The sequence below is a fragment of the Anomaloglossus baeobatrachus genome, unplaced genomic scaffold, assembly GCF_048569485.1.
Source record: "Anomaloglossus baeobatrachus isolate aAnoBae1 unplaced genomic scaffold, aAnoBae1.hap1 Scaffold_173, whole genome shotgun sequence".
In the NCBI taxonomy this organism is placed as follows: domain Eukaryota; kingdom Metazoa; phylum Chordata; class Amphibia; order Anura; family Aromobatidae; genus Anomaloglossus; species Anomaloglossus baeobatrachus.
In genome coordinates, this window is record NW_027441943.1 from 332,141 (window position 1) to 403,430 (window position 71,290).

The 71,290-nt window shown below is 52.1% G+C and overlaps 1 pseudogene; it reads left to right on the forward strand.

The window, feature by feature from the left end:
• The first annotated feature begins 7,064 nt into the window (after positions 1–7,064).
• LOC142260733 (fatty acyl-CoA hydrolase precursor, medium chain-like) lies at positions 7,065–52,013 on the forward strand (annotated as a pseudogene).
• Positions 52,014–71,290: the final 19,277 nt, after the last annotated feature.

Below are 71,290 nucleotides of genomic sequence, written 5' to 3' on the forward strand. Positions count from 1 at the left end.
AGTACAATCTGAGCTACAGCCTAAAGTAAAGTACAACCTGAGCTACAGCCTAACATAACATACAACCTGTGCTACACCCTAACATAAAGTACAACCTGTGCTACACCCTAACATAAAGTATAACCTAAGCTACAGCCTAAAGTAAAGTACAACCTAAGCTACAGCTTAACATAACATACAACCTGAGCTACAGCCTAACATAAAGTACAACCTGAGCTACAGCCTAAAGTGAAGTACAACCTGAACTACACCCTAACATAAAGTACAACCTGTGCTACACCCTAACATAAAGTATAACCTAAGCTACAGCCTAACAGAACATACAACCTGAGCTACAGCCTAACATAACATACAACCTGAGCTACAGCCTAACATAAAGTACAACCTGAGCTACAGCCTAAAGTAAAGTACAACCTGAGCTAAAGCCTAAAATAAAGTACAACCGGTGCTACAGTCTAACATAAGTACAACCTGAGCTAAAGACTAAAGTACAACCTGAGCTACAGCCTAACATCAAGTACAACCTGTGCTACACCCTAACAAAGTATAACCTAAGCTACAGTCTAACATAAAGTATAACCTGAGCTACAGCCTAACATCAAGTACAACCTGTGCTACACCCTAACAAAGTATAACCTAAGCTACAGTCTAACATAAAGTATAACCTAAGCTACAGCCTAACAAAGTATAACCTAAGCTACAGCCTAAGGCCTCTGCCACACTCACGTGTAAAAAACGTACGTTTGCTGTAGTCCGTTTTTTGTATCCGTGTTCCGTATTTGCAGTCCGTTTTTCCCCTCCGTGTAGTGTCCGTATGCATATCGTGTGTCATACGTGTGTACGTGTGTGCGTTTTCCTGTGCGTGAAATACGTCAGTGTGTGTTCCGTGTGCAGTCCGTTTTTTGTGCGTGTTTAACATGTTTCACACATTGAGATAATGGTGATTACTTGGAATTAAATGACACATAGGTGTATGTGATTAGGACATAAATATAAGTTAACTATAAACTGTTTCCTGCTTGTATTTTGCCTTGGAGCACCTATTTGTTGAGACAAAAATTGTGGCAATGCCATTATCCACGGAGGCCTTAGTGTTTTTATGTTGGATTATATCTCGTCGTTTTGGCGTTAGACGGCACATGTTGCATTATGATAATGTAAGAAGAACCAGATTGTGGGTGCATCCACTAATGATGATGCGACCTATGCATGGTCATTTCCATACTTTATTTGTTGAGTTACGGAATTTCCCAGATAAGTTTTTTTCATACTGCCGTTTGTCAGTTGAGAGTTTTGATTACTTACTAAATATTTTACGACCTCATTTGCAACATCAGGACACTTGGATGCGGCTTTCCATTTCCCCAGAGGAGAGATTCATGGTGACTCTGAGGTATATATTTTTTTTTTTTAAATTGTTTTTAAATGTGTTATTTTTCACATTGAAATGTGTAATTTATCTTTATTGATCTAATATCTGTGTTGAATCAATGTTTGTGTTTTATTTTGATTTGTTTAATTTCAAATAACATATTGTTGTTAATTGTCAATCATTGTTTGTCTTGTTTTCATAGATTCTTGGCGACTGGTCAATCTTTTAGTGCTTTACATTTTGATTTTTTGTTGGGGAGATCAACCATTGCCGGTATAGTACGTCACACATGCGACATGATATGGCAACATTTAAAAGAACAAATGATGCCTCAGCCAAACAGAGAAGATTGGTTGAAAATCTCTAAGGGCTTCAAGGACTCTGTTGACTTTCCTAACTGCATAGGAGCTTTGGATGGCAAGCATTTCAGAGTTAAAAAGCCACCAAACTCTGGGTCACGTTATTTCAATTTTCATAGGTTTTTTTCCGTTGTTATTTTGGCATTGGTTGACACAGAATACCGATTTATTTATGCAGACATTGGGGACTATGGTAGTGCCTCAGATGCCCGTATTTTCCGTTCATCAAGATTAGCCCAACGCCTGCAAGAAAATGCATTATTGATCCCCCCACCAGTTGCCCTACCTGGTACATCTGGACCGTTGGCACCATATGTCATGGTAGCAGATGCAGGATTTGCATTATCCAAACATGTTATGCGACCATATCCAAGGAGATCCATTGATGACAGGAAACAGTACTTTAATAATCGGCTAACTAAAGCAAGACGTTATGTGGAGTGTGCATTTGGTATTTTAGCTAACAAATGGCGCATTTATCAGACAACTATTCAGTTGCACCCAAACTTTGTCACATCTGTCCTCAAGGCTACCATAGTGCTTCACAATTTCTGTCGGATACATGAAGGAGGAACTTATGTGGATGATGAATTTCAGATAAACCATGTTGTTAATCCAACAGGTGAACCTATGTCTCATAATTCCGTGACATCTGGTTTACAAATTAGAAATTTATTTACTGATTACTTTAATTGTTTTGATGATAATAATAATAGTGATGTATGTTAAGATTGTCTTGGATTTATTTAGATAACAATTTAATATTTTTTCTTATACGAAAATGTTTAATTATTTCTAAACATCTAAGAGCTTAAATCTTACTTGTATTAAATTGAAAATGCGTTAATCATCAACTGACATTTATGTTAACAACATGGATTTCTGAATGTTGTATGTATGTTTTTGTAAATTTCTGTGTTACTATCATGTTTTTTTTGTTATTTGAAACTTACAACATTAATAATGTTAAACGTCTATAGAAAAAATGCAATATTATTTATAAATTTAAATAATAAACATGATAGTTTTTTTCACAAACATATTTTTTTATTAATAATAAGCATATTAATCCATAAAGTAATGTTGTTCTTTTGTCACATAAAAATAATAAATGAACATATTGTTCATCTTATGTTACATTTTACAATAAGTAAATTTTTATGGTATTCTTTCGAAAAATAAAAATATAATTTACTTACAAGAGTACATTTTCAAAATTGTGTCCATTGGTTACAATGTTGTAAAATTGACGACCAATTAAGTTGCTCTCATGTTGGACATTGACATAGACATAATAAATGTAAACTGTGTTTTGAGATTATAAGAAGTAATCTAAACATCAAATTGGTTGGGTACAAATGTGTTCCTAACACTAAAAAAAAACCATGCCATCAAACATATATGTGATCCGTCACTAAATATAATCACACATGTTTTTTTTTTTTTAAACTCAGAGTTGACACATTTTTGGAAATCCCTATTTTTAGAAATTTTGACTCATTCATCATATTTTTTATTTGAATGTCAAGATTACCAAAAATGTGTATCATAAGTCAACAAGATCTTCTAGTGAAGTAACCTGAGTGTTGCTGAGTATGTTGTTTTGTGTGGCCTCAGAAATGGTATTTTCAGGAATGGAAGCAGTTGTTTGCTGAACAACATTCCTATTACTAACTACAGTATTGTGTGGAACAGTCTGTTGCATGCTTGTTTGTCCCAACACATTGCCTGATGTTGAGTACACCTGTGGATCTACATGGGTAATTGGGTATTGTGTGTGTGTATGTTGTTGACCTTGAGGATAGTTGACTGATGTTTGTAAGTGTGGTGTAGGTAACATAGTTGTGATTGGATAATGAGGCATCATGAATGATTGTGGGTATGTTGAACCAGGAAACAAGTTAGGTAAACCACCAATATTTGTGGGTTGAGTAAAGTAACTAGTACTTGGAGTGGGTTGTAAATTCATATAGTTGATGGGTTGCTGTGAGGTTGCACTTTGTACAGTGCTTAAGGCAGCAGTATTGGTTGCAACATACCCTTGTCTAATTGGTGTTGGGAATAACGTACTTGAAGCAATTGAAGGTTGACCAGATTGTTGTAATACTGGATTATTGACTATTACAGTTGCCATTGTTGTTTGTGTTGAAATTGTATTTTGATTGTCTGTTGTGTTTGGGACTGTATGTTGTTGCATAATGGTACGCCAATTTTCTATGGCCTCATATACTCTCACTGGTTCCTGTTCTGCCTGACTAGCTGAAAGTAGGGTCAGCATAGCAGCACGTACACGTTCCTGCCTATCGGATGGAATCTTGGTTAGGCTAGAAGATAAAGACCGACAAAAGCGCTCGGCATCTGTTTCAGGAATCAGAGTGTTCATTATGTGAATAATGCGTGTGTCAATTATTTCCGGTAAGGATCTCATTTCCTCAGGTCTGCGGATTCTTCTTGCACGTAGAGGTTGTGGTGCAAAACGTGGAAGTACATTTGTTTGTGTTGATTGTGTAGCTGGTGTGGTTGTTTGTTGCGTTGATGAGCCTTGGGTGTTGGTTTGTGCACTCTCTGTCCCACCCTCATGTGATTCAATTGCTGCATCTTGTTGAATCTCCGGATTTTCACTGTCTTCTCTGCCAGGTTCTTGTTCTGATGCTGAGGTGGCTGTAGCAGAGGGACCTGCTGTTGGTTGATCATCTGAATCGTCTAGATTATCCTCCGTTCTATAAGAAATGAGACAACATATTACAATCTTAACATTTATATTTGTACAATTATCTTCATGAAGTAAAGGTTTTTTTTTTTTTTTTTTAAAAAAAAAAAAAACTTACTGTGTTACTTCTAAGATGGGTGCTAGGAAGCTTATTTGTTGATAATAAACATATCTGCATTTGCGGCCTTGGCTGGATGAGGATGGTATAGGGTTGTACTCCCTTCGGTACTGATCACGTGCAGAACGCCAACGCCTTTTCACCAAGTCAACTGTGTAATTTTTAAAAATATGTCACTTGCAACATTCACCATAAATCTGCTCACATTAATTAAAATAATGTTTGCTAAATGTAATATACTATTTAACCAAATCATGTTGGCCAAATACTTTTGAGGACTAAAATTTTTGTCATATATTCTTCATTCAAAACCATTTTTAGACATTCACACATAACAAAATAATATTTCTGTTAAATTATCTTTGAAGTAATTGTCATATATATTAAAATTTTCCTTTTTTTTATTTTGTCCAATAACATTTGGCAAAAAAGTCCTAGAAATATTATTTTATTCATGTAGGTCATGATATTGAAATGTCATTTAACTAAATAAAAAAATATTAAAAATAAATAAACATGATTTGAAATTGTGATACGAAACTTAGACTCATAAAACAGGGAAATTAAAAACACATGACAGTTTAATCAGTTAGTTAATTAACTTCATGAAGAATTCAAAGGCAGATTACAAAAATAAGTATACTTTGATTTTTGTAAGTTATGAAATGTTTGGTTACCTTTTTAAAAATTTAACATGAACTCAATATATAGAGTAGGACATATACCAATTCTTCCAAAATATTTTTTAACTAAAAGACAACATAACTATAACAACACATTCACAGTTTGTAATTATTTTAAAAATCCTAATATATATATTAAATAAAAAAAAAATAAATAATTAACAACTTACCATATTTAGCACGCTTTGCAGGCGAACATCTAGCCCATGCATTATTGGGGTACACTTCCTCAGCTACTTGATTCCAATGGCGGTCAACTGTCAGTCGGTCATGGTAACCATCAACACGTGTATCCCATAATGGTGGGTGAGTCTCGACAGCTGTTATCAGTTTCTCCGTGTCCACCCGTGGTGCCATTATTATATTTCGTAGGCGAAATTTTGCTCAAAATATATCTTTCAATACACAGAACTACAACTGCTTGCTTGCTCACTCCTTCTGCAAATGCATAGTTAGTTTTGTGCAAAAAAAATATGTTAGCTACGCCACCTGAAAGTATTTGAGATTGTAACAACATTTCTAATGAAAACACGGACACGGACCACACGGATAGCATACGGAGGCCATCCGTATCACGTACGTGTAAACACGGACCCATAGGATTTAATGGATCCGTGAGGACGTTATGCCGGTGGAAAACGGACATGTCAGCGCTTTTTCGGCACGCTCATACGTACGCACGGAACGGACACACGCTCCGTGCGCAAACACTGACGTGAGGCTTTTTATATTACAAATAATGTGTCAACATCAGCACGTGTCTCCGGTACGTGTAAAAAATGCCAAAAACGTACCGGAGACACGGATGTGTGGCGCAGGCCTAACAAAGTATAACCTGAGCTACAGCCTAACATAAAGTACAACCTGAGCTACAGCCTGAGGCCTCTGCCACACTCACGTGTCTCTGGAACGTGTGTGCCTTTTTTTCCACGTACCGGAGACACGTGCACACGGGGACCTAGGTAATCATAATAATTAGGACACACGTAAGTATTTCGTAACGGAACGTGTGTCCGTTCCGTACTTACGTGTGTCCATTTTTTCAAAACGGCAGCATGTCAGTTTTTTTCCGGGACCACGGGTGTCACACGGCCCGCACCCGTACCACTCGGATGTAGTGTGGATGCGGGTCAGTGTGACACGCGCCGGAGAAAGTCACGTGACATGTTAAAAATTAAATAAACACATACTCACCTCCACGAGTCCTGCTGTCTCTGCCGCGGCTGTCCCCTGCATCCGTCCCCCAGTGAATTTGAACAGCGCTTCTCCTTCACTGGGGGCCGGAAGTAGCGTCAGCGGGGCATGGCCTGGGGCGGAGACTGACATTCAGCACCGCAGACAGCACCGGAAGAAGTAGGTAAGTCGGGGCTTTCCGTTCTCCGTGTGTTATTACGTATAACACACGGAGAACACGTGCGTGCCACAAACACGGCACACACGGATCAAACCACCCCTTTAACACGTACGTGACAAAAATGGTACGTTTTGTCACGTAAGTGTGGCAGAGGCCTAACATGAAGTCCAGCTGCAGGTACAGGCAAACATGAGCCATAAGCTGAGCTATGGCACTAGATACGTTGTAGTCTATGGGGTGCGGTGCAGATCTTTCAGGTGATTGTTGATGGCCCCTCAGTGGTTGGTGCAGGTACAGCCGAGGCTGGGGGTCTGGGCCTCATCTGCGTGCTTCAGCCTTGCTGCTGGGCAGTGGACTTTGACCTCTGGTCTGGAATGAGCCTGTGATGGCAGTTAGATTGTGAGCTCTTGGGAACATGGACTGATAATGAGGCCATGATCTGTGTTCGCGCTCTGTGTCCAGCAGGGCATTGTCCTTTGGCTTTGCCCTGCGGCCCCCGGACACGGACATTCCTCGCTCTTGGTCCAGTTCTGTGATTGCAGCAGAGAGCAAAGTGTGGTGAGTGCAGAGATCCGGTCCAGAACACGAAGCCCCACACTGCAAACAGCATCCTCCATGGCCCTCCTGCTCCTCACGCTTCTCCTGCCGCCTCTGGTCCTGGGATCAGGTGCGTAAAGTTCCCTGCTCCATCAGTGTCTACACCGAGCCTGCTCTGGAGACTTACATTATGGGCCACTTACAGCAATGCTCTGGTGTAGGGACAGTCACCCGGTATTACAGGAGCGCAGCTGAGGGGGCAGTCTGTCCACCAGATCGCCAAATGTCTCCATACAAACCAGCAGAAGTGCAGCTCTGGAGGATAATGCAGGAGGTAACTCAGGATCAGTAATGTATGTACACAGTGACTGCACCAGCAGAATAGTGAGTGCAGCTCTGGAGTATAATACAGGAGGTAACTCAGGATCAGTAATGTAATGTATGTACACAGTGACTGCACCAGCAGAATAGTGAGTGCAGCTCTGGAGTATAATACAGGAGGTAACTCAGGATCAGTAATGTATGTACACAGTGACTGCACCAGCAGAATAGTGAGTGCAGCTCTGGAGTATAATGCAGGAGGTAACTCAGGATCAGTAATGTATGTACACAGTGACTGCACCAGCAGAATAGTGAGTGCAGCTCTGGAGTATAATGCAGGAGGTAACTCAGGATCAGTAATGTATGTACACAGTGACTGCACCAGCAGAATAGTGAGTGCAGCTCTGGAGTAAAAGATCACAGTATTTTATATGGTAACTCCGGGGTTCACAGGGCAGGAGGACGATCACCCTCAGGTGATGACACAGTATGGGGAGCTGCGGGGGAAGACGCTGTCAGTGAAGGAGACGAGCCAAACTGTCCATGCCTTCTATGGAGTCCCCTTCGCCAAACCCCCGGTGGGTTCATTGAGATTTGCGGCCCCAGAAGCCCCCGAGTCCTGGAGCTCCGTGCGGGAGGCGCAGGAACATGGCGCTCTGTGAGTTATTAACAAGTCCCAGAATTTCCTCCATTTTATAAATGTAGTTAATATTATTCTGTGACCGAAGAGACTGGGGACAATGTGAGGGGTCGGGGGTCCCGGGGAGACTCCCACAGTCACCTGGTATCACGGCTAAACTGAGCGAAACCATTACTGACCTATCATTTCTCATAGATGTCTCCAAAGCCTCAGAGACATAGAGCAAATTAAAAGCCTCTTTAAAATCTCCATGCCGTTACCGCCATTGTCAGAAGACTGTCTGTTCCTAAACATCTTCACCCCAGCGGAGCGGAGGAAGGAGTCCAAACTGCCCGTAAGTAATGGTGTGAGGAATGGTACTAACACGCTCAAGATGATGGTGCATACATATGGCATGGAGCCACCCCCGTCACCCCGTCTCTCCGGCTGTTGTGGGACTATAGACAGATGTGACCCCCGTCGTTCCGGCTGTTGTTGGACTATATAGAGAGGTGACCCCCATCTCTCCAGGTGTTGTGTGACTATAGACAGAGGTGACCGCCGTCTCTCCGGCTGTTGTTGGACTATAGACAGAGGTGACCCCCATCTCTCCAGGTGTTGTGGGACTATAGACAGAGGTGACCGCCGTCTCTCCGGCTGTTGTTGGACTATAGACAGATGTGACCCCCGTCTCTCCGGCTGTTGTTGGACTATAGACAGATGTGACGCCCATCTCTCCGGCTGTTGGACTATAGACAGAGGTGACCCCCATCTCTCCGGCTGTTGTGTGACTATAGACAGAGGTGACCCCCATCTCTCCGGCTGTTGTGTGACTATAGACAGAGGTGACCCCCATCTCTCCGGCTGTTGTTGGACTATAGACAGAGGTGACCCCCATCTCTCCAGGTGTTGTGTGACTATAGACAGAGGTGACCGCCGTCTCTCCGGCTGTTGTTGGACTATAGACAGAGGTGACCCCCATCTCTCCAGGTGTTGTGGGACTATAGACAGAGGTGACCGCCGTCTCTCCGGCTGTTGTTGGACTATAGACAGATGTGACCCCCGTCTCTCCGGCTGTTGTTGGACTATAGACAGATGTGACGCCCATCTCTCCGGCTGTTGGACTATAGACAGAGGTGACCCCCATCTCTCCGGCTGTTGTGTGACTATAGACAGAGGTGACCCCCATCTCTCCGGCTGTTGTGTGACTATAGACAGAGGTGACCCCCATCTCTCCGGCTGTTGTTGGACTATAGACAGAGGTGACCCCTGTTGATCCGGCTGTTGTTGGACTATAGACAGAGGTGACCCCTGTCTCTCCGGCTGTTGTGTGACTATAGACAGAGGTGACCCCCATCTCTCCGGCTGTTGTGTGACTATAGACAGAGGTGACCCCCATCTCTCCGGCTGTTGTTGGACTATAGACAGAGGTGACCCCCATCTCTCCGGCTGTTGTTGGACTATAGACAGCGGTGACCCCTGTTGATCCGGCTGTTGTTGGACTATAGACAGAGGTGACCCCTGTCTCTCCGGCTGTTGTGTGACTATAGACAGAGGTGACCCCCATCTCTCCGGCTGTTGTGGGACTATAGACAGATGTGACCCCCGTCTCTCCGGCTGTTGTTGGACTATAGACAGATGTGACGCCCATCTCTCCGGCTGTTGGACTATAGACAGAGGTGACCCCCATCTCTCCGGCTGTTGTGTGACTATAGACAGAGGTGACCCCCATCTCTCCGGCTGTTGTGTGACTATAGACAGAGGTGACCCCCATCTCTCCGGCTGTTGTTGGACTATAGACAGAGGTGACCCCTGTTGATCCGGCTGTTGTTGGACTATAGACAGAGGTGACCCCTGTCTCTCCGGCTGTTGTGTGACTATAGACAGAGGTGACCCCCATCTCTCCGGCTGTTGTGTGACTATAGACAGAGGTGACCCCCATCTCTCCGGCTGTTGTTGGACTATAGACAGAGGTGACCCCCATCTCTCCGGCTGTTGTTGGACTATAGACAGCGGTGACCCCTGTTGATCCGGCTGTTGTTGGACTATAGACAGAGGTGACCCCTGTCTCTCCGGCTGTTGTGTGACTATAGACAGAGGTGACCCCCATCTCTCCGGCTGTTGTGGGACTATAGACAGATGTGACCCCCGTCGTTCCGGCTGTTGTTGGACTATATAGAGAGGTGACCCCCATCTCTCCAGGTGTTGTGTGACTATAGACAGAGGTGACCGCCGTCTCTCCGGCTGTTGTTGGACTATAGACAGAGGTGACCCCCATCTCTCCAGGTGTTGTGGGACTATAGACAGAGGTGACCGCCGTCTCTCCGGCTGTTGTTGGACTATAGACAGATGTGACCCCCGTCTCTCCGGCTGTTGTTGGACTATAGACAGATGTGACGCCCATCTCTCCGGCTGTTGGACTATAGACAGAGGTGACCCCCATCTCTCCGGCTGTTGTGTGACTATAGACAGAGGTGACCCCCATCTCTCCGGCTGTTGTGTGACTATAGACAGAGGTAACCCCCATCTCTCCGGCTGTTGTTGGACTATAGACAGAGGTGACCCCTGTTGATCCGGCTGTTGTTGGACTATAGACAGAGGTGACCCCTGTCTCTCCGGCTGTTGTGTGACTATAGACAGAGGTGACCCCCATCTCTCCGGCTGTTGTGTGACTATAGACAGAGGTGACCCCCGTCTCTCCGGCTGTTGTGTGACTATAGACAGAGGTGACCCCCATCTCTCCGGCTGTTGTGTGACTATAGACAGAGGTGACCCCCGTCTCTCCGGCTGTTGTGTGACTATAGACAGAGGTGACCCCCGTCTCTCCGGCTGTTGTGTGACTATAGACAGAGGTGACCCCCATCTCTCCGGCTGTTGTGGGACTATAGACAGATGTGACCCCCGTCGCTCCGGCTGTTGTTGGACTATAGACAGAGGTGACCCCCATCTCTCCAGGTGTTGTGGGATTATAGACGGAGGTGACCGCCGTCTCTCCGGCTGTTGTTGGACTATAGACAGATGTGACGCTCATCTCTCCGGCTGTTGGACTATAGACAGAGGTGACCCCCGCCTCTCCGGCTGTTGTTGGACTATAGACAGAGGTGACCCCCGTCTCCCCGGCTGTTGTGTGACTATAGACAGAGGTGACCCCCCGTCTCTCCGGCTGTTGTTGGACTATAGACAGATGTGACGCCCATCTCTCCGGCTGTTGGACTATAGACAGAGGTGACCCCCGTCTCTCGGCTGTTGGACTATAGACAGAGGTGACCCCCGTCTCTCCGGCTGTTGTTGGACTATAGACAGAGGTGACCCCCGTCTCTCCGGCTGTGGTTGGACTATAGACAGAGGTGACCCCCATCTCCCCGGCTGTTGTTGGACTATAGACAGAGGTGACCCCCATCTCTCCGGCTGTTGTTGGACTATAGACAGAGGTGAACCCCGTCTCTCCGGCTGTTGTTGGACTATAGACAGAGGTGACCCCCATCTCCCCGGCTGTTGTGCGACTATAGACAGAGGTGACCGCCGTCTCTCCGGCTGTTGTTGGACTATAGACAGAGGTGACCCCCGCCTCTCCGGCTGTTGTTGGACTATAGACAGAGGTGACCCCCGTCTCCCCGGCTGTTGTGTGACTATAGACAGAGGTGACCCCCGTCTCTCCGGCTGTTGTGTGACTATAGACAGAGGTGACCCCCGTCTCTCCGGCTGTTGGACTATAGACAGAGGTGACCCCCGTCTCTCCGGCTGTTGTTGGACTATAGACAGAGGTGACCCCCGTCTCTCCGGCTGTTGTTGGACTATAGACAGAGGTGACCCCCATCTCCCCGGCTGTTGTGCGACTATAGACAGAGGTGACCGCCGTCTCCGGCTGTTGTTGGACTATAGACAGATGTGACCCCCGTCTCTCCGGCTGTTGTTGGACTATAGACAGAGGTGACCCCCATCTCTCCGGCTGTTGTTGGACTATAGACAGAGGTGACCCCCGTCTCTCCGGCTGTTGTTGGACTATAGACAGAGGAGTACCCCGTCTACGGTTGTTGTGGGACTATAGACAGAGGAGACACTCGTCTCTCCGGCTGTTGTGGGACTATAGACAGAGGTGTACCCCGTCGCTCCTGCTCTTGTGGGACTATAGACAGAGGAGTACCCCATTGCACCGGCTGTTGTTGGACTATAGAAAGAGGTGTACCCCGTCTACGGCTGTTGTGGGACTATAGACAGAGGTGTACCCCATCGCTCCGGCTGTTGTTGGACTATAGACAGAGGTGTACCCCATCTCCGGCTGTTGTGGGACTATAGACAGAGGTGTACCCTGTCTCTCCGGCTGTTGGACTACAGACAGAGGTGTACCCCGTCGCTCCGGCTGTTGTTAGCCACCAAACAAGCATGTGATGTGCTCATTCTGTGCCGTTTCTTTCCAGGTCATGGTATTTATTCATGGAGGAGGCTTTCGGTCGGGGGGAGCCGGTATGTTTGAGGGATCCGCGCTGAGTGCGTTTGAGAACGTTGTTGTTGCGTCCATCCAGTACAGACTGGGATTCCTGGGATTTTTCAGGTAAGTGGTAAAAGTGCTGCTTTTGGAGTAACAGGCGGTGATATGAGATGAGGGAACAGAGTCATCACCTGCAGCTCGTGGGCTCAGGAGCAGAACATGGCCCCCAAGTAACCAGGTCTTTGATATTATCATCTCATCTTGACCACATGGACTTTTTGGGCCCTTGTGCTCCGGGATCCGGATGAGACTGCAGTGACCTCTCGGGGCCATAGGTGGCGATCACTGTAGACGTTCTATGGCTGATGGCGCCATCTAGAGGCTGAGTGAGGAGCAGAGCTGTAATATCACCGCTGATCACTGAATAGTGAGGAACCTCTGAACACCCTGACGCCGCTTATCACCTCTGTCCAGCACCGGAGATGGCCGAGCCCCCGGGAACTACGGCTTCTTGGATCAGATCGCTGCTCTCAAATGGATTCAGGAGACTATTGCCGATTTCGGTGGAGATCCGAATTTAGTGACTATATTTGGAGAATCGGCCGGCGGAGCCAGCGTGTCTATTCTGGTGAGCGTCCCCCTGTGTTCTGGGGTCACGTGCGGGTAGACACTCCCAGCATGCACTGATCACTAGATATATCTTTATAATGTTCGTCACTGACATCATCATCCTCTGTGACTGCAGCTGCTGTCCCCAATGTCATAAGGCTTATTCCACCGGGCGATCGCTGAGAGCGGAGTCGCCCTAATCCCTAACCTGTTAGCAGAGGACAACCAAGGTCTCAACCACACCCTGAAGGTAAGATCTTCACCAAAGGCAGTGGGCAGCCCCCCAAACATCGCCCGACTGGGGGCCAGGGGATCGGATCACACTTAGCAGACAGGCGACTTTCCCAGTGATGTCACCGCTGATCTGGTGATGGATAGGAGGTGTTCTCACTGATGTCACCGCTGATCTCTGGTGATGGATAGGCGGTGTTCTCAGTGATGTCACTGCTGATCTCTGGTGATGGATAGGCGATGTTCTCAGTGATGTCACCGCTGATCTCTGGTGATGGATAGGCGGTGTTCTCAGTGATGTCACTGCTGATCTCTGGTGATGGATAGGAGGTGTTCTCAGTGATGTCACTGCTGATCTCTGGTATTGGATAGGAGGTGTTCTCAGTGATGTCACCACTGATCTCTGGTGATGGGTAGGAGGTGTTCTCAGTGATGTCACCGCTGATCTCTGGTGATGGATAGGCGGTGTTCTCAGTGATGTCACTGCTGATCTCTGGTGATGGATAGGAGGTGTTCTCAGTGATGTCACCGCTGATCTCTGGTGATGGATAGGAGGTGTTCTCAGTGATGTCACCGCTGATCTCTGGTGATGGATAGGAGGTGTTCTCAGTGATGTGACCGCTGATCTCTGGTGATGGATAGGAGGTGTTCTCAGTGATGTCACCCCTGATCTCTGGTGATGGATAGGAGGTGTTCTCAGTGATGTCACCGCTGATCTCTGGTGATGGATAGGAGGTGTTCTCAGTGATGTCACCGCTGATCTCTGGTGATGGATAGGCGATGTTCTCAGTGATGTCACCGCTGATCTCTGGTGATGGATAGGAGGTGTTCTCAGTGATGTCACCGCTGATCTCTGGTGATGGATAGGAGGTGTTCTCAGTGATGTCACCGCTGATCTCTGGTGATGGATAGGCGGTGTTCTCAGTGATGTCACCGCTGATCTCTGGTGATGGATAGGAGGTGTTCTCAGTGATGTCACCGCTGATCTCTGGTGATGGATAGGAGGTGTTCTCAGTGATGTCACCTCTGATCTCTGGTGATGGATAGGAGGTGTTCTCAGTGATGTCACCGCTGATCTCTGGTGATGGATAGGAGGTGTTCTCAGTGATGTTACCGCTGATCTCTGGTGATGGATAGGAGGTGTTCTCAGTGATGTCACTGCTGATCTCTGGTGATGGATAGGAGGTGTTCTCAGGATGTCACCGCTGATCTCTGGTGATGGATAGGAGGTGTTCTCAGTGATGTCACCGCTGATCTCTGGTGATGGATAGGCGGTGTTCTCAGTGATGTCACCGCTGATCTCTGGTGATGGATAGGAGGTGTTCTCAGTGATGTCACTGCTGATCTCTGGTGATGGATAGGAGGTGTTCTCAGTGATGTCACCGCTGATCTCTGGTGATGGATAGGAGGTGTTCTCAGTGATGTCACCGCTGATCTCTGGTGATGGATAGGAGGTGTTCTCAGTGATGTCACTGCTGATCTCTGGTGATGGATAGGCGGTGTTCTCAGTGATGTCACTGCTGATCTCTGGTGATGGATAGGAGGTGTTCTCAGTGATGTCACTGCTGATCTCTGGTGATGGATAGGCGGTGTTCTCAGTGATGTCACCGCTGATCTCTGGTGATGGATTGGCGGTGTTCTCAGTGATGTCACTGCTGATCTCTGGTGATGGATAGGAGGTGTTCTCAGTGATGTCACTGCTGATCTCTGGTGATGGATAGGAGGTGTTCTCAGGATGTCACCGCTGATCTCTGGTGATGGATAGGTGGTGTTCTCAGTGATGTCACCGCTGATCTCTGGTGATGGATAGGAGGTGTTCTCAGTGATGTCACCGCTGATCTCTGGTGATGGATAGGAGGTGTTGTCAGTGATGTCACCGCTGATCTCTGGTGATGGATAGGCGGTGTTCTCAGTGATGTCACTGCTGATCTCTGGTGATGGATAGGAGGTGTTCTCAGTGATGTCACTGCTGATCTCTGGTGATGGATAGGAGGTGTTCTCAGTGATGTCACCGCTGATCTCTGGTGATGGATAGGCGGTGTTCTCAGTGATGTCACCGCTGATCTCTGGTGATGGATAGGAGGTGTTCTCAGTGATGTCACCGCTGATCTCTGGTGATGGATAAGAGGTGTTCTCAGTGATGTCACCGCTGATCTCTGGTGATGGATAGGCAGTGTTCTCAGTGATGTCACCGCTGATCTCTGGTGATGGATAGGTGGTGTTCTCAGTGATGTCACTGCTGATCTCTGGTGATGGATAGGAGGTGTTCTCAGTGATGTCACTGCTGATCTCTGGTGATGGATAGGAGGTGTTCTCAGTGATGTCACTGCTGATCTCTGGTGATGGATAGGAGGTGTTCTCACTGATGTCACTGCTGATCTCTGGTGATGGATAGGCGGTGTTCTCAGTGATGTCACCGCTGATCTCTGGTGATGGATAGGAGGTGTTCTCAGTGATGTCACCGCTGATCTCTGGTGATGGATAGGCGGTGTTCTCAGTGATATCACCGCTGATATCTGGTGATGGATAGGCGGTGTTCTCAGTGATGTCACTGCTGATCTCTGGTGATGGATAGGCGGTGTTCTCAGTGATGTCACCGCTGATCTCTGGTGATGGATAGGAGGTGTTCTCAGTGATGTCACTGCTGATCTCTGGTGATGGATAGGAGGTGTTCTCAGTGATGTCACCGCTGATCTCTGGTGATGGATAGGCGGTGTTCTCAGTGATGTCACTGCTGATCTCTGGTGATGGATAGGAGGTGTTCTCAGTGATGTCACTGCTGATCTCTGGTGATGGATAGGCGGTGTTCTCAGTGATGTCACTGCTGATCTCTGGTGATGGATAGGAGATGTTCTTAGTGATGTCACCGCTGATCTCTGGTGATGGATAAGAGATGTTCTCAGTGATGTCACTGCTGATCTCTGGTGATGGATAGGCGGTGTTCTCAGTGATGTCACTGCTGATCTCTGGTGATGGATAGGAGGTGTTCTCAGTGATGTCACTGCTGATCTCTGGTGATGGATAGGCGATGTTCTCAGTGATGTCACTGCTGATCTCTGGTGATGGATAGGCGGTGTTCTCAGTGATGTCACTGCTGATCTCTGGTGATGGATAGGTGGTGTTCTCAGTGATGTCACTGCTGATCTCTGGTGATGGATAGGCGGTGTTCTCAGTGATGTCACCGCTGATCTCTGGTGATGGATAGGAGGTGTTCTCAGTGATGTCACTGCTGATCTCTGGTGATGGATAGGAGGTGTTCTCAGTGATGTCACCGCTGATCTCTGGTGATGGATAGGCGGTGTTCTCAGTGATGTCACCGCTGATCTCTGGTGATGGATAGGAGGTGTTCTCAGTGATGTCACCGCTGATCTCTGGTGATGGATAGGAGGTGTTCAGTGATGTCACTGCTGATCTCTGGTGATGGATAGGCGGTGTTCTCAGTGATGTCACCGCTGATCTCTGGTGATGGATAGGAGGTGTTCTCAGTGATGTCACCGCTGATCTCTGGTGATGGATAGGAGGTGTTCTCAGTGATGTCACCGCTGATCTCTGGTGATGGATAGGCGGTGTTGTCAGTGATGTCACCGCTGATCTCTGGTGATGGATAGGCGGTGTTCTCAGTGATGTCACTGCTGATCTCTGGTGATGGATAGGAGGTGTTCTCAGTGATGTCACTGCTGATCTCTGGTGATGGATAGGCGGTGTTCTCAGTGATGTCACTGCTGATCTCTGGTGATGGATAGGAGGTGTTCTCAGTGATGTCACCGCTGATCTCTGGTGATGGATAGGAGGTGTTCTCAGTGATGTCACCGCTGATCTCTGGTGATGGATAGGAGGTGTTCTCAGTAATGTCACCGCTGATCTCTGGTGATGGATAGGAGGTGTTCTCAGTGATGTCACTGCTGATCTCTGGTGATGGATAGGCGGTGTTCTCAGTGATGTCACCGCTGATCTCTGGTGATGGATAGGAGGTGTTCTCAGTGATGTCACCACTGATCTCTGGTGATGGATAGGAGGTGTTCTCAGTGATGTCACCACTGATCTCTGGTGATGGATAGGAGGTGTTCTCAGTGATGTCACTGCTGATCTCTGGTGATGGATAGGAGGTGTTCTCAGTGATGTCACCGCTGATCTCTGGTGATGGATAGGAGGTGTTCTCAGTGATGTCACTGCTGATCTCTGGTGATGGATAGGAGGTGTTCTCAGTGATGTCACCGCTGATCTCTGGTGATGGATAGGAGATGTTCTCAGTGATGTCACCGCTGATCTCTAGTGATGGATAGGAGGTGTTCTCAGTGATGTCACTGCTGATCTCTGGTGATGGATAGGAGGTGTTCAGTTATGTCACTGCTGATCTCTGGTGATGGATAGGCGGTGTTCTCAGTGATGTCACTGCTGATCTCTGGTGATGGATAGGAGGTGTTCAGTGATGTCACCGCTGATCTCTGGTGATGGATAGGCGGTGATCTCAGTGATGTCACCGCTGATCTCTGGTGATGGATAGGCGGTGTTCTCAGTGATGTCACCGCTGATCTCTGGTGATGGATAGGAGGTGTTCTCAGTGATGTCACTGCTGATCTCTGGTGATGGATAGGAGGTGTTCTCAGTGATGTCACCGCTGATCTCTGGTGATGGATAGGCGGTGTTCTCAGTGATGTCACCGCTGATCTCTGGTGATGGATAGGAGGTGTTCTCAGTGATGTCACCGCTGATCTCTGGTGATGGATAGGAGGTGTTCAGTGATGTCACTGCTGATCTCTGGTGATGGATAGGCGGTGTTCTCAGTGATGTCACCGCTGATCTCTGGTGATGGATAGGAGGTGTTCTCAGTGATGTCACCGCTGATCTCTGGTGATGGATAGGAGGTGTTCTCAGTGATGTCACCGCTGATCTCTGGTGATGGATAGGCGGTGTTGTCAGTGATGTCACCGCTGATCTCTGGTGATGGATAGGCGGTGTTCTCAGTGATGTCACTGCTGATCTCTGGTGATGGATAGGAGTTGTTCTCAGTGATGTCACTGCTGATCTCTGGTGATGGATAGGCGGTGTTCTCAGTGATGTCACTGCTGATCTCTGGTGATGGATAGGAGGTGTTCTCAGTGATGTCACCGCTGATCTCTGGTGATGGATAGGAGGTGTTCTCAGTGATGTCACCGCTGATCTCTGGTGATGGATAGGAGGTGTTCTCAGTGATGTCACCGCTGATCTCTGGTGATGGATAGGAGGTGTTCTCAGTGATGTCACTGCTGATCTCTGGTGATGGATAGGCGGTGTTCTCAGTGATGTCACCGCTGATCTCTGGTGATGGATAGGAGGTATTCTCAGTGATGTCACCACTGATCTCTGGTGATGGATAGGAGGTGTTCTCAGTGATGTCACTGCTGATCTCTGGTGATGGATAGGAGATGTTCTCAGTGATGTCACTGCTGATCTCTGGTGATGGATAGGAGGTGTTCTCAGTGATGTCACCGCTGATCTCTGGTGATGGATAGGTGTTCTCAGTGATGTCACCGCTGATCTCTAGTGATGGATAGGAGGTGTTCTCAGTGATGTCACTGCTGATCTCTGGTGATGGATAGGAGGTGTTCAGTTATGTCACTGCTGATCTCTGGTGATGGATAGGCGGTGTTCTCAGTGATGTCACCGCTGATCTCTGGTGATGGATAGGAGGTGTTCTCAGTGATGTCACCGCTGATCTCTGGTGATGGATAGGAGGTGTTCTCAGTGATGTCACCGCTGATCTCTGGTGATGGATAGGCGGTGTTGTCAGTGATGTCACCGCTGATCTCTGGTGATGGATAGGCGGTGTTCTCAGTGATGTCACTGCTGATCTCTGGTGATGGATAGGAGGTGTTCTCAGTGATGTCACTGCTGATCTCTGGTGATGGATAGGCGGTGTTCTCAGTGATGTCACTGCTGATCTCTGGTGATGGATAGGCGGTGTTCTCAGTGATGTCACCGCTGATCTCTGGTGATGGATAGGAGGTGTTCTCAGTGATGTCACCGCTGATCTCTGGTGATGGATAGGAGGTGTTCTCAGTGATGTCACCGCTGATCTCTGGTGATGGATAGGCGGTGTTGTCAGTGATGTCACCGCTGATCTCTGGTGATGGATAGGAGGTGTTCTCAGTGATGTCACCGCTGATCTCTGGTGATGGATAGGAGGTGTTCTCAGTGATGTCACCGCTGATCTCTGGTGATGGATAGGCGGTGTTGTCAGTGATGTCACCGCTGATCTCTGGTGATGGATAGGCGGTGTTCTCAGTGATGTCACTGCTGATCTCTGGTGATGGATAGGAGGTGTTCTCAGTGATGTCACTGCTGATCTCTGGTGATGGATAGGCGGTGTTCTCAGTGATGTCACTGCTGATCTCTGGTGATGGATAGGAGGTGTTCTCAGTGATGTCACCGCTGATCTCTGGTGATGGATAGGAGGTGTTCTCAGTGATGTCACCGCTGATCTCTGGTGATGGATAGGAGGTGTTCTCAGTGATGTCACCGCTGATCTCTGGTGATGGATAGGAGGTGTTCTCAGTGATGTCACTGCTGATCTCTGGTGATGGATAGGCGGTGTTCTCAGTGATGTCACCGCTGATCTCTGGTGATGGATAGGAGGTATTCTCAGTGATGTCACCACTGATCTCTGGTGATGGATAGGAGGTGTTCTCAGTGATGTCACTGCTGATCTCTGGTGATGGATAGGAGATGTTCTCAGTGATGTCACTGCTGATCTCTGGTGATGGATAGGAGGTGTTCTCAGTGATGTCACCGCTGATCTCTGGTGATGGATAGGTGTTCTCAGTGATGTCACCGCTGATCTCTAGTGATGGATAGGAGGTGTTCTCAGTGATGTCACTGCTGATCTCTGGTGATGGATAGGAGGTGTTCAGTTATGCCACTGCTGATCTCTGGTGATGGATAGGCGGTGTTCTCAGTGATGTCACTGCTGATCTCTGGTGATGGATAGGAGGTGTTCAGTGATGTCACCGCTGATCTCTGGTGATGGATAGGCGGTGATCTCAGTGATGTCACCGCTGATCTCTGGTGATGGATAGGCTGTGTTCTCAGTGATGTCACCGCTGATCTCTGGTGATGGATAGGAGGTGTTCTCAGTGATGTCACCGCTGATCTCTGGTGATGGATAGGCGGTGTCCTCAGTGATGTCACCGCTGATCTCTGGTGATGGATAGGAGGTGTTCTCAGTGATGTCACCGCTGATCTCTGGTGATGGATAGGCGGTGTCCTCAGTGATGTCACCGCTGATCTCTGGTGGTGGATAGGAGGTGTTCTCAGTGATGTCACCGCTGATCTCTGGTGATGGATAGGTGGTGTTCACAGTGATGTCACTGCTGATCTCTGGTGATGGATAGGCGGTGTTCTCAGTGATGTCACTACTAATCTCTGGTGATGGATAGGCGGTGTTCTCAGTGATGTCACCGCTGATCTCTGGTGATGGATAGGAGGTGTTCTCAGTGATGTCACTGCTGATCTCTGGTGATGGATAGGCGGTGTTCTCAGTGATGTCACTGCTAATCTCTGGTGATGGATAGGAGGTGTTCTCAGTGATGTCACCGCTGATCTCTGGTGATGGATAGGAGGTGTTCTCAGTGATGTCACCGCTGATCTCTGGTGATGGATAGGCGGTGTTCTCAGTGATGTCACCGCTGATCTCTGGTGATGGATAGGAGGTGTTCTCAGTGATGTCACCGCTGATCTCTGGTGATGGATAGGAGGTGTTCTCAGTGATGTCTCTGCTGATCTCTGGTGATGGATAGGAGGTGTTCTCAGTGATGTCACTGCTGATCTCTAGTGATGGATAGGCGGTGTTCTCAGTGATGTCACTGCTAATCTCTGGTGATGGATAGGCGGTGTTCTCAGTGATGTCACTGCTGATCTCTGGTGATGGATAGGAGGTGTTCTCAGTGATGTCACTGCTGATCTCTGGTGATGGATAGGAGATGTTCTCAGTGATGTCACTGCTGATCTCTGGTGATGGATAGGTGGTGTTCTCAGTGATGTCACTGCTGATCTCTAGTGATGGATAGGAGGTGTTCTCAGTGATGTCACTGCTGATCTCTGGTGATGGATAGGCGGTGTTCTCAGTGATGTCACCGCTGATCTCTAGTGATGGATAGGAGGTGTTCTCAGTGATGTCACCGCTGATCTCTGGTGATGGAGAGGCGGTGTTCTCAGTGATGTCTCTGCTGATCTCTGGTGATGGATAGGCGGTGTTCTCAGTGATGTCACTGCTGATCTCTGGTGATGGATAGGCGGTGTTCTCAGTGATGTCACCGCTGATCTCTGGTGATGGATAGGCGGTGTTCTCAGTGATGTCACCGCTGATCTCTGGTGATGGATAGGAGGTGTTCTCAGTGATGTCACCGCTGATCTCTGGTGATGGATAGGAGGTGTTCTCAGTGATGTCACCGCTGATCTCTGGTGATGGATAGGTGGTGTTATCAGTGATGTCACTGCTGATCTCTGGTTATGGATAGGCGGTGTTCTCAGTGATGTCACCGCTGATCTCTGGTGATGGATAGGCGGTGTTCTCAGTGATGTCACTGCTGATCTCTGGTGATGGATAGGCGGTGTTCTCAGTGATGTCACTGCTGATCTCTGGTGATGGATAGGCGGTGTTCTCAGTGATGTCACCGCTGATCTCTGGTGATGGATAGGCGGTGTTCTCAGTGATGTCACTGCTGATCTCTGGTGATGGATAGGCGGTGTTCTCAGTGATGTCACCGCTGATCTCTGGTGATGGATAGGCGGTGTTCTCAGTGATGTCACCGCTGATCTCTGGTGATGAATAGGAGGTGTTCTCAGTGATGTTACTGCTGATCTCTGGTGATGGATAGGCGGTGTTCTCAGTGATGTCACTGCTGATCTCTGGTGATGGATAGGAGGTGTTCTCAGTGATGTCACTGCTGATCTCTAGTGATGGATAGGAGGTGTTCTCAGTGATGTCACCGCTGATCTCTGGTGATGGATAGGAGGTGTTCTCAGTGATGTCACCGCTGATCTCTGGTGATGGATAGGAGGTGTTCTCAGTGATGTCACCGCTGGTCTCTGGTGATGGATAGGAGGTGTTCTCAGTGATATCACTGCTGATCTCTGGTTATGGATAGGCGGTGTTCTCAGTGATGTCACCGCTGATCTCTGGTGATGGATAGGAGGTGTTCAGTGATGTCACTGCTGATCTCTGGTGATGGATAGGCGGTGTTCTCAGTGATGTCACCGCTGATCTCTGGTGATGGATAGGAGGTGTTCTCAGTGATGTCACCGCTGATCTCTGGTGATGGATAGGAGGTGTTCTCAGTGATGTCACCGCTGATCTCTGGTGATGGATAGGCGGTGTTGTCAGTGATGTCACCGCTGATCTCTGGTGATGGATAGGCGGTGTTCTCAGTGATGTCACTGCTGATCTCTGGTGATGGATAGGAGGTGTTCTCAGTGATGTCACTGATGATCTCTGGTGATGGATAGGCGGTGTTCTCAGTGATGTCACTGCTGATCTCTGGTGATGGATAGGAGGTGTTCTCAGTGATGTCACCGCTGATCTCTGGTGATGGATAGGAGGTGTTCTCAGTGATGTCACCGCTGATCTCTGGTGATGGATAGGAGGTGTTCTCAGTGATGTCACCGCTGATCTCTGGTGATGGATAGGAGGTGTTCTCAGTGATGTCACTGCTGATCTCTGGTGATGGATAGGCGGTGTTCTCAGTGATGTCACCGCTGATCTCTGGTGATGGATAGGAGGTGTTCTCAGTGATGTCACCACTGATCTCTGGTGATGGATAGGAGGTGTTCTCAGTGATGTCACTGCTGATCTCTGGTGATGGATAGGAGATGTTCTCAGTGATGTCACTGCTGATCTCTGGTGATGGATAGGAGGTGTTCTCAGTGATGTCACCGCTGATCTCTGGTGATGGATAGGAGGTGTTCTCAGTGATGTCACCGCTGATCTCTAGTGATGGATAGGAGGTGTTCTCAGTGATGTCACTGCTGATCTCTGGTGATGGATAGGTGGTGTTCTCAGTGATGTCACTGCTGATCTCTGGTGATGGATAGGTGGTGTTCTCAGTGATGTCACTGCTGATCTCTGGTGATGGATAGGAGGTGTTCAGTTATGTCACTGCTGATCTCTGGTGATGGATAGGCGGTGTTCTCAGTGATGTCACTGCTGATCTCTGGTGATGGATAGGAGGTGTTCAGTGATGTCACCGCTGATCTCTGGTGATGGATAGGCGGTGATCTCAGTGATGTCACCGCTGATCTCTGGTGATGGATAGGCGGTGTTCTCAGTGATGTCACCGCTGATCTCTGGTGATGGATAGGAGGTGTTCTCAGTGATGTCACCGCTGATCTCTGGTGATGGATAGGCGGTGTCCTCAGTGATGTCACCGCTGATCTCTGGTGATGGATAGGAGGTGTTCTCAGTGATGTCACCGCTGATCTCTGGTGATGGATAGGCGGTGTCCTCAGTGATGTCACCGCTGATCTCTGGTGGTGGATAGGAGGTGTTCTCAGTGATGTCACCGCTGATCTCTGGTGATGGATAGGTGGTGTTCACAGTGATGTCACTGCTGATCTCTGGTGATGGATAGGCGGTGTTCTCAGTGATGTCACTACTAATCTCTGGTGATGGATAGGCGGTGTTCTCAGTGATGTCACCGCTGATCTCTGGTGATGGATAGGAGGTGTTCTCAGTGATGTCACCGCTGATCTCTGGTGATGGATATGCGGTGTTCTCAGTGATGTCACTGCTAATCTCTGGTGATGGATAGGAGGTGTTCTCAGTGATGTCACCGCTGATCTCTGGTGATGGATAGGAGGTGTTCTCAGTGATGTCACCGCTGATCTCTGGTGATGGATAGGCGGTGTTCTCAGTGATGTCACCGCTGATCTCTGGTGATGGATAGGAGGTGTTCTCAGTGATGTCACCGCTGATCTCTGGTGATGGATAGGAGGTGTTCTCAGTGATGTCTCTGCTGATCTCTGGTGATGGATAGGAGGTGTTCTCAGTGATGTCACTGCTGATCTCTAGTGATGGATAGGCGGTGTTCTCAGTGATGTCACTACTAATCTCTGGTGATGGATAGGCGGTGTTCTCAGTGATGTCACTGCTGATCTCTGGTGATGGATAGGAGGTGTTCTCAGTGATGTCACTGCTGATCTCTGGTGATGGATAGGAGATGTTCTCAGTGATGTCACTGCTGATCTCTGGTGATGGATAGGAGATGTTCTCAGTGATGTCACTGCTAATCTCTGGTGATGGATAGGAGGTGTTCTCAGTGATGTCACTGCTGATCTCTAGTGATGGATAGGAGGTGTTCTCAGTGATGTCACTGCTGATCTCTGGTGATGGATAGGAGGTGTTCTCAGTGATGTCACCGCTGATCTCTATTGATGGATAGGAGGTGTTCTCAGTGATGTCACCGCTGATCTCTGGTGATGGAGAGGCGGTGTTCTCAGTGATGTCTCTGCTGATCTCTGGTGATGGATAGGCGGTGTTCTCAGTGATGTCACTGCTGATCTCTGGTGATGGATAGGCGGTGTTCTCAGTGATGTCACCGCTGATCTCTGGTGATGGATAGGCGGTGTTCTCAGTGATGTCACCGCTGATCTCTGGTGATGGATAGGAGGTGTTCTCAGTGATGTCACCGCTGATCTCTGGTGATGGATAGGAGGTGTTCTCAGTGATGTCACCGCTGATCTCTGGTGATGGATAGGTGGTGTTATCAGTGATGTCACTGCTGATCTCTGGTTATGGATAGGCGGTGTTCTCAGTGATGTCAACGCTGATCTCTGGTGATGGATAGGCGGTGTTCTCAGTGATGTCACTGCTGATCTCTGGTGATGGATAGGCGGTGTTCTGAGTGATGTCACTGCTGATCTCTGGTGATGGATAGGCGGTGTTCTCAGTGATGTCACCGCTGATCTCTGGTGATGGATAGGCGGTGTTCTCAGTGATGTCACTGCTGATCTCTGGTGATGGATAGGCGGTGTTCTCAGTGATGTCACCGCTGATCTCTGGTGATGGATAGGCGGTGTTCTCAGTGATGTCACCGCTGATCTCTGGTGATGGATAGGAGGTGTTCTCAGTGATGTTACTGCTGATCTCTGGTGATGGATAGGCGGTGTTCTCAGTGATGTCACCGCTGATCTCTGGTGATGGATAGGAGGTGTTCTCAGTGATGTCACCGCTGATCTCTGGTGATGGATAGGAGGTGTTCTCAGTGATGTCACCGCTGGTCTCTGGTGATGGATAGGAGGTGTTCTCAGTGATATCACTGCTGATCTCTGGTGATGGATAGGCGGTGTTCTCAGTGATGTCACCGCTGATCTCTGGTGATGGATAGGAGGTGTTCTCAGTGATGTCACTGCTGATCTCTGGTTATGGATAGGCGGTGTTCTCAGTGATGTAACCGCTGATCTCTGGTGATGGATAGGCGGTGTTCTCAGTGATGTCACTGCTGATCTCTGGTGATGGATAGGAGGTGTTCTCAGTGATGTCACCGCTGATCTCTGGTGATGGATAGGCGGTGTTCTCAGTGATGTCACTGCTGATCTCTGGTGATGGATAGGAGGTGTTCTCAGTGATGTCACCGCTGATCTCTGGTGATGGATAGGAGGTGTTCTCAGTGATGTCACCGCTGATCTCTGGTGATGGATAGGAGGTGTTCTCAGTGATGTCACCGCTGATCTCTGGTGATGGATAGGCGGTGTTGTCAGTGATGTCACCGCTGATCTCTGGTGATGGATAGGCGGTGTTCTCAGTGATGTCACTGCTGATCTCTGGTGATGGATAGGAGGTGTTCTCAGTGATGTCACTGCTGATCTCTGGTGATGGATAGGAGGTGTTCTCAGTGATGTCACTGCTGATCTCTGGTGATGGATAGGATGTGTTCTCAGTGATGTCACCGCTGATCTCTGGTGATGGATAGGAGGTGTTCTCAGTGATGTCACCGCTGATCTCTGGTGATGGATAGGAGGTGTTCTCAGTGATGTCACCACTGATCTCTGGTGATGGATAGGAGGTGTTCTCAGTGATGTCACCGCTGATCTCTAGTGATGGATAGGAGGTGTTCTCAGTGATGTCACCGCTGATCTCTGGTGATGGATAGGAGGTGTTCTCAGTGATGTCACTGCTGATCTCTGGTGATGGATAGGAGGTGTTCTCAGTGATGTCACCGCTGATCTCTAGTGATGGATAGGAGGTGTTCTCAGTGATGTCACCGCTGATCTCTGGTGATGGATAGGAGGTGTTCTCAGTGATGTCACTGCTGATCTCTGGTGATGGATAGGAGGTGTTCTCAGTGATGTCACCGCTGATCTCTGGTGATGGATAGGAGGTGTTCAGTTATGTCACTGCTGATCTCTGGTGATGGATAGGCGGTGTTGTCAGTGATGTCACTGCTGATCTCTGGTGATGGATAGGAGGTGTTCTCAGTGATGTCACCGCTGATCTCTGGTGATGGATAGGTGGTGTTCTCAGTGATGTCACTGCTGATCTCCGGTGATGGATAGGAGGTGTTCTCAGTGATGTCACTGCTGATCTCTGATGATGGATAGGAGGTGTTCTCAGTGATGTCACTGCTGATCTCTGGTGATGGATAGGAGGTGTTCTCAGTGATGTCACTGCTGATCTCTGGTGATGGATAGGAGGTGTTCTCAGTGATGTCACCGCTGATCTCTAGTGATGGATAGGAGGTGTTCTCAGTGATGTCACCGCTGATCTCTGGTGATGGATAGGAGGTGTTCAGTTATGTCACTGCTGATCTCTGGTGATGGATAGGCGGTGTTCTCAGTGATGTCACTGCTGATCTCTGGTGATGGATAGGAGGTGTTCAGTGATGTGACCGCTGATCTCTGGTGATGGATAGGCGGTGTTCTCAGTGATGTCACCGCTGATCTCTGGTGATGGATAGGCGGTGTTCTCAGTGATGTCACCGCTGATCTCTGGTGATGGATAGGAGGTGTTCTCAGTGATGTCACCGCTGATCTCTGGTGATGGATAGGCGGTGTCCTCAGTGATGTCACCGCTGATCTCTGGTGATGGATAGGAGGTGTTCTCAGTGATGTCACCGCTGATCTCTGGTGATGGATAGGCGGTGTCCTCAGTGATGTCACCGCTGATCTCTGGTGGTGGATAGGAGGTGTTCTCAGTGATGTCACCGCTGATCTCTGGTGATGGATAGGAGGTGTTCTCAGTGATGTCACCGCTGATCTCTGGTGATGGATAGGCGGTGTTCTCAGTGATGTCACCGCTAATCTCTGGTGATGGATAGGAGGTGTTCTCAGTGATGTCACTGCTGATCTCTGGTGATGAATAGGAGGTGTTCTCAGTGATGTCACCGCTGATCTCTGGTGGTGGATAGGAGGTGTTCTCAGTGATGTCACCGCTGATCTCTGGTGATGGATAGGAGGTGTTCTCAGTGATGTCACCGCTGATCTCTGGTGATGGATAGGCGGTGTTCTCAGTGATGTCACTGCTGATCTCTGGTGATGGATAGGCGGTGTTCTCAGTGATGTCACCGCTGATCTCTGGTGATGGATAGGAGGTGTTGTCAGTGATGTCACCGCTGATCTCTGGTGATGGATAGGCGGTGTTCTCAGTGATGTCACCGCTGATCTCTGGTGATGGATAGGAGGTGTTCTCAGTGATGTCACCGCTGATCTCTGGTGATGGATAGGAGGTGTTCTCAGTGATGTCACCGCTGATCTCTGGTGATGGATAGGCGGTGTCCTCAGTGATGTCACCGCTGATCTCTGGTGATGGATAGGAGGTGTTCTCAGTGATGTCACCGCTGATCTCTGGTGATGGATAGGAGGTGTTCTCAGTGATGTCACCGCTGATCTCTGGTGATGGATAGGAGGTGTTCTCAGTGATGTCACCGCTGGTCTCTGGTGATGGATAGGAGGTGTTCTCAGTGATGTCACCGCTGATCTCTGGTGATGGATAGGCGGTGTTCTCAGTGATGTCACCGCTGATCTCTGGTGATGGATAGGCGGTGTTCTCAGTGATGTCACCTCTGATCTCTGGTGATGGATAGGCGGTGTTCTCAGTGATGTCACCGCTGATCTCTGGTGATGGATAGGAGGTGTTCTCAGTGATGTCACTGCTGATCTCTGGTTATGGATAGGCGGTGTTCTCAGTGATGTCACCGCTGATCTCTGGTGATGGATAGGCGGTGTTCTCAGTGATGTCACCGCTGATCTCTGGTGATGGATAGGCGGTGTTCTCAGTGATGTCACCGCTGATCTCTGGTGATGGATAGGCGGTGTTCTCAGTGATGTCACTGCTGATCTCTGGTGATGGATAGGAGGTGTTCTCAGTGATGTCACTGCTGATCTCTGGTGATGGATAGGAGGTGTTCTCAGTGATGTCACCGCTGATCTCTGGTGATGGATAGGCGGTGTTCTCAGTGATGTCACTGCTGATCTCTGGTGATGGATAGGAGGTGTTCTCAGTGATGTCACCGCTGATCTCTGGTGATGGGTAGGAGGTGTTCTCAGTGATGTCACCGCTGATCTCTGGTGATGGATAGGCGGTGTTGTCAGTGATGTCACCGCTGATCTCTGGTGATGGATAGGCGGTGTTCTCAGTGATGTCACTGCTGATCTCTGGTGATGGATAGGAGGTGTTCTCAGTGATGTCACTGCTGATCTCTGGTGATGGATAGGAGGTGTTCTCAGTGATGTCACCGCTGATCTCTGGTGATGGATAGGAGGTGTTCTCAGTGATGTCACCGCTGATCTCTAGTGATGGATAGGAGGTGTTCTCAGTGATGTCACCGCTGATCTCTGGTGATGGATAGGAGGTGTTCTCAGTGATGTCACTGCTGATCTCTGGTGATGGATAGGAGGTGTTCTCAGTGATGTCACCGCTGATCTCTAGTGATGGATAGGAGGTGTTCTCAGTGATGTCACCGCTGATCTCTGGTGATGGATAGGAGGTGTTCTCAGTGATGTCACTGCTGATCTCTGGTGATGGATAGGAGGTGTTCTCAGTGATGTCACCGCTGATCTCTGGTGATGGATAGGAGGTGTTCAGTTATGTCACTGCTGATCTCTGGTGATGGATAGGCGGTGTTGTCAGTGATGTCACTGCTGATCTCTGGTGATGGATAGGAGGTGTTCTCAGTGATGTCACTGCTGATCTCTGGGGATGGATAGGAGGTGTTCTCAGTGATGTCACTGCTGATCTCTGGTGATGGATAGGAGGTGTTCTCAGTGATGTCACTGCTGATCTCTGGTGATGGATAGGAGGTGTTCTCAGTGATGTCACCGCTGATCTCTAGTGATGGATAGGAGGTGTTCTCAGTGATGTCACCGCTGATCTCTGGTGATGGATAGGAGGTGTTCAGTTATGTCACTGCTGATCTCTGGTGATGGATAGGCGGTGTTCTCAGTGATGTCACTGCTGATCTCTGGTGATGGATAGGAGGTGTTCAGTGATGTCACCGCTGATCTCTGGTGATGGATAGGCGGTGTTCTCAGTGATGTCACCGCTGATCTCTGGTGATGGATAGGCGGTGTTCTCAGTGATGTCACCGCTGATCTCTGGTGATGGATAGGAGGTGTTCTCAGTGATGTCACCGCTGATCTCTGGTGATGGATAGGCGGTGTCCTCAGTGATGTCACCGCTGATCTCTGGTGATGGATAGGAGGTGTTCTCAGTGATGTCACCGCTGATCTCTGGTGATGGATAGGAGGTGTTCTCAGTGATGTCACCGCTGATCTCTGGTGATGGATAGGAGGTGTTCTCAGTGATGTCACTGCTGATCTCTGGTGATGGATAGGCGGTGTTCTCAGTGATGTCACCGCTGATCTCTGGTGATGGATAGGAGGTGTCCTCAGTGATGTCACCGCTGATCTCTGGTGATGGATAGGAGGTGTTCTCAGTGATGTCACCGCTGATCTCTGGTGATGGATAGGAGGTGTTCTCAGTGATGTCACCGCTGATCTCTGGTGATGGATAGGAGGTGTTCTCAGTGATGTCACTGCTGATCTCTGGTGATGGATAGGCGGTGTTCTCAGTGATGTCACCGCTGATCTCTGGTGATGGATAAGCGGTGTCCTCAGTGATGTCACCGCTGATCTCTGGTGGTGGATAGGAGGTGTTCTCAGTGATGTCACCGCTGATCTCTGGTGATGGATAGGTGGTGTTCTCAGTGATGTCACCGCTGATCTCTGGTGATGGATAGGAGGTGTTTTCAGTGATGTCACTGCTAATCTCTGGTGATGGATAGGCGGTGTTCTCAGTGATGTCACCGCTGATCTCTGGTGATGGATAGGAGGTGTTCTCAGTGATGTCACCGCTGATCTCTGGTGATGGATAGGAGGTGTTCTCAGTGATGTCACTGCTGATCTCTGGTGATGAATAGGAGGTGTTCTCAGTGATGTCACTGCTGATCTCTAGTGATGGATAGGAGGTGTTGTCAGTGATGTCACCGCTGATCTCTGGTGATGGATAGGCGGTGTTCTCAGTGATGTCACCGCTGATCTCTGGTGATGGATAGGAGGTGTTCTCAGTGATGTCACCGCTGATCTCTGGTGATGGATAGGCGGTGTCCTCAGTGATGTCACCGCTGATCTCTGGTGATGGATAGGCGGTGTTCTCAGTGATGTCACCGCTGATCTCTGGTGATGGATAGGCGGTGTTCTCAGTGATGTCACCGCTGATCTCTGGTGATGGATAGGCGGTGTTCTCAGTGATGTCACTGCTGATCTCTGGTGATGGATAGGAGGTGTTCAGTGATGTCACCGCTGATCTCTGGTGATGGATAGGCGGTGTTCTCAGTGATGTCACCGCTGATCTCTGGTGATGGATAGGCGGTGTTCTCAGTGATGTCACCGCTGATCTCTGGTGATGGATAGGAGGTGTTCTCAGTGATGTCACCGCTGATCTCTGGTGATGGATAGGCGGTGTCCTCAGTGATGTCACCGCTGATCTCTGGTGATGGATAGGAGGTGTTCTCAGTGATGTCACCGCTGATCTCTGGTGATGGATAAGCGGTGTCCTCAGTGATGTCACCGCTGATCTCTGGTGGTGGATAGGAGGTGTTCTCAGTGATGTCACCGCTGATCTCTGGTGATGGATAGGTGGTGTTCTCAGTGATGTCACCGCTGATCTCTGGTGATGGATAGGAGGTGTTTTCAGTGATGTCACTGCTAATCTCTGGTGATGGATAGGCGGTGTTCTCAGTGATGTCACCGCTGATCTCTGGTGATGGATAGGAGGTGTTCTCAGTGATGTCACCGCTGATCTCTGGTGATGGATAGGAGGTGTTCTCAGTGATGTCACTGCTGATCTCTGGTGATGAATAGGAGGTGTTCTCAGTGATGTCACTGCTGATCTCTAGTGATGGATAGGAGGTGTTCTCAGTGATGTCACCGCTGATCTCTGGTGATGGATAGGCGGTGTTCTCAGTGATGTCACTGCTGATCTCTGGTGATGGATAGGCGGTGTTCTCAGTGATGTCACCGCTGATCTCTGGTGATGGATAGGAGGTGTTGTCAGTGATGTCACCGCTGATCTCTGGTGATGGATAGGCGGTGTTCTCAGTGATGTCACCGCTGATCTCTGGTGATGGATAGGAGGTGTTCTCAGTGATGTCACCGCTGATCTCTGGTGATGGATAGGCGGTGTCCTCAGTGATGTCACCGCTGATCTCTGGTGATGGATAGGAGGTGTTCTCAGTGATGTAACCGCTGATCTCTGGTGATGGATAGGAGGTGTTCTCAGTGATGTCACTGCTGATCTCTGGTGATGGATAGGAGGTGTTCTCAGTGATGTCACCGCTGATCTCTGGTGATGGATAGGCGGTGTCCTCAGTGATGTCACCGCTGATCTCTGGTGATGGATAGGAGGTGTTCTCAGTGATGTCACCGCTGATCTCTGGTGATGGATAGGAGGTGTTCTCAGTGATGTCACCGCTGGTCTCTGGTGATGGATAGGAGGTGTTCTCAGTGATGTCACCGCTGATCTCTGGTGATGGATAGGCGGTGTTCTCAGTGATGTCACCGCTGATCTCTGGTGATGGATAGGCGGTGTTCTCAGTGATGTCACCTCTGATCTCTGGTGATGGATAGGCGGTGTTCTCAGTGATGTCACCGCTGATCTCTGGTGATGGATAGGTGGTGTTATCAGTGATGTCACTGCTGATCTCTGGTTATGGATAGGCGGTGTTCTCAGTGATGTCACCGCTGATCTCTGGTTATGGATAGGCGGTGTTCTCAGTGATGTCACCGCTGATCTCTGGTGATGGATAGGCGGTGTTCTCAGTGATGTCACCGCTGATCTCTGGTGATGGATAGGCGGTGTTCTCAGTGATGTCACTGCTGATCTCTGGTGATGGATAGGAGGTGTTCTCAGTGATGTCACTGCTGATCTCTGGTGATGGATAGGCGGTGTTCTCAGTGATGTCACCGCTGATCTCTGGTGATGGATAGGCGGTGTTCTCAGTGATGTCACCTCTGATCTCTGGTGATGGATAGGCGGTGTTCTCAGTGATGTCACCGCTGATCTCTGGTGATGGATAGGTGGTGTTATCAGTGATGTCACTGCTGATCTCTGGTTATGGATAGGCGGTGTTCTCAGTGATGTCACCGCTGATCTCTGGTTATGGATAGGCGGTGTTCTCAGTGATGTCACCGCTGATCTCTGGTGATGGATAGGCGGTGTTCTCAGTGATGTCACCGCTGATCTCTGGTGATGGATAGGCGGTGTTCTCAGTGATGTCACTGCTGATCTCTGGTGATGGATAGGAGGTGTTCTCAGTGATGTCACTGCTGATCTCTGGTGATGGATAGGCGGTGTTCTCAGTGATGTCACCGCTGATCTCTGGTGATGGATAGGAGGTGTTCTCAGTGATGTCACCGCTGATCTCTGGTGATGGATAGGAGGTGTTCTCAGTGATGTTACCGCTGATCTCTGGTGATGGATAGGAGGTGTTCTCAGTGATGTCACCGCTGATCTCTGGTGATGGATAGGCGGTGTTCTCAGTGATGTCACTGCTGATCTCTGGTGATGGATAGGAGGTGTTCTCAGTGATGTCACTGCTGATCTCTGGTGATGGATAGGAGGTGTTCTCAGTGATGTCACCGCTGATCTCTGGTGATGGATAGGCGGTGTTCTCAGTGATGTCACTGCTGATCTCTGGTGATGGATAGGAGGTGTTCTCAGTGATGTCACCGCTGATCTCTGGTGATGGATAGGAGGTGTTCTCAGTGATGTCGCCGCTGATCTCTGGTGATGGATAGGCGGTGTTCTCAGTGATGTCACTGCTGATCTCTGGTGATGGATAGGAGGTGTTCTCAGTGATGTCACTGCTGATCTCTGGTGATGGATAGGAGGTGTTCTCAGTGATGTCACTGCTGATCTCTGGTGATGGATAGGCGGTGTTCTCAGTGATGTCACTGCTGATCTCTGGTGATGGATAGGTGGTGTTCTCAGTGATGTCACCCCTGATCTGGTGATGGATAGGAGGTGTTCTCAGTGATGTCACCACTGATCTCTGGTGATGGATAGGAGGTGTTCTCAGTGATGTCACTGCTGATCTCTGGTGATGGATAGGAGGCGTTCTCAGTGATATCACCGCTGATCTCTGGTGATGGATAGGTGGTGTTCTCAGTGATCTCACTGCTGATCTCTAGTGATGGATAGGAGGTGTTCTCAGTGATGTCACCGCTGATCTCTGGTGATGGATAGGCGGTGTTCTCAGTGATGTCACTGCTGATCTCTGGTGATGGATAGGCGGTGTTCTCAGTGATGTCACCGCTGATCTCTGGTGATGGATAGGAGGTGTTGTCAGTGATGTCACCGCTGATCTCTGGTGATGGATAGGAGGTGTTCTCAGTGATGTCACCGCTGATCTCTGGTGATGGATAGGAGGTGTTCTCAGTGATGTCACTGCTGATCTCTGGTGATGGATAGGCGGTGTTCTCAGTGATGTCACCGCTGATCTCTGGTGATGGATAGGAGGTGTTCTCAGTGATGTCACCGCTGATCTCTGGTGATGGATAGGCGGTGTTCTCAGTGATGTCACCGCTGATCTCTGGTGATGGATAGGAGGTGTTCTCAGTGATGTCACCGCTGATCTCTGGTGATGAATAGGAGGTGTTCTCAGTGATGTCACCGCTGATCTCTGGTGATGGATAGGAGGTGTTCTCAGTGATGTCACCGCTGATCTCTGGTGATGGATAGGAGGTGTTCTCAGTGATGTCACCGCTGATCTCTGGTGATGGATAGGCGGTGTTCTCAGTGATGTCGCCGCTGATCTCTGGTGATGGATAGGAGGTGTTCTCAGTGATGTCACCGCTGATCTCTGGTGATGGATAGGAGGTGTTCTCAGTGATGTCACCGCTGATCTCTGGTGATGGATAGGTGGTGTTCTCAGTGATGTCACCGCTGATCTCTGGTGATGGATAGGAGGTGTTCTCAGTGATGTCACCGCTGATCTCTGGTGATGGATAGGAGGTGTTCTCAGTGATGTCACCGCTGATCTCTGGTGATGGCTAGGCGGTGTTCTCAGTGATGTCACTGCTGATTTCTGGTGATGGATAGGCGGTGTTCTCAGTGATGTCACTGCTGATCTCTGGTGATGGATAGGCGGTGTTCTCAGTGATGTCACCGCTGATCTCTGGTGATGGATAGGAGGTGTTCTCAGTGATGTCACCGCTGATCTCTGGTGATGGCTAGGCGGTGTTCTCAGTGATGTCACTGCTGATTTCTGGTGATGGATAGGAGGTGTTCTCAGTGATGTCACCGCTGATCTCTGGTGATGGATAGGCGGTGTTCTCAGTGATGTCACTGCTGATCTCTGGTGATGGATAGGCGGTGTTCTCAGTGATGTCACCGCTGATCTCTGGTGATGGATAGGAGGTGTTCTCAGTGACGTCACCGCTGATCTCCGGTGATGGATAGGCGGTGTTCTCAGTGATGTCACCGCTGATCTCTGGTGATGGATAGGAGGTGTTCTCAGTGATGTCACTGCTGATCTCTGGTGATGGATAGGTGTTCTCAGTGATGTCACCGCTGATCTCTGGTGATGGATAGGCGATGTTCTCAGTGATGTCACTGCTGATCTCTGGTGATGGATAGGAGGGGTTCTCAGTGATGTCACTGCTGATCTCTGGTGATGGATAGGCGGTGTTCTCAGTGATGTCACCGCTGATCTCTGGTGATGGATAGGAGGTGTTCTCAGTGATGTCACCGCTGATCTCTGGTGATGGATAGGATGTGTTCTCAGTGATGTCACTGCTGATCTCTGGTGATGGATAGGCGGTGTTCTCAGTGATGTCACCGCTGATCTCTGGTGATGGCTAGGCGGTGTTCTCAGTGATGTCACTGCTGATTTCTGGTGATGGATAGGAGGTGTTCTCAGTGATGTCACCGCTGATCTCTGGTGATGGATAGGCGGTGTTCTCAGTGATGTCACTGCTGATCTCTGGTGATGGATAGGCGGTGTTCTCAGTGATGTCACCGCTGATCTCTGGTGATGGATAGGAGGTGTTCTCAGTGACGTCACCGCTGATCTCTGGTGATGGATAGGAGGTGTTCTCAGTGATGTCACCGCTGATCTCCGGTGATGGATAGGAGGTGTTCTCAGTGATGTCACTGCTGATCTCTGGTGATGGATAGGAGGTGTTCTCAGTGATGTCACCGCTGATCTCCGGTGATGGATAGGAGGTGTTCTCAGTGATGTCACTGCTGATCTCTGGTGATGGATAGGCGGTGTTCTCAGTGATGTCACTGCTGATCTCTGGTGATGGATAGGCGGTGTTCTCAGTGATGTCACTGCTGATCTCTGGTGAAGGATAGGCGGTGTTCTCACTGATGTCACCGCTGATCTCTGGTGATGGATAGGAGGTGTTCTCAGTGATGTCACTGCTGATCTCTGGTGATGGATAGGTGTTCTCAGTGATGTCACCGCTGATCTCTGGTGATGGATAGGCGGTGTTCTCAGTGATGTCACCGCTGATCTCTGGTGATGGATAGGCGGTGTTCTCAGTGATGTCACCGCTGATCTCTGGTGATGGATAGGCGGTGTTCTCAGTGATATCACCGCTGATCTCTGGTGATGGATAGGAGGTGTTCTCAGTGATGTCACCGCTGATCTCTGGTGATGGATAGGAGGTGTTCTCAGTGATGTCACCGCTGATCTCTGGTGATGGATAGGAGGTGTTCTCAGTGATGTCACTGCTGATCTCTGGTGATGGATAGGAGGTGTTCTCAGTGATGTCACCGCTGATCTCTGGTGATGGATAGGAGGTGTTCTCAGTGATGTCACCGCTCATCTCTGGTGATGGATAGGAGGTGTTCTCAGTGATGTCACTGCTGATCTCTGGTGATGGATAGGCGGTGTTCTCAGTGATGTCACTGCTGATCTCTGGTGATGGATAGGAGGTGTTCTCAGTGATGTCATTGCTGATTTCTGGTGATGGATAGGAGGTGTTCTCAGTGATGTCACCGCTGATCTCCGGTGATGGATAGGAGGTGTTCTCAGTGATGTCACTGCTGATCTCTGGTGATGGATAGGAGGTGTTCAGTGATGTCACCTCTGATCTCTGGTGATGGATAGGAGGTGTTCAGTGATGTCACCGCTGATCTCTGGTGATGGATAGGCGGTGTTCTCAGTGATGTCACTGCTGATCTCTGGTGATGGATAGGAGGTGTTCTCAGTGATGTCACTGCTGATCTCTGGTGATGGATAGGCAGTGTTCTCAGTGATGTCACTGCTGATCTCTGGTGATGGATAGGAGGTGTTCTCAGTGATGTCACTGCTGATCTCTGGTGATGGATAGGAGGTGTTCAGTGATGTCACTGCTGATCTCTGGTGATGGATAGGCGGTGTTCTCAGTGATGTCACTGCTGATCTCTGGTGATGGATAGGAGGTGTTCTCAGTGATGTCACTGCTGATCTCTGGTGATGGATAGGAGGTGTTCTCAGTGATGTCACTGCTGATCTCTGGTGATGGATAGGAGGTGTTCTCAGTGATGTCACCGCTGATCTCTGGTGATGGATAGGTGGTGTTCTCAGTGATGTCACTGCTGATCTCTGGTGATGGATAGGAGGTGTTCTCAGTGATGTCACCGCTGATCTCCGGTGATGGATAGGCGGTGTCCTTAGTGATGTCACCGCTGATCTCGGCCTTTATACACACATTTCTCCATGTTTCTCCAGGCAGTCGGTGATGCTTCGGCCTGTGACCCGGCTTCGCTCCTGGATTGTCTGCGGGAGAAGTCTGCGGATGAGATGTCGGTGCTCGCCACCTCCCTGGTGCGGGTCCGGTAATGTTGGAGGTGACTGTGTGCCGCGCCGGCGGCTGCTGGTCGGGCGTGTTACCCCCTCTCTTCGCTCGCAGGATCACCTGTCTTTCCCGGGACGTGTTGATGGGACGTTTCTCCGCAGAACGGTGCTGGAGCTGCTGACTGACAACGCCACGGCCGCTGTTCCCTTCATTATCGGGGTTAATAATCATGAGTTTGGGTTCATGATGCCGCAGGTACTGATTGCTATTGTCTTGTGTGCGGGGCAGGACATGTCCCCAATCCTCGCTCGTTATTACTTTGTGTCCAGGCACTGAAGATTACTGGACTGGAGGCCGGGATGTCGCGAGGTCATGTCCAGCAGATCCTGGAGAGCTTTACCCTTCTGGTGAGTGTGGTGCCCCCTGCTGTTACTCCCACTGGGCTCTCTTTCTGTCTCGGCACCCCTTCCTTTCTGTCGGTATATTGCCCCTTGCTCTGCCCTCCGGATTTTTTAGGAGGATCGTGAAGCACTCGATGGCCGTTCAGGCAGCATAGGCCGAGTTGCCACTGGTTAGTCTGGGGTAAGGGCCAGTCCAGTCCCTGCAGGAACCACTAGGGCTGGGGGCCAGGATGTCATGAGATTGTGTCCATCAGATTCTGGGGAGCGTTCCCCTTCTGGTGAGTGCGGCGCCCCCTGCTGTTACTCCCTCTTGGATCTCTTTCTGTCTCGGCACCCCTTCGCTTCTTTCGGTATATTGCCCCTTGCTCTGCCCTCCGGGTTCTTTAGGAGGATCGTGAAGCTCTCGATGGCCGTTCAGGCGGCATAGGCCGAGTTGCCACTGGTTAGTCTGGGGTAAGGGCCAGTCCAGTCCCTGCAGGAACCACTAGGGCTGGGGGCCGGGATGTCCGGTGCGCCCAGGAGCCGGCTGGGTCAGTAGAAGTATTTGGGCGCTTTCTGCACCATCGTCCCTCTCTCCTGCCGGGTGAGAATGTAACTTTCCGTGTCGTAGAACGTGCGGCCGGAGATCCTGCAACTCGTGATGGACGAGTATTTCGGGAACAGCACGGACCCGTTCACCATCAGAGACGGCTTCCTGGACCTCTGCGGGGATGTGGTATTCGTCATTCCGGCTCTGAGAACTGCGGATCACCACCGAGGTACGAGGCACCGACAGTCTGCACAGGAAAAGAGCGTAGGACATCACCCCCAGAGCTGCCGAGCCATATCCTCTACTCCAGTCACACCCAGAGCTGCCAAGCCACGTCCTCTACTCCAGTCACCCCCAGAGCTGCCGAGCCACATCCTCTACTCCAGTCACCCCCAAAGCTGCCGAGCCACGTCCTCTACTCCAGTCACACTCAGAGCTGCCGAGCCACGTCCTCTACTCCAGTCACACTCAGAGCTGCCGAGCCATATCCTCTACTCCAGTCACACCCAGAGCTGCCAAGCCACGTCCTCTACTCCAGTCACACCCAGAGCTGCCGAGCCACGTCCTCTACTCCAGTCACACCCAGAGCTGCCGAGCCACGTCCTCTACTCCAGTCACACCCAGAGCTGCCAAGCCACGTCCTCTACTCCAGTCACACCCAGAGCTGCCGAGCCACGTCCTCTACTGCAGTCACACTCAGAGCTGCCGAGCCACGTCCTCTACTCCAGTCACACTCAGAGCTGCCGAGCCATATCCTCTACTCCAGTCACACCCAGAGCTGCCAAGCCACGTCCTCTACTCCAGTCACACCCAGAGCTGCCGAGCCACGTCCTCTACTCCAGTCACACAGAGCTGCAGAGCCATGTCCTCTATTCCTGTCACACCCAGAGCTGCCGAGCCACGTCCTCTACTCCAGTCACACGAAGAGCTGCCCAGCCACGTCCTCTGCTCCAGTCACACCCAGAGCTGCCGAGCCACATCCTCTACTCCAGGAACACCCAGAGCTGCCCAGCCACGTCCTCTACTCTAGTCACACCCAGAGCTGCCGAACTACGTCCTCTACTCCAGTCACACTCAGAGCTGCAGAGCCACGTCCTCTACTCCAGTCACACTCAGAACTGCAGAGCCACGTCCTCTACTACAGTCACACCCAGAGCTGCCGAGCCATGTCCTCTACTCCAGTCACACTCAGAGCTGCCGAGCCACGTCCTCTACTCCAGTCACACTCAGAGCTGCCCAGCCACGTTCTCTACTCCAGGCACACCCAGAGCTGCCCGCCACGTCCTCTACTCCAGTCACACCCAGAGCTGCCGAGCCACGTCCTCTACTCCAGTCACACTGAGAGCTGCAGAGCCATGTCCTCTATTCCAGTCACACCCAGAGCTGCCGAGCCACGTCCTCTACTCCAGTCACACTGAGAGCTGCAGAGCCATGTCCTCTACTCCAGTCACACTCAGAACTGCCGAGCCACGTCCTTACTCCAGTCACACTCAGAACTGCCGAGCCACGTCCTTACTCCAGTCACACTGAGAGCTGCAGAGCCATGTCCTCTATTCCAGTCACACCCAGAGCTGCCGAGCCACGTCCTCTACTCCAGTCACACCCAGAGCTGCCGAGCCACGTCCTCTACTCCAGTCACACAGAGCTGCAGAGCCATGTCCTCTATTCCAGTCACACCCAGAGCTGCAGAGCCACAACCTCTACTCCAGTCACACTCAGAGCTGCCGAGCCACATCCTCTACTCTAGTCACACCCAGAGCTGCTGACTACCAGTGGATGCAGCCCGCACACATACAATCTGGAGTTTGCAGATTCAGTGGATTCTCTTCGCAGACTCCGGGGCTCCCGTCTACTTCTATGAATTCCAGCATCGGCCCTCAATCTTCAAGGATCTTAAACCCGATTACGTGAAGGCCGATCATGCAGATGAGATCTTCTTCGTGGTAGGAGGCCCCTTCCTGGAGAAAGGTGTCATGTTTGCCGGTGAGTCCATATACGAGCTTCCCTAAAGCGGTGAGAAACAGCAGCAAAAAGTACAGTTACCATAGAAGACCCTCTCCGGAATATCATTCACAGCCAGGGAACAGTCACTGTACAGAATCAGCATTATACCCCAGAGCTGCACTCACTATTCTGCTGGTGCAGTCACTGTGTACATATATTACTGATCCTGAGTTACCGCCTGTATTATACCCCAGAGCTGCACTCACTATTCTGCTGGTGCAGTCACTGTGTACATACATTACTGATCCACAGCTACCTCCTGTATTATACTGCAGAGCTGCACTCACTATTCTGCTGGTGCAGTCACAGTGTACATACATTACATTACTGATCCTGAGCTACCTCCTGTATTATACTGCAGAGCTGCACTCACTATTCTGCTGGTGCAGTCACTGTGTACATACATTACTGATCCTGAGCTACCTCCTGTATTATACTCCAGAGCTGCACTCACTATTCTGCTGGTGCAGTCACTGTGTACATACAGTACATTCCTGATCCTGAGTTACCTCCTGTATTATACTCCAGAGCTGCACTCACTATTCTGCTGGTGCAGTCACTGTGCACATACATTACATTACTGATCCTGAGTTATGTCACGCTCCCGGTGTCCCAGCAGCGCTCCTTACCTACTGAGCCGTTTCAGCAGCCAGGCACCGCTCCGTACCCACTGATCCGGTCACAGCGGCATTGCACCGCTCCGTGCTCACTGATCCAGTCTCGCCATTGCAGCACCACTCCTTGCTCACTGGTCCAGTCCATGCGTCCACCGGTCACGCCTGCCGCTCCCGCTCCCCTGAGTCCTGTTCCAGGTCTCAGGAGTCTGACTCTGACTGATGCCTCTGTATAGGACCGGACCGCGCCCACTCTCCTGGTCTTATAGGCCCAGCGCTGCTGCAGCAGGAAATGACCTGCTGCAGACCGCCGCCTTGTCTCAGTCCATGCAGCAACCAGTCTCCAGGTCCGAACCAGTTGTCTCCACGGTCTGAAAGGAAAGTTTTTTTCAGCTCACCCGTAGTATTATTTCACCTGGCTCCAGGACCCAGAACGGTGCAGGGATATGAATTCCGTGTTCAGGAATATAAAGCAGCAAGTGGTGGAAATTCCTTTCCTGATCCAGCAACACGTCCGAGATAGATGTGAATTAAAAATTCATTTTATTGAAAAATTGTTAAAACACCAATCATCAGAATGACATCCAAAAAATGTTTTCTTTAAAAAGAAAGCGTCTTACGCATACCTCCCAACCGTCCCGGATACAGCGGGACAGTCCCTCTTCTGAGCCTTTGATCCCGGGTCACGCCCGTGAGGCTGTTTATCCCGGCTCCACCCACCCACTGTAGCCCCGCCTCGCTGTTTCTCCCTTCTACTATTCATTACAGAGCCGAGCGCGCACCTACTCCTGTGACTGCTGCTGAGGTATGAATCACCCCCTGCAGCAGAGCGACCCCCCTGCAGCAGAGCGACCCCCCCCCTGCACCAGAGCCCCCCCCCCCTGCACCAGAGCCGACCCCCCCAGTCCCGGAGCCTGCGTTTGTCTGCAGCTGTTCTCTGATTCCCTGTGTGCGGCTTCTCACTGCTGCAGACGCACGGGGAGTCAGGAAGCTGAGGAGACCGTGCAATCAGCACTTCTCTCTCCTGCAGATAGCACTGGCCAGTGATAACCTATGCAGAGTGACATCTGCAGGCTTCTATTAGCTTACCGATCAGTGGTCTCCTGCCTGTGGAGCAGAGCTGCTGGGTCCTAGCTTCCCAACAGCTTCAGCTCTGCTTTATCCTGGCTCCTCTACCAGTTAAAGGGAACATGTCAGCAGAAATTTCACAATAAAAGTAATAGATTCCCCTCTCCAGCTCCTGGGCTGCTTCTAGAAAGGTTCCTGTTGTTATTGTGCCCCCTTTGAGACCTACAAAAATACTTTATGAAGTCTTACCTTTTTGTATGCAAATGTGTTTTTATGGTCACGGGGGCGGGCTGCCTGGCGTCCGTTATTCCCCCTCCTGCCGCTTTACGCAGTCCCCCATTGCTCATTTACATACACAAGGACGCCTTCCTCATGTAACTGTCCTCCCGAAGTTTTGCGCATGTGAACGCTTTTTCAGGTGATTGCGCAGGCACGAGATTATGGGCAGCGCTGTGATTGTCATCAGCAGCGTTAACCAAGTACCCGCCCATAATCTCGTGCCCGCACTTTTCCCTCTGACTCCACCGTTATGCGCAAGTGCTGGCCATATGAACCATGTTACCTATTACTGCTTGCACGAGATTATGGGCGGGTACTTGGATGACTTTGCTGATGACAATCACAGCGCCGCCCATAATCTCGCGCCCATGGTAATAGGTAACATGGTTCATATGGACAGTGCTTGCGCATAACGGTGGAGGCAGAGTGAGAAGCGCGGGCACGAGATTATGGGCAGGTACTTGGATGACGCTGCTGATGACAATCACAGCGCCGCCCATAATCTCGCGCCCATGGTAATAGGTAACGTGGTTCATATGGCCAGTGCTTGCGCATAACGGTGGAGGCAGAGTGAGAAGCGCGGGCACGAGATTATGGGCGGGTACTTGGATGACTTTGCTGATGACAATCACAGCGCCGCCCATAATCTCGCGCCCACGGTAATAGGTAACATGGTTCATATGGCCAGTGCTTGCGCATAACGGTGGAGGCAGAGTGAGAAGCGCGGGCACGAGATTATGGGCAGGTACTTGGATGACGCTGCTGATGACAATCACAGCGCCGCCCATAATCTCGCGCCCACGGTAATAGGTAACATGGTTCATATGGCCAGTGCTTGCGCATAACGGTGGAGGCAGAGTGAGAAGCGCGGGCACGAGATTATGGGCAGGTACTTGGATGACTTTGCTGATGACAATCACAGCGCCGCCCATAATCTCGCGCCCATGATAATAGGTAACGTGGTTCATATGGCCAGTGCTTGCGCATAACGGTGGAGGCAGAGTGAGAAGCGCGGGCACGAGATTATGGGCGGGTACTTGGATGACTTTGCTGATGACAATCACAGCGCCGCCCATAATCTCGCGCCCATGGTAATAGGTAACGTGGTTCATATGGCCAGTGCTTGCGCATAACGGTGGAGGCAGAGTGAGAAGCGCGGGCACGAGATTATGGGCGGGTACTTGGATGACGCTGCTGATGACAATCACAGCGCCGCCCATAATCTCGCGCCCATGGTAATAGGTAACGTGGTTCATATGGCCAGTGCTTGCGCATAACGGTGGAGGCAGAGTGAGAAGCGCGGGCACGAGATTATGGGCAGGTACTTGGATGACTTTGCTGATGACAATCACAGCGCCGCCCATAATCTCGCGCCCATGGTAATAGGTAACGTGGTTCATATGGCCAGTGCTTGCGCATAACGGTGGAGGCAGAGTGAGAAGCGCGGGCACGAGATTATGGGCGGGTACTTGGATGACGCTGCTGATGACAATCACAGCGCCGCCCATAATCTCGCGCCCATGGTAATAGGTAACGTGGTTCATATGGCCAGTGCTTGCGCATAACGGTGGAGGCAGAGTGAGAAGCGCGGGCACGAGATTATGGGTGGGTACTTGGATGACGCTGCTGATGACAATCACAGCGCAGCCCATAATCTCGCGCCTGCGCAATCACCTCAAAAGCGTTCACACTTTGCACAGTGCTCAGTCCCGCGAGAGTGGCACTGGGCATGCACAAAACTTCAGGAGGACAGTTACATGAGGAAGGCGTCCTCATGTATGGAAATGAGCAATGGGGGACGGCGTACAGCGGCAGGAGGGGGAATAACGGACGCCAGGCAGCCCGCCCCCGTGACCATAAAAACAGATTTGCATACAAAAAGGTAAGACTTCATAAAGTATTATTTTAGGTCTCAAAGGGGGCACAATAGCAACAGGAACCTTTCCAGAATTCATCCCAGGAGCTGCAGAGGGGAATCTTTTATTTTTTTTGCTAAATTTCTGGTGACAGTTTCCCTTTAAAGGGAACCTGTCAGGTGCAATCTGCACTCAGAGCCAGGAGCAGTTCTGGGTGTATATTGCTAATCCCTGCCTAACCGTCCCTGTATACACTAGCATAGATAAAGGCATCTATAGAAAAAGTATTTTTAAAGAGCTTATATCTTATGCTAATTAGCGCGGGGACTAGTCCCAAGGGCGTTACTTCACTTGGCTAGTCGGCTCATTTAGCGTGTTAGTACTCACACAGGGGCGTAATAACATGCTAACATGCTATGCGAGCCGACTAGCCAAGTGAAGTAACGCCCTTGTGACTAGTCCCCGCGCTCATTAGCATAAGATATAAGATCTTTAAAAATATTTGTTCTTGATCTCTTTATCTATGCTAGTGTATACAGGGACGGTTAGGCAGGGATTAGCAATATGTGCCCAGAACTGCTCCTGGCTCTGAGTGCATATTGCACCTGACAGGTTCACTTTAAAGGGAACCTGTCACCAGATTTGGGGCCTATAAGCTGCGGCCACCACCAGCGGGATCTTATGTACACATTCTAACATGCTGCATACCTCCCAACCGTCCCGGATACAGCGGGACTTTCACGCTTTACGTTGTTTGTCCCGTTGCCACGGGCGGGACGGCCGGCTCCCGGGCTCCGCCCACCCACTCTCTCTCCGCCTCCCTGCTTTTCCCTCCTACCATCCTAGTAGACGTGGCATAGAGAGGAGCGCTGCCTGTGCTGCTGCTGGTACAGTAAACTAATCTCCCCAGCGCTGATTTCCCTCCCTCCCCCCTCACCCCCGGCCGGAGCCTGTCTGTGCGGTCGGCCGGCCGCCTGTCTGTGCGGTCGGCCCGCCACCTGTCTGTGCGGGCGCCCCCCGCCGCCTGTCTGTGCGGGCGCCCCCCGCCGCCTGTCTGTGCGGGCGCCCCCCTGCCGCCTGTCTGTGCGGGCGCCCCCCTGCCGCCTGTCTGTGCGGGCGCCCCCCTGCTGCCTGTCTGTGCGGGCGCCCCCCTGCCGCCTGTCTGTGCGGGCGCCCCCCTGCCGCCTGTCTGTGCGGGCGCCCCCCGCCGCCTGTCTGTGCGGGCGCCCCCCTGCCGCCTGTCTGTGCGGGCGCCCCCCTGCCGCCTGTCTGTGCGGGCGCCCCCCGCCGCCTGTCTGTGCGGGCGGCCCGCCGCCTCATTGTGTGGGCGGCCGGCCGCCTCTCTCTGCGGGCGGCTGGCCGCCTCTCTGTGCGGGCGGCCCGCCGCCTGTCTGTGAAGGCGGCCGGCCGCCTGTCTGTGAAGGCGACCGGCCGCCTCACTGTGGCTGCCTGCGTGCCCGTGCTGGAGGCCCGCCGGCTGCCTGCGTGTCCGTGCTGGAGGCCCGCCGGCTGCCTGCGTGTCCGTGCTGGAGGCCCGCCGGCTGCCTGCGTGTCCGTGCTGGAGGCCCGCCGGCTGCCTGCGTGTCCGTGCTGGAGGCCCGCCGGCTGCCTGCGTGTCCGTGCTGGAGGCCCGCCGGCTGCCTGCGTGTCCGTGCTGGAGGCCCGCCGGCTGCCTGCGTGTCCGTGCTGGAGGCCCGCCGGCTGCCTGCGTGTCCGTGCTGGAGGCCCGCCGGCTGCCTGCGTGTGCGTGCTGGAGGCCCGCCGGCTGCCTGCGTGTCCGTGCTGGAGGCCCGCCGGCTGCCTGCGTGTCCGTGCTGGAGGCCCGCCGGCTGCCTGCGTGTCCGTGCTGGAGGCCCGCCGGCTGCCTGCGTGTCCGTGCTGGAGGCCCGCCGGCTGCCTGCGTGTCCGTGCTGGAGGCCCGCCGGCTGCCTGCGTGTCCGTGCTGGAGGCCCGCCGGCTGCCTGCGTGTCCGTGCTGGAGGCCCGCCGGCTGCCTGCGTGTCCGTGCTGGAGGCCCGCCGGCTGCCTGCGTGTCCGTGCTGGAGGCCCGCCGGCTGCCTGCGTGTCCGTGCTGGAGGCCCGCCGGCTGCCTGCGTGTCCGTGCTGGAGGCCCGCCGGCTGCCTGCGTGTCCGTGCTGGAGGCCCGCCGGCTGCCTGCGTGTCCGTGCTGGAGGCCCGCCGGCTGCCTGCGTGTTTGTGCTGAATGGGTGTGGATGGGGAGTGGATATGGGCGTGACTGTGAAATGGGTGTGGTTAGGGGGCGTGGCCTAAAAATTTGCCGCGGCGCGCTGTGCGCGCCGCAAACTTTGTCCCTCTTTTCCTTCTTTAAAAGTTGGGCGGTATGTCTTACGCGTTTCTGGCCATTGTGGCCCTTAGTCATAGACCATCATTCTGATGATTGGTGTTTTAACAATTTTTCAATAAAATGAATTTTTAATTCACATCTATCTCGGACGTGTTGCTGGATCAGGAAAGGAATTTCCACCACTTGCTGTCTCCACGGTCTCGCAACTTTGCCTTGCTGCTCCGCCTCGGTACTCAGGGGATCCCAAGTCCTGCCGAGGCTTCCTGTACCAGTGCTCCTTGCACTTCCAGTTGCTCCCGCACTTGTTCGCCTCAGACCAGGCCAAGGTGGCGTTCCTGATGTCACACCTGGAAGGTGAAGCCCTGGCCTGGATTAACCCCCTGTGGGAGAACGAGGACCCGATGACCACCGATATCCAGGAGTTCCTACGAGCCTTCCGGGGCACCTTCGACGAACCTGGACGAACTACCGCAGTGACTTCTACGCTCCTCCGGCTATGCCAAGGGACCCAAACAGTAGGCCAGTATGCCATACAGTTCCGCATGCTTGCTTCGGAGCTGGACTGGAACAATGAGGCCTTAATGGCGGCCTTTTGGGAGGGTCTCTCTGGTCGTATTAAAGACGAACTCGCCGGCCGTGACGTTCCACGCTCCTTGGACGCTTTGATTTCCCTGGCCACCCGGATTGACCTCCGTTTTCTGGAACGTGTCCAGGAGGTAGTCCGGGAGAAGCGACCACATCGCCACGTCTTTCCCCCCACAGTAACCTACCGCACCCTCGTCCCTGCCTTTCCGCGAATCGTCACCAGAACCCATGCAAGTGGACCGCCTGACCCAAGCCACGCAACGCCATGCAGAACGGCTCGCCCGGGGCCTGTGCTTCTATTGTGGAGACGGGTCACATATGCTTCGAACATGCCCTGAGAAACCTGGTAGACCCCAGGTCCAAGGGATGGTGGGAACTGCCACCCTTGCCACCGGAATCCCTTCAGTCCCAGTTAAACAGACGGTTCAGGTGACGACAGAGGGGACCCGGTTTTCGGCAGTGGCCCACATCGATTCCGGGGCAGCAAGTAACTTTATTCACCAGGCCACGATAGACAAATACCAGGTCCCTGTCACTCCGCTGAAGAAGCCTCTCTGGTTCGCCTCTGTAGACTGCAAACTGCTCTACGAGCCTGTCCGGTATACCACCGAGCCAGTGAAACTCCAGGTTGGCACTTTGCATACAGAGACCATCGCCTTCTATGTGATCCCGAGGATGGCTCCTGAGCTCCTGCTGGGTCTGCCCTGGCTGAAACTCCATGACCCTGTTATTAGTTGGCGCTCTGGCGCGATTACCCGCTGGAGTCCCTTGTGCCACGAAACCTGCTTGCAGCCTGTTTCTCAGCCCCTGGCACTTGACTCAGTCAAGCTGCAGGATTCTGAAGAAGAGACGACGCTATCCAGTGACGTTCCACCGCCCCAGGCATCTGAGACTTTGATTCCACCATCTTCTGAGGATGAGACTTTGATTCCACTGCCTTCTGGAGATGAGACTTTGAGTCCACCGGCTACTGAGGATGAGACACTGTCCTGTACCTGGTCCGAGACGCTCGATCCAGTCGTCCAAGATTCCAGTCCTGCTTCTGACTGTTCTTCCCTTTCCGTTGCCTCCCTTGCCGCTGACATGGGTTCCCCGATACGGGACATAGTGGCCATGAAAATGCTCCGGTGTATGCAGTCCTTCCGGGTCGATTGGGTGGATTGCGGTCCTGAGGCCCGGTCCTGGCTGTTACGGAAGTACGTTGCTGCCTCTCTTCGGTGCGCCTTCATGTCCCGACCGCGGAGAGGGGGGCTTCAAGGGGGGGGGGGTACTGTCACGCTCCCGGTGTCCCAGCAGCGCTCCTTACCTACTGAGCCGGCTTAACCATCCAGGCACCGCTCCATACCCACTGATCCGGTCGCACCAGCATTGCACCGCTCCGTGCTCGCTGATCCAGTCTCGCCATCGCACCACCGCTCCTTGCTCACTGGTCCAGTCCATGCGTCCACCGGTCACGCCTGCCGCTCCCGCTCCTCTGAGTCCTGTTCCAGGTCTCAGGAGTCTGCCTCTGACTGATGCCTCTGTATAGGACCGGGCCGCGCCCACTCTCCTGGTCTTATAGGCCCAGCGCTGCTGCAGCAGGAAATGACCTGAGGCGGTGCTGGGTATATATGACTTTCCATGTGGGCGGGGCCTGATCATTGTTTGTGTTTCTTTGTCTTGTGAGCTGGTGCTCAGGTCCTTTTGTTCCTGTTTCCTGTATTACTGCCTTAAAGTCCGCTGTGACCCTAGTGACCTGGCCCTGTCTTTGCTTCCTGATACCTGCACCTGTTGCTGTCCTATGGGACTCCATGACCCTGGTTCTTCCCGTTCCTGCCACGCTAGTGCTCCAGCTACAGTGTACCCTGCCCTCCAGGTGGGGTGCTCGGTCCAGTGGGTCCACCTCATGGGCCTACCAGTCCTCCCCGGCCCTCACAAGTTACCTCCTGTATTATACTCCAGAGCTGCACTCACTATTCTGCTGGTGCAGTCACTGTGTACATACATTACTGATCCTGAGTTACCTCCTGTATTATACTCCAGAGCTGCACTCACTATTCTGCTGGTTGTTAGTGACTGCTGTGTCCTGTGTTGTGGTTTTTTAGGTCCGGACACTGAGGAGGAGAAGACGTTGAGTTTAGCGGTGATGAAGTACTGGGCCACCTTTGCGCGGAGTGGGTGAGCTGTCCAGGTTTCTGTTTCTTCCTCTGGGGGTCGCTGGCAGGTTCCCCTCATGTAGATGGGCTGAGAGCGCGGACACAGCTGTTCAGAGGTTCCGGTTGGGGATCAGAGTTTTTTGGGCAGAGGCGAAATCTGGGCCGTGGAGTCTTCGCAGCAGAGGGGCATTGGTGGCGGAGTCTGGTAGGCAGAGGGGTTTTGGTGGAGCCGGAGTGAGGGCAGCAGAGGGTTCAGGGCAGCGGAGGGGTCTGGGTGCTCTCTGGGAAGAGAAGAGGTCTGGGCGGCGGAGGGGTGTGAGTTCAGTCTGGGTGGCGGAGGAGTCTGGTCATGGTTTTGGGCGGCGGAGTGGTATTGACTGCGGTGGGGTCTAGTCAGAACGGTTTGGGCGGAGGGGGCTGGGCAGTAGTGGGGTCTGGGCGGGTGACAGGTCTGGACTGCGGTGGGGGTCTAGTCAGAGGGGTGTGGACGGAGGGGGCTGGGCGACACGGGTCTGGGTGGGTGAGGGGTCTGGACTGCGATGGGGTCTAGTCAGAGGGGTGTGGGCGGAGGGGGCTGGGCGACACGGGTCTGGGTGGGTGAGGGGTCTGGGCGCAGTCTGGGCAGGTGAGAGGTCTGGGCGGCGGAGGGGTCTGGTCACGGTCTGGGTGGTGGAGGGGTCTAATTAGTGGGGTTTGGGTGGAGGGGGCTGGGCGACAGAGGGGTCTGGGCAGAGGGGGCTGGGTGGCAGAGGGGTCTGGGCGGAGGGGGCTGAGTGGCAGAGGGGTCTGGGCGCAGTCTGGGCGGTTGAGGGGTCTGGCTGGAGGGGTCTGGGCGGAGGGGGCTGGGCGGCAGAGGGGTCTGGGCGGACGGGGCTGGGCGGAAGAGGGGTCTGGGCGCAGTCTGGGCGGTTGAGAGGTCTGGGTGGAAGGGTCTGGCTGGCGGAAGGGTCTGGAAAGAGTTTAGCTCTGTGCAGTTGTCAGACTGTGAGGCACCGGCAGTTGTGTCAGACTGTGAGGAGCCGGCAGTTGTGTCAGACTGTGAGGAGTCGGAAGTTGTGTCAGACTGTGAGGAGCCGGCAGTTGTGTCAGACTGTGAGCAGTCGGCAGTTGTGTCAGACTGTGAGGAGTCGGCAGTTGTGTCAGACTGTGAGGCACCGGCAGTTGTGTCAGACTGTGAGGAGCCGGCAGTTGTGTCAGACTGTGAGGAGTCGGCAGTTGTGTCAGACTGTGAGGAGTCGGCAGTTGTGTCAGACTGTGAGGAGTCGGCAGTTGTGTCAGACTGTGAGGCGCCGGCAGTTGTGTCAGACTGTGAGGCGCCGGCAGTTGTGTCAGACTGTGAGGAGTCGGCAGTTGTGTCAGACTGTGAGGCACCGGCAGTTGTGTCAGACTGTGAGGAGCCGGCAGTTGTGTCAGACTGTGAGGAGTCGGCAGTTGTGTCAGACTGTGAGGAGCCGGCAGTTGTCAGACTGTGAGGAGTCGGCAGTTGTGTCAGACTGTGAGGAGTCGGCAGTTGTGTCAGACTGTGAGGAGTCGGCAGTTGTGTCAGACTGTGAGGAGTCGGCAGTTGTGTCAGACTGTGAGGAGTCGGCAGTTGTGTCAGACTGTGAGGAGCCGGCAGTTGTCAGACTGTGAGGAGTCGGCAGTTGTGTCAGACTGTGAGGAGTCGGCAGTTGTGTCCGACTGTGAGGCACCGGCAGTTGTGTCAGACTGTGAGGAGTCGGCAGTTGTGTCAGACTGTGAGGAGTCGGCAGTTGTGTCAGACTGTGAGGCGCCGGCAGTTGTGTCAGACTGTGAGCAGTCGGCAGTTGTGTCAGACTGTGAGGAGTCGGCAGTTGTGTCAGACTGTGAGGCGCCGGCAGTTGTGTCAGACTGTGAGGAGTCGGCAGTTGTGTCAGACTGTGAGGAGTCGGCAGTTGTGTCAGACTGTGAGGAGCCGGCAGTTGTGTCAGACTGTGAGGAGCCGGCAGTTGTGTCAGACTGTGAGGAGCCGGCAGTTGTGTCAGACTGTGAGGAGTCGGCAGTTGTGTCAGACTGTGAGGAGTCGGCAGTTGTGTCAGACTGTGAGGAGTCGGCAGTTGTGTCAGACTGTGAGGCGCCGGCAGTTGTGTCAGACTGTGAGGCGACGGCAGTTGTGTCAGACTGAGGCGCCGGCTTCGTTCTGCTCTTAAGATCTTCGCTTGCTGTCAGTGAATCTGCGCTAAAATGCCACAGAGTGCTGGGACATGCTGGAGCGCAGTCTGTTCTTATGACAGAAGGTGCGCTAGACTGATACACTGTAACAAACCCTCAGCAGTGTGAAGTGTCAGCTGCAGACAGGATTTTCCCGCCCGAAGCCTCTTCACCAGCAGCAGAGATCTTAGCGCAGAACCTAAGCAGCAGAGTTATCAGCAGCTTTGTGAATCCCGCCATTTCTCATCTGTGCAGAGATCCCAACGGACCAGGCCTGGTCCACTGGCCGCGATACGACCAACACCAAGGCTTCCTGCAGATTCATGTGAACACCAGCGCCGCCCGCAGGCTAAAAGCAGAGAAATACCAGTTCTGGACCCAGACCCTGCGGCAGAAAATGCTGTCTCTGTCCCAGGACGGCTGAGCACGCAGTCACCACCGCATTAGGGTTAAATAATAATAAAGAGAATAAAACCCACACAATAAAGATTCTTTCCTCTGATCCTTTAGCTCTCAGTAATTTATAACAGGAGGACGAAAAGGTTCTACTGAAATGGTCTAAAGATGGAGTACGGGCAGAGTCCACACCTCAGTAACGCTAATAATGCTGGAGTACGGGCAGAATCCGCACCTCAGTGGATGAGTCCTGTGCCTTATATCCATGTCCGTCTGCCTTGTCCTGGTGGATGAGTCCTTTGTCTAATATCTGGGTCCTGCCGCCTTGTTCTGGGAAGGGCAGAGTCTAGAGGAATCAGTGGCAGAGTCTAGAGGAATCAGGGGCAGAGTCTAAAGGAATCAAGGGCAGTAGTCTGGAGGAATTAGGGGCAGAAGTCTGGAGAAACAGGGGGCAGACGTCTGGAGAAATGGGGGGCAGAAGTGTGGAGGAATCAAGGGTAGAAGTCTGGAGATACCGGGGGCAGAAGTCTGGAGGAATCGGGGGCAGAAGTCTCGAGTAATCAGATGCAGAAGTCTGGAGGAATCAGGGACAGAAGTCTGGAGATATGGGGGACAGAAGTCTGGAGAAATCAGAGATAGAAGCCTGGAGGGATGCAGGGCAGAAATTTGGAGGGATAGGGGGCAAAAGTCTGGAGAAACCAGGGGCAGAAGTCTGGAGAAACGTGGGGCAGAAGTGTGGAGGAATCGGAGGCAGAAGTCTAGAGGAATCGGGGGCAGAAGTGTGGAGAAATGGAGGGCAGAAGTGTGGTGGAATCGAGGGCAGAAGTGTGGCGGAATCGAGGGCAGAAGTGTGGCGGAATCGAGGGCAGAAGTGTGGCGGAATTGGGGGCAGAAGTCTGGAGAAATGGGGGGCGGAAAGGTGGAGGAATCAGGGGCAGAATTGTGGAGAAACCGGGGGCCGAAGTCTGGAGGAACAGGGACAGAAATCTGGAGGAATTGGGGGCAGACGTCTGGGGGAATAAGAGATAGAAGTCTGGAGGAATTGAGGGCAGAAGTCTGGAGGAATCGAGGGCAGAAGTCTGGAGGAATCGAGGGCAGAAGTCTGGAGGAATCGAGGGCAGAAATCTGGAGGAATAGGGGTCAGAAGTCTGAAGGAAATAGGGGGCAGAAGTCTGGAGGAATTGGGGGCAGAAGTCTGGAGGACTCAGGAGCAGACGTATGGAGGAATCGGGGGCAGAAGTCTGGAGGAATCAGGGGCAGAAGTCTGGAGGAATCAGGGACAGAAGTCTGAAGAAACCAGGGACAGAAGTCTGGAGAAATGGGGGGCAGAAGTGTAGAGGAATCAGGGACACAAATCTGGAGGGATCGGGGGCAGACGTCTGGAAAAATCAGGGGCAGAAGTCTGGAGGAATCGGGGGCAGAAGTCTGGAAGAATCAGGGACAGAAGCCTGGAGAAACAAAAGGGCAGAAGTGTGGAGGAATCGGTGGTAGAAGTCTGGAGAAATCGGGGGCAGAAGTCTGGAGAAATCGGGGGCAGAAGTCTGAAGAAATAGGGGCAGAAATGTGGAGGAATGGGGGCAGAAAACTGGAGGAATCAGGAGTAGAAGTCTGAAGGAATCTGGGGCAGAAGTCTGGAGGAATCAGGGACAAAAGTCTGGAGAAACCAGGGGCAGAGGTCTGGAGGAATCAGGGGCAGAAGTCTACAGGAATAGGGGGCAGAAGTCTGGAGGAATCAGGGGAAGACATCTGGAGGAATCGGGGGCAGACGTCTGGAGGAATAAGAGATAGAAGTCTGGAAGAATCGGGGGCAGAAGTGTGGAGGAATCGGGGGCAGAAGTCAAAAGGAATCAAAGGCAGAAGTCTGGAGGAATCGGGGGCAGAATCCGGAGGAATCGGGGGCAGAATCCGGAGGAATCGGGGCCAGAAGTCTAGAGGAATCAGGGCCAGAAATCTGGAGGAATCGAGGGCAGAAGTCTGGAGGAATTGGGGGCAGAAGTCTGGAGAAATCGGGGGCCGAAGTCTGGAGAAATGGGGCGCAGATGTGTGGTGGAATCGGGGCCAGAAGTCTGGATGAATCAGGGGAAAACGTCTGGAGGAATCGGGGGCAGACGTCTGGAGGAATAAGAGATAGAAGTCTGGAGGAATCGGGGGCAGAAGTGTGGAGGAATCGGATGCAGAAATCTGGAGGAATTGAGGGAAGAAGTCTGGAGGAATTGAGGGAAGAAGTCTGGAGGAATTGAGGGCAGAAGTCTGGAGGAATCGAGGGCAGAAGTCTGGAGGAATCGAAGGCAGAAGTGTGGAGGAATCGGGGGCAGAAGTCTGGAGGAATCAGAGGCAGAAGTCTGGAGAAATCGGGGGCAGAACTGTGGCGGAATCAGGAGCAGAAGTTTGGAGGAATCAGAGACAGAAGTCTGGAGGAATCGAGGACAGAAGTCTAGAAGAATCGGGGGTAGAAGTCTGGAGGAATCAGGGGGCAGAAGTCTAGAGATATCGGGAGGCAGAAGTCTGGAGGAATTGGGGGCAGAAGTCTGGAGGAATGGGGGGCAAAAGTTTGGAGGAATCGGGGGCAGAAGTGTGGAGGAATCAGGGACATAAGTCTGGAGAAACCAGGGGCAAAAGTCTGGAGAAATGGAAGGCAGAACTGTGGAGGAATAGAGGGCAGAAGTCTGGAGGAATCAGGGACAGAAGTCTGGAGGAATCATGGGCAGACGTCTGGAGCAATAACAGATAGAAGTCTGGAGTAATCGGGGGCAGAAGTCTAGAGAAATCAGGTACAGAAGTCTGGAGATATTGGGGACAGAAGTCTAGAGGAATCAGAGATAGAAGTCTGGAGGATTCGAGGGCAGAAGTCTGTAGGAATCAGGGGAAGAAGTGTGGAGGAATCGAGGGCAGAAATCGGGAGGGATAGGGGGCAGAAGTCGGGAGGATTCGGGGGCAGAAGTCTAGAGGAATCGGGGGCAGAAGTCTAAAAAAAACAGGGACAGAAGTCTGGAGAAATGGGGGGCAGAAGTGTGGAAGAATCGGGGCCAGAAGTGTGGAGGAATCGGGGGAAGAGACTGGAGGAATCGGGGGCAGACGTCTGGAGAAATCAGGGGCAGAAGTGTGGAGGAATCGGGGGAAGAAGCGTGGAGGAATCGGGGGCAGAAGTCTGGAAGAATCAGGGACAGAAGTCTGGAGAAACCAGGGGCAGAAGTCTGGAGAAATGGGGGGCAGAAGTCTGGAGGAATCGGGGCCAGAAATCTGGCGGAATCAGGTACAGAAGTCTGGAAATATTGAGGACAGAAGTCTGGAGGAATCAGAGATAGATGTCTGGAGGAATCGAGGGCAGAAGTCTGGAGGAATCAGGGGCAGAAGTGTGGAGGAATCGAGAGCAGAAATCTGGAGGGATAGGGGGCAGAAGTCTGGAGGATTCGGGGGCAGAAGTCTGGAAGAATCAGGGGCAGAAGTCTGGAGGAATCAGGGACAGAAGTCTGAAGAAACCAGGGACAGAAGTCTGGAGAAATGGGGGGCAGAAGTGTAGAGGAATCAGGGACACAAATCTGGAGGGATCGGGGGCAGAAGTCTGGAAAAATCAGGGGCAGAAGTCTGGAGGAATCGGGGGCAGAAGTCTGGAGAAATGGGCGGCAGAAGTGTGGAGGAATTGGGGGCAGAAGTCTGGAAGAATCGGGGGCAGAAGTCTGGAAGAATCAGGGACAGAAGCCTGGAGAAACAAAAGGGCAGAAGTGTGGAGGAATCGGTGGTAGAAGTCTGGAGGAATCGGGGGCAGAAGTCTGGAGAAATCGGGGGCAGAAGTCTGAAGAAATAGGGGCAGAAATGTGGAGGAATGGGGGCAGAAAACTGGAGGAAACAGGAGTAGAAGTCTGAAGGAATCTGGGGCAGAAGTCTGGAGGAATCAGGGACAGAAGTCTGGAGAAACCAGGGGCAGAGGTCTGGAGGAAACAGGGGCAGAAGTCTACAGGAATAGGGGGCAGAAGTCTGGAGGAATCAGGGGAAGACATCTGGAGGAATCGGGGGCAGACGACTGGAGGAATAAGAGATAGAAGTCTGGAAGAATCGGGGGCAGAAGTGTGGAGGAATCGGGGGCAGAAGTCAAAAGGAATCAAAGGCAGAAGTCTGGAGGAATCGGGGGCAGAATCCGGAGGAATCGGGGGGCAGAATCCGGAGGAATCGGGGCCAGAAGTCTAGAGGAATCAGGGCCAGAAATCTGGAGGAATCGAGGGCAGAAGTCTGGAGGAATCGGGGGCAGAAGTCTGGAGAAATCGGGGGCCGAAGTCTGGAGAAATGGGGCGCAGATGTGTGGTGGAATCGGGGCCAGAAGTCTGGAGGAATCAGGGGAAAACGTCTGGAGGAATCGGGGGCAGACGTCTGGAGGAATAAGAGATAGACGTCTGGAGGAATCAGGGGCAGAAGTGTGGAGGAATTGGATGCAGAAATCTGGAGGAATAGGGGGTAGAAGTCTGAAGGAATCGTGGGCAGAAGTCAAAAGGAATCAAAGGCAGAAGTGTGGAGGAATCGATGGCAGAAATCTGGAGGAATTGAGGGAAGAAGTCTGGAGGAATTGAGGGAAGAAGTCTGGAGGAATTGAGGGCAGACGTCTGGAGGAATCGAGGGCAGAAGTCTGGAGGAATCGAAGGCAGAAGTGTGGAGGAATCGGGGGCAGAAGTCTGGAGGAATCAGAGGCAGAAGTCTGGAGAAATCGGGGGCAGAACTGTGGCGGAATCAGGAGCAGAAGTTTGGAGGAATCAGAGACAGAAGTCTGGAGGAATCGAGGACAGAAGTCTAGAAGAATCGGGGGTAGAAGTCTGGAGGAATCAGGGGGCAGAAGTCTAGAGATATCGGGAGGCAGAAGTCTGGAGGAATCGGGGGCAGAAGTCTGGAGGAATGGGGGGAAAACGTTTGGAGGAATCGGGGGCAGAAGTGTGGAGGAATCAGGGACATAAGTCTGGAGAAACCAGGGGCAAAAGTCTGGAGAAATGGAAGGCAGAACTGTGGAGGAATAGAGGGCAGAAGTCTGGAGGAATCAGGGACAGAAGTCTGGAGGAATCATGGGCAGATGTCTGGAGCAATAACAGATAGAAGTCTGGAGTAATCGGGGGCAGAAGTCTAGAGAAATCAGGTACAGAAGTCTGGAGATATTGGGGACAGAAGTCTAGAGGAATCAGAGATAGAAGTCTGGAGGATTCGAGGGCAGAAGTCTGTAGGAATCAGGGGAAGAAGTGTGGAGGAATCAAGGGCAGAAATCGGGAGGGATAGGGGGCAGAAGTCGGGAGGATTCGGGGGCAGAAGTCTAGAGGAATCGGGGGCAGAAGTCTAAAAAAAACAGGGACAGAAGTCTGGAGAAATGGGGGGCAGAAGTGTGGAAGAATCGGGGCCAGAAGTGTGGAGGAATCGGGGGAAGAGACTGGAGGAATCGGGGGCAGACGTCTAGAGAAATCAGGGGCAGAAGTGTGGAGGAATCGGGGGAAGAAGCGTGGAGGAATCGGGGGCAGAAGTCTGGAAGAATCAGGGACAGAAGTCTGGAGAAACCAGGGGCAGAAGTCTGGAGAAATGGGGGGCAGAAGTCTGGAGGAATCGGGGCCAGAAATCTGGCGGAATCAGGTACAGAAGTCTGGAAATATCGAGGACAGAAGTCTGGAGGAATCAGAGATAGATGTCTGGAGGAATCGAGGGCAGAAGTCTGGAGGAATCAGGGGCAGAAGTGTGGAGGAATCGAGAGCAGAAATCTGGAGGGATAGGGGGCAGAAGTCTGGAGGATTCGGGGGCAGAAGTCTGGAAGAATCAGGGGCAGAAGTCTGGAGGAATCAGGGACAGAAGTCTGAAGAAACCAGGGACAGAAGTCTGGAGAAATGGGGGGCAGAAGTGTAGAGGAATCAGGGACACAAATCTGGAGGGATCGGGGGCAGAAGTCTGGAAAAATCAGGGGCAGAAGTCTGGAGGAATCGGGGGCAGAAGTCTGGAGAAATGGGCGGCAGAAGTGTGGAGGAATTGGGGGCAGAAGTCTGGAAGAATCGGGGGCAGACGTCTGGAAGAATCAGGGACAGAAGCCTGGAGAAACAAAAGGGCAGAAGTGTGGAGGAATCGGTGGTAGAAGTCTGGAGGAATCGGGGGCAGAAGTCTGGAGAAATCGGGGGCAGAAGTCTGAAGAAATAGGGGCAGAAATGTGGAGGAATGGGGGCAGAAAACTGGAGGAATCAGGAGTAGAAGTCTGAAGGAATCTGGGGCAGAAGTCTGGAGGAATCAGGGACAGAAGTCTGGAGAAACCAGGGGCAGAGGTCTGGAGGAATCAGGGGCAGAAGTCTACAGGAATAGGGGGCAGAAGTCTGGAGGAATCAGGGGAAGACATCTGGAGGAATCGGGGGCAGACGTCTGGAGGAATAAGAGATAGAAGTCTGGAAGAATCGGGGGCAGAAGTGTGGAGGAATCGGGGGCAGAAGTCAAAAGGAATCAAAGGCAGAAGTCTGGAGGAATCGAAGGCAGAATCCGGAGGAATCGGGGCCAGAAGTCTAGAGGAATCAGGGCCAGGAGTCTGGAAATATCGGGGACAGAAGTCTGGAGGAATCAGAGATAGATGTTTGAAGGAATCTGGGGCAGAAGTCTGGAGGAATCAGGGACAGAAGTCTGGAGAAACCAGGGGCAGAGGTCTGGAGGAATCAGGGGCAGAAGTCTACAGGAATAGGGGGCAGAAGTCTGGAGGAATCAGGGGAAGACATCTGGAGGAATCGGGGGCAGACGTCTGGAGGAATAAGAGATAGAAGTCTGGAAGAATCGGGGGCAGAAGTGTGGAGGAATCGGGGGCAGAAGTCAAAAGGAATCAAAGGCAGAAGTCTGGAGGAATCGGGGGCAGAATCCGGAGGAATCGGGGCCAGAAGTCTAGAGGAATCAGGGCCAGGAGTCTGGAAATATCGGGGACAGAAGTCTGGAGGAATCAGAGATAGATGCCTGGAGGATTCGGTGGCAGAAGTCTGGAGGAATCGGGGGCAGAAGTCTGGAGGAATCAGGGGCAGAAGTCTGGAGAAATTAGGGACAGAAGTCTAAAAAAACCAGGGACAGAAGTCTGGAGAAATGGAGGGCAGAAGTGTAGAGGAATCAGGGACACAAATCTGGAGGGATCGGGGGCAGAAGTCTGGAGAAATCAGGGGCAGAAGTCTGGAGGAATCGGGGACAGAAGTCTGGAGAAATGGGCAGCAGAAGTGTGGAGGAATTGGGGGCAGAAGTCTGGAAGAATCGGGGGCAGAAGTCTGGAAGAATCAGGGACAGAAGTCTGGAGAAACAAAAGGGCAGAAGTGTGGAGGAATTGGTGGTAGAAATCTGGAGGAATCGGGGGCAGAAGTCTGGAGAAATCGGGGGCAGAAGTCTGGAGAAATGGGGGCAAAAATGTGGAGGAATCTGGGGCAGAAAACTGGAGGAATCAGGAGCAGAAGTCTGGAGGAATCTGGGGCAGAAGTCTGGAGAAATGGGGGGGGGGAAGTGTGGAGGAATCAGGAGCAGAACTCTGGAGAAACCGGGGGCAGAAGTCAGGAGAAATGAGGGGCAGAAGTGTGGTGGAATTGTGGGCAGGATTCTGGAGGAATCAGGGACAGAAGACTGAAAGAATCGGGGGCAGAAGTCTAGAGGAATAAAAGAGGGAAGTCTGGAGGAATCGAGGACAGAAGTCTGGAGGAATAGGGAGCAGAAGTCTGGAGGAATCGGGGACAGAAATCTGGAGGAATTTGGGGCACACGTCTGGAGGGATAAGAGATAGAAGTCTGGAGGAATTGGGGGCAGAAATCTGGAGGAATCGGGGGCAGAAGTCTGGAGGTATTGGGGGCAGAAATCTGGAGGAATCGGGGGCAGAAGTCTGAAAGAATCGGGGGCAGAACTCTGGAAAAATCAAGGGCAGAAGTGTGGAGGAATTGAGGGCAGAAGTTTGGAGGAATAAGGGGCAGAAGTCAGGAAGAATCGGGGGCAGAAGTCTGAAAGAATCTGGGGCAGAAGTGTGGGGGAATCGGGGGCAGACGTCTGGAGGAATCGGGGACAGAAGTCTGGAGAAATGGGGGGCAGAAGAGTGGAGGAATCAGGGCTAGAAATCTGGCGGAACCAGGGACAGAAGTCTGGAAAATCGAGGACAGAAGTCTGGAGGAAACAGAAATAGATGTCTGGAGGAATCGAGGGCAGAAGTCTGAAGGAATCAGGGGCAGAAGTGTGGAGGAATCGAGGGCAGAAATCTGGAGGGATAGGGGGCAGAAGTCTGGAGGATTCGGGGGCAGAAGTCTGGAAGAATCAGGGGCAGAAGTCTAAAGGAATCGGGGGCAGAAGTCTGAAGAAACCAGGGACAGAAGTCTGGAGAAATGGGGGGCAGAAGTGTAGAGAAACCAGGGACACAAATCTGGAGGGATCGGGGGCAGAAGTCTGGAGAAATCAGGGGCAGAAGACTGAAGGAATCGGGGGCAGAAGTCTGAAGAAACAAAAGGGCAGAAGTGTGGAGGAATCGGTGGTAGAAGTCTGGAGGAATCGGGGGCAGAAGTCTGGAGAAATCGGGGGCAGAAGTCTGGAGAAATGGGCGAAAAAGTGTGGCGGAATCGGAGGCAGAAGTCTGGAGGAATCAGGGACAGAAGTCTGGAGAAACCAGGGGCAGAGGTCTGGAGGAATCGTGGACAGACGTTTGCAGGAATTGGGGGCAGAAGCCTGGAGGAATCGGGAGAAGAAGTCTGGAGGAATCGGGGGCAGATTGTCTGGAGGAATCAGGAGCAGAAGTGTGGAGGAATCGAGGGCAGAAATCTGGAGAGATGAGGGGCAGAAGTCTGGAGGATTCGGGGGCAGAAGTCTGGAGGAATCGGGGGCAGAAGTCTGGAGGAATCAGGGGCAGAAGTCTGGAAGAATCGGGGGCAGAAGTCTGAAGAAACAAGGGACAGAAGTCTGGAGAAATGGGGGCCAGAAGTCTGGAGGAATCGGGAGAAGTCTGGAGGAATCGGGGGCAGATTGTTTGGAGGAATCAGGAGCAGAAGTGTGAAGGAATCGAGGGCAGAAATCTGGAGAGATGAGGGGCAGAAGTCTGGAGGAATCAGGGGCAGAGACTGGAGGAATCGGGGGCAGAAGTCTGGAGAAATCAGGGGCAGAAGTCTGGAGCAATCGGGGGCAGAAGTGTAGAGTAATCAGGGACAAAAGTCTGGGGGGATCGGGGGCAGAAGTCTGGAGGAATCGAGGGCAGAAGTCTGGAGAAATCAGGGGCAGACGTCAGGAGGAATCAGGGGCAGAAGTCCGGAGAAATGTGCGGCAGAAGTGCGGAGGAATCGGGGGCAGAAGCCTGGAAGAATCAGGGACAGAAGTCTGGAGAAACCAGGGGCAGAAGTATGGAGAAACGAAGGGGCAGAAGTGTGGAGGAATCGGCGGCAGAACTCTGGAGGAATCGGCGGCAGAAGTCTGGAGAAATGGGGCGAAAAAGTGTGGCAGAATCGGGGGTAGAAGCCTGGAGGAATCAGGGACAGAAGTCTGGAGAAACCAGGGGCAAAGGTCTGGAGGAATCGGGGGCAGAAGTTTGTAGGAATCGGGGGCAGAAGTCTGGAGGAATCGGGGGAAGAAGTTTGTAGGAATCGGGGGCAGAAGTCTGGAGGAATCGGGGGAAGAAGTCTGCAGGAATCGGGGGCAGACGTCTGGAGGAATAAGAGATAGATGTCTGGAGGAATCGAGGGCAGAAGTCTGGAGTAATCAGGGGCAGAAGTGTAGAGGAATCGAGGGCAGAAATCTGGAGGTATGGGGGGCAGAAGTCTGGAGGATTCGGGGGCAGAAGTCTGGAGTAATCGGGGGCAAAAGTCTGGAGGAATCGATGGCAGAAGTTTGGAGAAATCAGGGGCAGAAGTCTGGTGAAATCGGGAGCAGAAGTCTGTTAGAATCAGGGACAGAAATCTGGCAGAATCAGGGACAGAAGTCTGGAAATATCGAGGACAGAAGTCTGGAGAAATCAGAGTTAGATGTCTGGAGGAATCGAGGTCAAAAGTCTGGAGGAAACAGGGGCAGAAGTGTGGAGGAATCCAGGGCAGAAATCTGGAGAAATGGGCGTCAGAAGTGTGGAGGAATTGAGGGCAGAAGTTTGGAGGAATAAGGGGCAGAAGTCAGGAAGAATCGGGGGCAGAAGTCTGGAGGAATCAGAGGCAGAAGTCTGGAGAAATTGGGGGCAGAACTGTGGCGGAATCAGGAGCAGAAGTTTGGAGGAATCAGAGACAGAAGTCTGGAGGAATCGAGGACAGAAGTCTAGAAGAATCGGGGGTAGAAGTCTGGAGGAATCAGGGGGCAGAAGTCTAGAGATATCGGGAGGCAGAAGTCTGGAGGAATCGAGGGCAGAAATCTGGAGGGATAGGGGGCAGAAGTCTGGAGGATTCGGGGGCAGAAGTCTGGAAGAATCAGGGGCAGAAGTCTAAAGGAATCGGGGGCAGAAGTCTGAAGAAACCAGGGACAGAAGTCTGGAGAAATGGGGGGCAGAAGTGTAGAGTAACCAGGGACACAAATCTGGAGGGATCGGGGGCAGAAGTCTGGAGAAATCAGGGGCAGAAGACTGAAGGAATCGGGGGCAGAAGTCTGGAGAAACAAAAGGGCAGAAGTGTGGAGGAATCGGTGGTAGAAGTCTGGAGGAATCGGGGGCAGAAGTCTGGAGAAATCGGGGGCAGAAGTCTGGAGAAATGGGCGAAAAAGTGTGGCGGAATCGGAGGCAGAAGTCTGGAGGAATCAGGGACAGAAGTCTGGAGAAACCAGGGGCAGAGGTCTGGAGGAATCGGGGACAGACGTTTGCAGGAATTGGGGGCAGAAGCCTGGAGGAATCGGGAGAAGAAGTCTGGAGGAATCGGGGGCAGATTATCTGGAGGAATCAGGAGCAGAAGTGTGGAGGAATCGAGGGCAGAAATCTGGAGAGATGAGGGGCAGAAGTCTGGAGGATTCGGGGGCAGAAGTCTGGAGGAATCGGGGGCAGAAGTCTGGAGGAATCAGGGGCAGAAGTCTGGAGGAATCGGGGGCAGAAGTCTGAAGAAACAAGGGACAGAAGTCTGGAGAAATGGGGGCCAGAAGTCTGGAGGAATCGGGAGAAGAAGTCTGGAGGAATCGGGGGCAGATTGTCTGGAGGAATCAGGAGCAGAAGTGTGAAGGAATCGAGGGCAGAAATCTGGAGAGATGAGGGGCAGAAGTCTGGAGGAATCAGGGGCAGAGACTGGAGGAATCGGGGGCAGAAGTCTGGAGAAATCAGGGGCAGAAGTCTGGAGCAATCGGGGGCAGAAGTGTAGAGTAATCAGGGACAAAAGTCTGGGGGGATCGGGGGCAGAAGTCTGGAGGAATCGAGGGCAGAAGTCTGGAGAAATCAGGGGCAGACGTCAGGAGGAATCAGGGGCAGAAGTCTGGAGAAATGGGCGGCAGAAGTGCGGAGGAATCGGGGGCAGAAGCCTGGAAGAATCAGGGACAGAAGTCTGGAGAAACAAGGGGCAGAAGTGTGGAGGAATCGGTGGCAGAACTCTGGAGGAATCGGCGGCAGAAGTCTGGAGAAATGGGGCGAAAAAGTGTGGCAGAATCGGGGGCAGAAGCCTGGAGGAATCAGGGACAGAAGTCTGGAGAAACCAGGGGCAAAGGTCTGGAGGAATCGGGGGCAGAAGTTTGTAGGAATCGGGGGCAGAAGTCTGGAGGAATCGGGGGAAGAAGTTTGTAGGAATCGGGGGCAGAAGTCTGGAGGAATCGGGGGAAGAAGTCTGCAGGAATCGGGGGCAGACGTCTGGAGGAATAAGAGCTAGATATCTGGAGGAATCGAGGGCAGAAGTCTGGAGTAATCAGGGCCAGAAGTGTAGAGGAATCGAGGGCAGAAATCTGGAGGTATGGGGGGCAGAAATCTGGAGGATTCGGGGGCAGAAGTCTGGAGTAATCGGGGGCAAAGGTCTGGAGGAATCGAGGGCAGAAGTTTGGAGAAATCAGGGGCAGAAGTCTGGTGAAATCGGGAGCAGAAGTCTGTTAGAATCAGGGACAGAAATCTGGCAGAATCAGGGACAGAAGTCTGGAAATATCGAGGACAGAAGTCTGGAGAAATCAGAGTTAGATGTCTGGAGGAATCGAGGTCAAAAGTCTGGAGGAAACAGGGGCAGAAGTGTGGAGGAATCGAGGGCAGAAATCTGGAGAAATGGGCGGCAGAAGTGTGGAGGAATTGAGGGCAGAAGTTTGGAGGAATAAGGGGCAGAAGTCAGAAAGAATCGGGGGCAGAAGTCTGGAAGAATCGGGGGCAGAAGTATGGAGGAATCAAGGGCAGACGTCTGGAGGAATCGGGCACAGAAGTCTGGAGAAACCAAGGGCAGAAGTCTGGAGAAATGGGGGGCAGAAGTGTGGAGGAATCGGGGGCAGAACTGTGGAGAAACCGGGAGAAGAAGTCTGGAGGAATCAGGGACAGAAATCTGGAGGAATTGGGGGCAGAAGTCTGGAGGAATCGAGGGCAGAACTCTGGAGGAATAGGGGTCAGAAGTCTGGAGGAAATAGGGGGCAGAAGTCTGGAGGAATCTGGGACAGAAATCTTGAGGGATCGGGGGCAGAAGTCTGGAGAAATCAGGGGCAGAAGTCTGGAGGAATCGGGAGCAGAAGTCTGGAGAAATGGGCGGCAGAAGTGTGGAGGAATTGGGGGCAGAAGTCTGGAAGAATCGGGGGCAGAAGTCTGGAAGAATCAGGGACAGAAGTCTGGAGAAATAAAAGGGCAGAAGTGTGGAGGAATCGGTGGTAGAAATCTGGAGGATTCGGAGGCAGAAGTCTGGAGAAATCGGGGGCAGACGTCTGGAGAAATGGGGGCAGAAATGTGGAGGAATGGGGACAGAAAACTGGAAGAATCAGGAGCAGAAGTCTGGAGGAATCTGGGGCAGAAGTCTGGAGAACTTGGGGGCAGAAGTCTGAAGGAATCAGAGACAGAAGTCTGGAGGAATCGGGGGCAGAAGTGTGGAGGAATCGGGGGCATAAATCTGGAGGAATAGGGAGCAGAAGTCTGGAGGAATCGGGGACAGAAATCTGGAGGAATTTGGGGCAGATGTCTGGAGGGATAAGAGATAGAAGTCTGGAGGAATTGGGGGCAGAAATCTGGAGGAATCGGGGGCAGAAGTCTGAAAGAATCGGGGGCAGAACTCTGGAAAAATCAAGGGCAGAAGTGTGGAGGAATTGAGGGCAGAAGTTTGGAGGAATAAGGGGCAGAAGTCAGGAAGAATCGGGGGCAGAGGTCTGGAAGAATCTGGGGCAGAAGTGTGGGGGAATCGGGGGCAGACGTCTGGAGGAATCGGGGACAGAAGTCTGGAGAAATGGGGGGCAGAAGTGTGGAGGAATCGGGGCTAGAAATCTGGCGGAACCAGGGACAGAAGTCTGGAAAATCGAGGACAGAAGTCTGGAGGAAATAGAGATAGATGTCTGGAGGAATCGAGGGCAGAAGTCTGAAGGAATCAGGGGCAGAAGTGTGGATGAATCGAGGACAGAAATCTGGAGGGATAGGGGGCAGACGTCTGGAGGATTCGGGGGCAGAAGTCTGGAAGAATCAGGGGCAGAAGTCTAAAGGAATCGGGGGCAGAAGTCTGAAGAAACCAGGGACAGAAGTCTGGAGAAATGGGGGGCAGAAGTGTAGAGTAACCAGGGACACAAATCTGGAGGGATCGGGGGCAGAAGTCTGGAGAAATCAGGGGCAGAAGTCTGAAGGAATCGGGAACAGAAGTCTGGAGAAACAAAAGGGCAGAAGTGTGGAGGAATCGGGGGCAGAAGTCTGGAGAAATCGGGGGCAGAAGTCTGGAGAAATGGGGCGAAAAAGTGTGGCGGAATCGGAGGCAGAAGTCTGGAGGAATCAGGGACAGAAGTCTGGAGAAACCAGGGGCAGAGGTCTGGAGGAATCGGGGACAGAAGTTTGCAGGAATTGGGGGCAGAAGCCTGGAGGATTCGGGAGAAGAAGTCTGGAGGAATCGAGGGCAGATTGTCTGGAGGAATCAGGAGCAGAAGTGTGGAGGAATCGAGGGCAGAAATCTGGAGAGATGAGGGGCAGAAGTCTGGAGGATTCGGGGGCAGAAGTCTGGAGGAATCGGGGGCAGAAGTCTGGAGGAATCAGGGGCAGAAGTCTGGAGGAATCGGTGGCAGAAGTCTGAAGAAACAAGGGACAGAAGTCTGGAGAAATGGGGGCCAGAAGTCTGGAGGAATCGGGAGAAGAAGTCTGGAGGAATCGGGGGCAGATTGTCTGGAGGAATCAGGAGCAGAAGTGTGAAGGAATCGAGGGCAGAAATCTGGAGAGATGAGGGGCAGAAGTCTGGAGGAATCAGGGGCAGAGACTGGAGGAATCGGGGGCAGAAGTCTGGAGAAATCAGGGGCAGAAGTCTGGAGCAATCGGGGGCAGAAGTGTAGAGTAATCACGGACAAAAGTCTGTGGGGATCGGGGGCAGAAGTCTGGAGGAATCGAGGGCAGAAGTCTGGAGAAATCAGGGGCAGACGTCAGGAGGAATCAGGGGCAGAAGTCTGGAGAAATGGGCGGCAGAAGTGCGGAGGAATCGGGGGCAGAAGCCTGGAAGAATCAGGGACAGAAGTCTGGAGAAACCAGGGGCAGAAGTATGGAGAAACGAAGGGGCAGAAGTGTGGAGGAATCGGTGGCAGAACTCTGGAGGAATCGGCGGCAGAAGTCTGGAGAAATGGGGCGAAAAAGTGTGGCAGAATCGGGGGCAGAAGCCTGGAGGAATCAGGGACAGAAGTCTGGAGAAACCAGGGGCAAAGGTCTGGAGGAATCGGGGGCAGAAGTTTGTAGGAATCGGGGGCAGAAGTCTGGAGGAATCGGGGGAAGAAGTTTGTAGGAATCGGGGGCAGAAGTCTGGAGGATTCGGGGGAAGAAGTCTGCAGGAATCGGGGGCAGATGTCTGGAGGAATAAGAGATAGATGTCTGGAGGAATCGAGGGCAGAAGTCTGGAGTAATCAGGGGCAGAAGTGTGGAGGAATCGAGGGCAGAAATCTGGAGGTATGGGGGGCAGAAGTTTGGAGGATTCGGGGGCAGAAGTCTGGAGTAATCGGGGGCAAAAGTCTGGAGGAATCGAGGGCAGAAGTTTGGAGAAATCAGGGGCCGAAGTCTGGTGAAATTGGGGGCAGAAGTCTGTTAGAATCAAGGACAGAAATCTGGCAGAATCAGGGACAGAAGTCTGGAAATATCGAGGACAGAAGTCTGGAGAAATCAGAGTTAGATGTCTGGAGGAATCGAGGTCAGAAGTCTGGAGGAAACAGGGGCAGAAGTGTGGAGAAATCGAGGGCAGAAATCTGGAGAAATGGCCAGCAGAAGTGTGGAGGAATCGGGGGCAGAACTGTGGAGAAACCGGGGGCAGAATTCTGGAGGAATCAGGGACAGAAATCTGGAGGAATTGGGGGCAGATGTCTGAGGGAATAAGAGATAAAAGTCTGGAGGAATCGAGGGCAGAAGTCTGGAGGACTCGAGGGCAGAACTCTGGAGGAATAGGGGTCAGAAGTCTGTAGGAAAAAGGGGGCAGAAGTCTGGAGGAATCGGGGACAGAAATCTTGAGGGATCGGGGGCAGAAGTCTGGAGAAATCAGGGGCAGAAGTCTGGAGGAATCGGGAGCAGAAGTCTGGAGAAATGGGCGGCAGAAGTGTGGAGGAATTGGGGGTAGAAGTCTGGAAGAATCGGGGGCAGAAGTCTGGAAGAATAAGGGACAGAAGTCTGGAGAAACAAAAGGGCAGAAGTGTGGAGGAATCGGTGGTAGAAATCTGGAGGATTCGGAGGCAGAAGTCTGGAGAAATCGGGGGCAGACGTCTGGAGAAATGGGGGCAGAAATGTGGAGGAATGGGGACAGAAAACTGGAGGAATCAGGAGCAGAAGTCTGGAGGAATCTGGGGCAGAAGTCTGGAGAACTTGGGGGCAGAAGTCTGAAGGAATCAGAGACAGAAGTCTGGAGGAATCGGGGGCAGAAGTGTGGAGGAATCGGGGGCATAAATCTGGAGGAATTTGGGGCAGACGTCTGGAGGGATAAGAGATAGAAGTCTGGAGGAATTGGGGGCAGAAATCTGGAGGAATCGGGGGCAGAAGTCTGAAAGAATCGGGGGCAGAACTCTGGAAAAATCAAGGGCAGAAGTGTGGAGGAATTGAGGGCAGAAGTTTGGAGGAATAAGGGGCAGAAGTCAGGAAGAATCGGGGGCAGAAGTCTGGAAGAATCTGGGGCAGAAGTGTGGGGGAATCGGGGGCAGACGTCTGGAGGAATCGGGGACAGAAGTCTGGAGAAATGGGGGGCAGAAGTGTGGAGGAATCGGGGCTAGAAATCTGGCGGAACCAGGGACAGAAGTCTGGAAAATCGAGGACAGAAGTCTGGAGGAAACAGAGATAGATGTCTGGAGGAATCGAGGGCAGAAGTCTGAAGGAATCAGGGGCAGAAGTGTGGAGGAATCGAGGGCAGAAATCTGGAGGGATAGGGGGCAGAAGTCTGGAGGATTCGGGCGCAGAAGTCTGGAAGAATCAGGGGCAGAAGTCTAAAGGAATCGGGGGCAGAAGTCTGAAGAAACCAGGGACAGACGTCTGGAGAAATGGGGGGCAGAAGTGTAGAGTAACCAGGGACACAAATCTGGAGGGATCGGGGGCAGAAGTCTGGAGAAATCAGGGGCAGAAGTCTGAAGGAATCGGGGGCAGAAGTCTGGAGAAACAAAAGGGCAGAAGTGTGGAGGAATCGGTGGTAGAAGTCTGGAGGAATCGGGGGAAGAAGTCTGGAGAAATCGGGGGCAGAAGTCTGGAGAAATGGGGCGAAAAAGTGTGGCGGAATCGGAGGCAGAAGTCTGGAGGAATCAGGGACAGAAGTCTGGAGAAACCAGGGGCAGAGGTCTGGAGGAATCGGGGACAGAAGTTTGCAGGAATTGGGGGCAGAAGCCTGGAGGAATCGGGAGAAGAAGTCTGGAGGAATCGGGGGCAGATTGTCTGGAGGAATCAGGAGCAGAAGTGTGGAGGAATCGAGGGCAGAAATCTGGAGAGATGAGGGGCAGAAGTCTGGAGGATTCGGGGGCAGAAGTCTGGAGGAATCGGGGGCAGAAGTCTGGAGGAATCAGGGGCAGAAGTCTGGAGGAATCGGGGGCAGAAGTCTGAAGAAACAAGGGACAGAAGTCTGGAGAAATGGGGGCCAGAAGTCTGGAGGAATCGGGAGAAGAAGTCTGGAGGAATCGGGGGCAGATTGTCTGGAGGAATCAGGAGCAGAAGTGTGGAGGAATCGAGGGCAGAAATCTGGAGAGATGAGGGGCAGAAGTCTGGAGGAATCAGAGGCAGAGACTGGAGGAATCGGGGGCAGAAGTCTGGAGAAATCAGGGGCAGAAGTCTGGAGCAATCGGGGGAAGAAGTGTAGAGTAATCAGGGACAAAAGTCTGGGGGGATCGGGGGCAGAAGTCTGGAGGAATCGAGGGCAGAAGTCTGGAGAAATCAGGGGCAGACGTCAGGAGGAATCAGGGGCTGAAGTCTGGAGAAATGGGCGGCAGAAGTGCGGAGGAATCGGGGGCAGAAGCCTGGAAGAATCGGGGGCAGAAGTCTGGAAGAATCAGGGACAGAAGTTTGGAGAAACAAAAGGGCAGAAGTGTGGAGGAATCGGTGGTAGAAATCTGGAGGATTCGGAGGCAGAAGTCTGGAGAAATCGGGGGCAGACGTCTGGAGAAATGGGGGCAGAAGTCTGGAGGAATCGGGGGCAGAAGTCTGGAGAACTTGGGGGCAGAAGTCTGAAGGAATCAGAGACAGAAGTCTGGAGGAATCGGGGGCAGAAGTGTGGAGGAATCGGGGGCATAAATGTGGAGGAATTTGGGGCAGACGTCTGGAGGGATAAGAGATAGAAGTCTGGAGGAATTGGGGGCAGAAATCTGGAGGAATCGGGGGCAGAAGTCTGAAAGAATCGGGGGCAGAACTCTGGAAAAATCAAGGGCAGAAGTGTGGAGGAATTGAGGGCAGAAGTTTGGAGGAATAAGGGGCAGAAGTCAGGAAGAATCGGGGGCAGAAGTCTGGAAGAATCTGGGGCAGAAGTGTGGGGGAATCGGGGGCAGACGTCTGGAGGAATCGGGGACAGACGTCTGGAGAAATGGGGGGCAGAAGTGTGGAGGAATCGGGGCTAGAAATCTGGCGGAACCAAGGACAGAAGTCTGGAAAATCGAGGACAGAAGTCTGGAGGAAACAGAGATAGATGTCTGGAGGAATCGAGTTCAGAAGTCTGAAGGAATCAGGGGCAGAAGTGTGGAGGAATCGAGGGCAGAAATCTGGAGGGATAGGGGGCAGAAGTCTGGAGGATTCGGGCGCAGAAGTCTGGAAGAATCAGGGGCAGAAGTCTAAAGGAATCGGGGGCAGAAGTCTGAAGAAACCAGGGACAGAAGTCTGGAGAAATGGGGGGCAGAAGTGTAGAGTAACCAGGGACACAAATCTGGAGGGATCGGGGGCAGAAGTCTGGAGAAATCAGGGGCAGAAGTCTGAAGGAATCGGGGGCAGAAGTCTGGAGAAACAAAAGGGCAGAAGTGTGGAGGAATCTGTGGTAGAAGTCTGGAGGAATCGGGGGCAGAATTCTGGAGAAATCGGGGGCAGAAGTCTGGAGAAATGGGGCGAAAAAGTGTGGCGGAATCGGAGGCAGAAGTCTGGAGGAATCAGGGACAGAAGTCTGGAGAAACCAGGGGCAGAGGTCTGGAGGAATCGGGGACAGAAGTTTGCAGGAATTGGGGGCAGAAGCCTGGAGGAATCGGGAGAAGAAGTCTGGAGGAATCGGGGGCAGATTGTCTGGAGGAATCAGGAGTAGAAGTGTGGAGGAATCGAGGGCAGAAATCTGGAGAGATGAGGGGCAGAAGTCTGGAGGATTCGGGGGCAGAAGTCTGGAGGAATCGGGGGCAGACGTCTGGAGGAATCAGGGGCAGAAGTCTGGAGGAATCGGGGGCAGAAGTCTGAAGAAACAAGGGACAGAAGTCTGGAGAAATGGGGGCCAGAAGTCTGGAGGAATCGGGAGAAGAAGTCTGGAGGAATCGGGGGCAGATTGTCTGGAGGAATCAGGAGCAGAAGTGTGGAGGAATCGAGGGCAGAAATCTGGAGAGATGAGGGGCAGAAGTCTGGAGGAATCAGGGGCAGAGACTGGAGGAATCGGGGGCAGAAGTCTGGAGAAATCAGGGGCAGAAGTCTGGAGCAATCGGGGGCAGAAGTGTAGAGTAATCAGGGACAAAAGTCTGGGGGGATCGGGGGCAGAAGTCTGGAGGAATCGAGGGCAGAAGTCTGGAGAAATCAGGGGCAGACGTCAGGAGGAATCAGGGGCTGAAGTCTGGAGAAATGGGCGGCAGAAGTGCGGAGGAATCGGGGGCAGAAGCCTGGAAGAATCAGGGACAGAAGTCTGGAGAAACCAGGGGCAGAAGTATGGAGAAACG